Raw genomic sequence first — 71,460 nt, forward strand, 5'->3', positions numbered from 1 at the left:
CAGTAGGAGATGCCTGTGCCATGACTACGAGTGGACTGACGCATTACTATCTACCCTCACATTTGGCTTGCAAACAATACCAGGAACTGAGCCCATAGAAAATATCTCGCTCTCACCAGCCTGCCACATTGTTTGAGCTGGGAAATTGAGACCAACTGTTGTGTTCTTGGGTAAAAATAAGAGGCCTTTGAATTTTCCCTCTACTCTGAACTTTCCACTAAGGGTTGACTTCTGTCATTTTGGCACATCTTCTGAGGTCTGAATATAGCTTAGCTGTTATGCAGGGCTTTCTGTACTTAAAGAATTGTGCAGCAGTGGAACAGGTTCAGACCTGTTAATAAAGGAAGTGCAAAATGTGTCTTATTGATTCRGACACCAGCATCCTACCATGACCTAATGTGCAGGTTTGGTGGTGATGGGGGCAAGATGCCTCAGCCCAAGACAGTTCCCTTCTCCTGGARGAAGCCGAAGTGTGGCTCATATTTAGCCTTAGAGCACTACTGACTTCAGCCACACCTGGGCTGAATCTGTCCCACATATTCTTATGATTTTGCATCCTCCATAAATCCCTCACAATGAGTGACTCAGCCTTTCCACCAAACAACAAAGGCATTTAGAAGGTCACAGCTCACTCCAAAGATTGTTTCAAACTGAAAATGATAAGATCAGTTAAATTTCATGTGTACAAAGTACAATACTGCAAAGGACAGGGATTTTTTCAGAGGATTCCTACAAAAGGTAACTTCTAACAAAATGTACATGTTCTGCTGTGCTTATCATTGTCAAGCCCTCAATAAATAGATTTCCTGTGATGGTAACTACATGTTCACATATTATTTCTCCTTTTTAATTTTGGGAGAGGAATAAAATTGTTTAAAAGTATTAAAAATTTTATATTCTACCTGGCAACAAGGTAGAATAGTTCTATTTCTATTTTACTTACCATATTCTAATACCCCATAGCACTTTGATTGAAGTCAAATACATTTATTTATATGTATAGAAATAYAGAGAAATACACGAGTGAACCATTGCAATGTGGTATGTGTACTGATACACTCACAGTTATTACGTGCATTAACAAAACCTGACACTGAATCTTGTAATTTTGCAACTTACCTGAGTTACAAAGGCACCTAAGGGATCCTGATTCTACAAGCTTTTAATTCCCACTGATAACAGGAAAAAATAGGGAGTATAAGATAAGATTTTGGTTATAGTAAGCCATTAATGCATTGCTGTTTAATGTATTGTTTGCACTGGGAATGTTCAGACTGTAGAACTGCAACTTGAATGTGGAGGAAGCTGGAACACATCTTCGTGGGGCAATGTTCTTTGACTTACATAGCTCTCCCTCCCCAGTGTTTACCCTTGTTGCTCTCTGAAATCACATCTGGTTTCATCTGGTTGAGCCAAGCAAGACACCTCCTGACCTATACTGAAGGTATCACTATTTCCTTGACCATTTTAAGGTTCTCTCTCCTAAACTTCTCTGAGTGCGTTTTAGTTTTTCTTCACTATGACAGACATGTTTTGACTACTCTCCATAAGGTCACTGCTTGAACAGTTGCATAAATATTTCCAGTCAGGCTTTTCTCTTAACTTTTAATCAGCAGCTGATGAATCTGTAGTKACTGAAGAAATTCCTCCTGGTCTTCTAAGTCCCTTGCCTTTGTTGCCTTAGACGTCTGTTGAGACTTTGCTTTATTTCGGTTTATTCCAGATATTTTCTTTCCATCATGAGTTTATTTAATTAAATATTTATTTTCTTTGCATATAACTATAACAATAAATGCAGTCAGTTCCTAATCTACTTACAGAAATCATCCCCTACAGCCAGAGCAGTTTCCTGTAAGTACAGTCATTGCTGGTGCTTTTTGGCTGGTTTCATTCCCGATTTTCCTGCATCATCACACTGTTTTCCATATAAYACCATGTCAGTCACTTTACTGAAATCCATGTGGGTTTGCTTTATTGCAATTTAATTTTATAAAAACTGTGTATTTTAGAAAAGAAAAATACTAAGTTGATTTGGCACAATCTGTCTTTGGTAACTATGTCTCCAATTTTTATCTACTTTCATATCTGTTTCTTTCACAAAATGTTGAGTCCTTGTAGACAACTGAAATCATCCTAATGCACTTTTGTGCATCACTTTTTTCCTTAAATACTGCTACTTCATTTTTTATTCTTTTTATCATAWGGCATTGTTGTCTGTTTTAGTAAAACCTTTACCACTGGCTTTACTATCTCTGCTACTGGGCCTCCTTGACAGCTGAGCTCCTCCCTCTTCAGTTTCACCTTGCACAAATTGTTCTTTCCACACCCATTCTCATGAACATCTTTGGGTTTACCTCTGTGTACTGCAACATTACCATTACTCATGCTGAGCCAAATAATCAGGTAGTTTGGGGTGGGACCTAGATTACCYTTAATTGCAACCATATCCCTAATTTGTAAGGTATCCACTCCTTTCTGGTTGTTTATACAGCCAAAGTACCTTTTACTATTTGTTTATATTCCTTTTGCAGCCTCTTCCTAGGCTYGACTTTTGACATTTTCACATGTCTTTTGTCTGGCAAGAGATTTTTCCATTTTCTGTTCCTTATAGGCTCACTCTTTGCTTTAAAAAGTTCAGTGTTTCTCAGTTAATTTTGAGAGGAGCTATTTCCATAATTTTTCCATTTGGGATACATGCTGAAGAAAATTTTTGAAGCACTTAAGGCTTAAAGGAAGTCCAGTTCCCTTCCACAGTTTCTGACTGAATCATTCCAGCTCAGTATATGCTCACACTTCAAATCAGCTGAGTAGCACCAATATTTTTAAATTAATATTTCAGCTAGTTATATCCTGCAGAGCTTGACTTCCCCTTGAATAGTTTTACTATGTGTACTACTGACAAATGAAGCACTTAATAAACAAAAGTTAGATGACTGCCCCAAGAAAGATCTTAAAATTGAAAGGGGGTAATAACAGAAACAGAGGAAATACAAAGCAGGAGTATGAATAATGACACAGACGATTTTATCTGGTTGGTTTTTTTAATGTTTAATAGTCTCTAAAACGTTTCTAAAATAAAGCAAAACCACATTAAAATAAATAAGATTAGTTGTACTGTATACTTTGAAGGATGATCTTGCTGATGCAGTCTTTACTGAAAAAGAAAAAATCCCAGTCTGCTTGGTGAATGTTGTGATAATGTTAGAAAGGAAACGAATAATTTAATAGGGAAATAATGCAGTATGTTTGCACTGATTTTTTTTTTTTTACATCAAATTGTTTAACAACATCCATCTGMAACTGGGTGGGTAAATCTCTGTGTCAAGTCTACCAATTAAGCAACCTGTCACATCAATATCAGAGTATTTTCCTTTGACTTTGCTGAGAGCCACCATGAGAGGGCCGTTTGCCTGCAAGCCCTTCCAGGGGGGTCTCCTACTCACCCATCCTGCACAKCTCGCTCTTGTATTCCATTATTCCATTGTGACTTTTAAACAATATTTTCCCAATTTGTCTCTCATTCACAAACTCTAATATTCTTTCAGTGGGAAATATAATGATGGTTCTTCTTGTGGACTTCAGCTTAAAGGTATGCACTTAATTAGGCCCTGAGAAACATGCTCTGGGAAACAAATGAATTTTAATATTCTTTTGGTTTCTCTGCAGGGTCTTTCCTTTTGCTCATCCTTGCTGACAGAAGCCACAGTGGCTAACTTGGCRCTTCCCTGAGGTTAGTTGATTTATTTGAGCAGCAGAAAACTACAGAGGGAATGTTTTACTCCGTCCTATTAATTTTTATTTTACTAATGCTTGGTAAAATCAGCCCTCATTTGATATATTAAAAAATTACCATACAAGAATCCAAAAGAAAAAAAAAATCACTTCACTGTGATWAATACTGGTCTTGAAGAAAAGATCATTAAGGGTTGGGACTGATTAGCCTGTAGGATTTACTTCATGGCATCCTCCAAATTAAGGGAACTTCTTCCATGGTGGAATGTGCAGGGGGTCCCCTCCAAGTGCTCCCAATATGTAGGYAGGAAAATGTCAGTGCAGAGGCCAGAGCACACACATATCTGTGCTACCTCCCCACTGCACAGGTATGGCAAGAGCTGTCCCACTAGAAACTCTCCACGCACATTTGTACCCTCTCTGAGACATTTCCTCAGTGAGCCCTGAACCACCAAAGCAGGAGCAAGGTCTCTTGACCTCAAGTCCTCTGAAAGAGGCAAGAGCCCTGGTGCGTTATCTTCTCCCTGGGAAGGCTCTGGTTACGTGCTCGAATTCGACACAGGCACAACGTCGTGTCACTAGATGGCGATGGATACCTTCGATAATGTGCAAAATAGCCAAACGCTTTCTCAAGAGAACGGAGAAGAAAARAGCAGAAGTTGCGTTACAGTGTCACTTCTCAAACAACATATTCTCATTTTCTATCAAGACTCAAGTACCAAGGTAATATCTCAAGCTTCCTTGGTAATTCTTTCGGTTGCATACAGTATTTTGGTTACTCTGACCATCTTTAAAGGTGGCCACACATCTTCCTTTCTTGATTGCAAACCTTAATAACTTTCTTCAGTATTAGCATACTGTCTTCAGAAGCAGAGTCTTGTTAAATACAAGCCATTAATAAGTTGAGCATAAACCTCATTTAATTGCAAAGTTTTGTCTGTGTAATATGTATATCCTCCCACTTATTCAGTAACAACTTTTCCTGCAAATCTAAGCAAAAAGACATTTAAAACCTGCTCGCTTTTCCAGTATGCAGCATTTCAAACTTTCAACACATTTGCTGGCTTTTCAATTACTTTGCATTCTGAAGATTTGGTGCCTTTTCCTGCTAAAAAAAAGGTGCAGAGGAAAAACTGTTTTAAAAACTTCTAGAGTGCAATGAAGCCTTTTTCCTTCCAGCATTGGCTTGTTTATAAAGGCATGTTGGGAGAGTTCTCAAGAAATTTAGGAATTTTTTTTGGAATGACAGAACAGAAGATTGCTTCATATGGGTGGAGACATAAAAGGTTCTACTTAATSTTACCCAAGTGATAAAAATCACTGCTCTCAGCAAACAAACATAAATCTTGAATCTTCTTGACAGTAGAAAATCCTTTCCCAATGTTCTGAGACACTTCAATTTCACCACAGCATTTTAAGCAAGCTGAGCTCAGCAGTTTTCCAAAGAGCAATTAAGTAATTTCCAAGTGATTGATAAACATAAAATGAAACTGGTTGCTAACTCCATGACAAAACTGATCCTTCCTTCCTTCCTTCCCTCCTTCCTTCCTTCCTTCCTTCCTTCCTTCCTTCCTTCCTTCCTTCCTTCCTTCCTTCCTTCCTTCCTTCCTTCCTTCCTTCCTTCCTTCCTTCCNCCTTCCTTCCTTCCTTCCTTCCTTCCTTCCTTCCTTCCTTCCTTCCTTCCTTCCTTCCTTCCTTCCTTCCTTCCTTCCTTCCTTCCTTCCTTCCTCTAAATTATTTTTAAAAATGCACTGTAAGCCACATTAAAAATTCCAGTCAATACCTTAGAAAAGTACCATGTTGTGTCTAACTAAGTTCAAGTTTGCTAAGTTTAAGTTTGTTGTGTCTCCTACACATTGCTCAGAGTGACTCAAACAACCTTCCCCTAAACCCACGGAGGGGACCAGGGCAAAACAGGTGTCTGCAGTGATCCAGGCCCAGAAGGTGGTGTTCAGCAGTACAAAGGCTGGTTGGGAGTCAGTGCCTAATATCGTACCCCAGAGGTCAGAGCTGGGTCCAGTCTTGCTCAGTCCTGCTCAGTGTCTTCACTAATGACCCGAACAATGGGGCTGAGAGTACCCCCAGCAAGTTTGCTGATGACACCACCCTGGGAGGAGTGGYTAAGACATCAACGGGTCATGCTACCATCCAGATTGACCTCAGCTGGCTGGAGAACTTCATGATATACATCCAAAAGAAGTGCAAAGTCCTGCAGCTGGGGTGGAACAACCCCTGCACCAGTATATGCTGAGGACCACCCAGCTGGAAAAGCAGCTTGGCAGAAAAGGGACTGGGGGTCCTAGTGGGCACCAAGTAGGAAATAAGCCAGCAACAAGTCCTTGCTGCAAAGAAGGTGAGTGGAATCGTGGTCTGTTTTAAACAAAGTATTGCCAGCAGACATAATTATTCCCTCCTACTCMGAAGGCCACATCCAGAGTCCTGTATCCAGTTCTGGGCTCCCCAGTACAAGGGAGAACTAGACATTGCAGAGGGAGTTCAGCAAAGGGTCACAAAAATGATGGAACTGAAGCCTTTCCTGATAAGAGAAGTTCTAAAGAGCTCGGACTGTTTATCCCAGAGAAGAGAAAGTATGGAGGGTGGATCTTATCAGTGCCTATAAATGCCTGAAGGAAGTGTGCCAAGAGGACAGAGCCAGCCTATTTCTAGTGACAGGGCCAGAAGCAATGAGCACAAACTGAAACACAGGAGGCTTCATCTGAACATCAGGAAACAATTTTGTTTTTCACTATGAGGGTGAGTGTGCACTGGTACAGAATACCCAGGAAAGTTGTGGAGTCTCCATGCTTGGAGACAGCCAAAAGCCATCTGGACACAGTTGGTTTTGCTTGAGCAGGGGGCTTTAACCTGAGGACCTCCAGGTCCCTTCCAACCTCAGCCAGTCTGCAATTTTGTGAAATGAAATATTTATTACATTGGTCAACTGTGATGATAATACTTGAAAAGGATCATCAGTAAATTAATTWTAAAAAACTAAGAAGTTTGAATTACATATTGTTCATACATTTTCTACCCACATGGGATGCCATGAATATCAGCCTCATTAGGAATTCGATTGTCCAGCATCCTAGAATTTCTCTGGCTCCAGAGCGTAAAATACGTTTAAAGATGGTTGTGATCAAAATGTTAACTTTTCTTTTTTCTGTGCAGAAAAAGAACAGGCATATAAATTCATGCCAAAGAGCTACATTTTCTACTTCATGATACCAAAGATAGATGTACTTTCAACTGCAAAAACTRGTTGGAATTTTGCCTGCCCTTCAGGCAGGCTTGTAACTTGATAAGGAGACCGATGTACTGGCTGTGGTTCTCTCATCCATGACACTGTCAGTAGAAAATACCTTTTAATAATTATTTATAAAGACTTTAAGTGTATTTATGCACAGATGCATTTACAAACCTCACTGCTATTTACAATTTTTAAGGGACGGTTACTGAGGAYGTGTGCAGAAATACTGACTGCATTTTTAAGTTTCCAAAGTCCTATCTAAAAGGCTAAATAAGTTGTCTCACCAACAACAYGAGCCTGATATACTCAGAGATACCTTTTACAAATAACTGGAGTTACAATAGCAGAACTAGATGAACAGTTCTGACTTTAATTCTGAAAGGGACATACTATGACAGGAACATAGTCCTTCCACTCTGTTTTCAATGTCTTCACATACCATACATTGTAATGATAAACAGCATTTTATATTTTGTGAAAGGCTGAGCTAAGCACTGCCTAACACAAACGTGTGGGCCCGCTGAACACCTCTTTTGAGAAGTCTGGCAGTCAACAACCCTTCTGCAGGAGAAAAAAACAAAGCTGCTTAAAAAACAGTCCGGTTTTCCAGGTGTCAAGTTAAATATTTGCAACAAATGTTAACTTCCCACCATGCATCTGCTCATCTTCATGTATTATTCCCCTCAAGGGATTGTCCGCCCAGGTGACGAGTGAAATCAAGGTTTGAAAGTAAGATTCTAACAGTTTCAACAGATACAAAGACAATAAGATTCTAACAGTTTCAACAAAATACAAAGCCTGGTGGCTTTTTTTCTAGGAACCACTTGTCAGAGGGATGCACATTGAATTATTTGAGTAACATGGGAGTCTTGCTCAGACTTCCTTTCCTTTGGAGACAATGCTCCTCATTTCCTCTCATCTCATGAGTTTAGACCCTGCCCCAAGTCAGACAAGAGAAGCACCCATGCAATGTCCTGAGATCTGGAAAATACTGCTGTGGAAAGGCTGCTTTTCACCTCCCTCTCCAAGGAAAGGGAAAAGACAGCGTGGGTGCAAATCACAGCTGTTCACAAGAAACTCTGTAACAGATCTAATTTCACATGCAGAGGAATTTCTCTTGCTCTTGTGACACAGTGGAAAGGTTTCATTTTTGTGGCATTACTATCAATTAATACTATTTGTGTATAATCACTCAAGGCCTCTGCTTGGGTGTGGTCTCACATCTGGCCAGTTCAAGCTTGGAATCTGACAACCAAGGTCATGGGAGCCTGTTATTGCCTGATATTTAACAGGAGGCTTATGGTCCAAGCCTTGTTGTTTCTCAATTCCCATAAAATGAGAAGGGCATTCGCAGCACAAGAATGAATGAGAAAGCAGAATCATGGTTCTTGCTGTTCAAAGCACAGATGGTGGTGACTATTAAGCAGCTACTCCCTTCGTTCATCTCCGCTGCCCTTACTCTTTGTAAAAACAGAAGATGATTCAGTAGCTCTGAAACTTTTTTTTTCACTTTCTTCCCCTTTGTCCACATACACCTGGAAGGGAGTGTATGGGGAGAAAAATAAAACAGTGGAGTGGCTGGCAGCAAAGTAATGGTATCAGGAGGGGACTGGAAAGCTGGAGTAGGAAATCTGGGGGACAGACAAACCATAAAATGAACTGGGGGGAAAGGAAGGGAGAAGGAAGCGGAAGCAGAAGAGAGGCAGGATGCTGGCAGGGCATTGACCACTAAAGAGCTCTCAGAGCTGCCCCATTACATCAYAGAGGAGGCCCCTAAACATGATAGAATCACCAGGAACAGCTGCAGTTTCAGCAGCAGCTCCTGGGAGCCTGGGACTCTTTCTGGTCCTGGTCCTTCTGTGCACTGCCTATCTACATCTGCTGGCAGAGCCCTTTGTCACAGCCCCACTTCACAYTCTGTCCYACTTCCAGCTCCAGCCACCAGTAGSTGATCACAGTAGTTTCAGTATAGAAAGGATTAAGCTCCTCCTACTGCTATTATAAAAGTATGATTGATACAAGTGACTGAGGGTTTCTTGTGCCACTGCCATTTGGTCTGAGGATAGTTAAAGGAGAATAAGAATCTTATATTGTGTGGTCCTGCTATAAATGWTCTAACTTGGAAAAAGCATAGGTTAAGACCCACCAAATACTGAATTGCCAACAGCATCACTGMAAGTGTCAGTGTCACAAACCCTTAYTGTCAAAAACCTTTATATAACAGTTTTCCTTGCCTTTTGGAAGACTCCAAGTACTGCTGATAAARTAACTGTTCTCACAGAATATATTCAGATTCCCTTAAGGCACTTGACTTCGTACCATATTATACAGACATAAAATGAATGAGCTGGATTTACAAACTGGTTTACAGAGCAGTCTCCAAGGAGTTGTGATGGTTATTACGTGGTGTCAGTGAGCAGAGTGCCAAAGTTCTCAGTTCATGGGCCAAAAMTGTTTAGTAGTTTTATAGCTGTGAGAATTATACAAAATCTGTGGCAAAGCCTGCTGCTCATAAATAGTTTGTTTCACTTGCAGATACTAAAGACAGATTACCATAAGAGTAATTTAAATTGCTTTGTTAAAATATACCAGCCCYATAATATTTTAATACCATTAACCACTTAAGGTGATTATTATTTTGGAAAAACAATGACATACATTGCATTTATGGAGCAAAGGCCTGGATTCTGTTGAGAAGCTTGCAGTAACAAGAGGAAAACCACCCCAGCATAAACTCTCAAATAATGCTGTACATACAGAGAATGTAATCCTTGAACATACAAGGGGAGAGTACTGTATATGGCAAGGAAGTGACCCAGTCTTGTAAGGATGCTGTATATTCACACCTGGCAGTCTCAACCTGCCAGCAGTCCTTGGACCATACCTAACACTACTCAGATCATGTGGGCATTTGCTGCCCCTAAGCTTTGCACCTTCTCAGCACATCTGAGCTCCTCACACAGTCTGAGCTCCTTCTCACACAGGTCTGAGCACCTCAGTCCCATTTTCCTCCTTCCCTCCCCAAGCCTGGTAAAAACTTCTCACTGCAGTGTCACCCCAYGCAGACTCCTCCACTGCAGGCCCACTTACTGGTGTTCTTCTCCCCAGCAAATGCAGGCTCCAATATGAAGCTGTGGGGTAGATGGAACTTGGGAGGAGGAAAAAAAAGTGTGAAAGGATGRCACTAAGGATACCACCCCTCAGTGGCTCAGGGAAGAGGTATGCAGAGCACCCCACAATGCAGATGATTAAATCTGGAGACAGTATGTCACAAGACATAAAACTTCCCAAGCAACAGGAAAAAGGCCATGGGCAGAAAGCAACGCACAGAAGTTCCACCTGAATATGAGGAAGAACTTCTCTACTGGAACACGTTGCCCAGTGAACTCAATCCTGGGTTGYGTGCTCTAGGAAGACCCTGCCTGAGCAGGAAAGTTGGACCAGATCAACCACTGTAGTCCGTTCCAACCATTCTCTTCTTCTTTGACAAACCTCCAAGCCCCACTAATGCCTTAAACCTAAACGTGTCAGTTTTGCAATAGATGGCAAYGTCAGCACAATCTTTAAATAATGGAAGATTTAACAAAATGAAAACTCAAGAGATGTTCAATYCACATGTCTGTCACACACAGCAGGCCCAACACCGCTGCCTAAGCCTTGGACCAGGGGCACACTTTGTATTCTTGACAGGTTTTTAACATTTTTGGAAGGTATTCCAGGGCTTCCCATATAACTCCTGTCTGGGACATGCAGTCCCTCCCCAAGACACGGGAGGCCAGCCCAGGCCAGGCCGCTCCCTCAAGATCGACAGTGCCGGACGAGCCCCTCAGACGGCGTGGCTGAGTCACAACTCCCGTGACGGGTTGGCRAGCTGCCGCCATAGTACGCCACTCCGGGCTGGGACACTCCGTGCCGGGCCATTCCGTACCGGGGCATTCCGGGCCGGGMCACTCCGGGCCGGGCCATTCCGTGCCACACCGCACAGTGCCGTGCCCGCAGGGCCACCCGAGGAGAGGGGGGCGGCACGAGGGGCGGCGGTTCCGGCGGCCGGGCCGGGAGGCGGTGACATGGCGGCGGCGGCGGCGGATGTGCGTCCTGCGCCCCGCCCCGGCCCTGCCCCGCCGCCGGCCGCCCGGCCGCGTAGACGGGGCGGCACGGCCGCCTCTCCCCGCGCAGCCGCCGCTTTGCGGGCGGCCGCCATGGAGGACGTCGGCTCGGGCGTGAACGCGGACGCGGAGGTGCGGAAGCTTCAGGAGCTGGTGAAGAAGCTAGAGAAGCAGAATGAACAGCTCCGCAGCCGCCACGGCGCCCTGCCCGCCGCCCCCGCCAGCCCCAAGCGCCTGCCGAGCGCCGGGCCCTCTTCGCCGCCCCCCACCGCCTCCCCGTCGCCCGACGGCCGCTCCCTCGGCCCCAGGGCCGCCGCCCGACGCTCGCTCCTCGAGGAGCCTGGCGGCGAGGGGGGCGGTGGCGGCGGCGATGGCCTCCTGGACGACGCGGCGGTGCTCAGGCCGGAGGAGCTGGAGCGGCTGGCCGGCTGCGATGAGGATGAGACCGGCTGGTGAGGAGGCGGCCGGGGTGGGGATGGGGCGGGGGCGGGCTGGTGAGGAGGCGGGCAGGGCTCGGTTCCCGCTTCCCTGGGAGGAAGGGGTTGTTTCCAGGCGTGATATCGGAAGGGGTCTCGGCGCTTTGTGTGCTGAGGCAGCCTCAACCTGTGGGCTGGGTGGAGGGATTAATAAGCTCTGCGAGACGAACCAAGCCGGCCGGGGAAGGGTGTTTCGCTTGCTGCACACGACGTCGCAGCTCCCGGGAGGCCCGCGGCTGTGCGCGGCTGYTCGGCCGTGGTGGGAGCGTTACTGCGGGGCACTCGGACACCGACCGGGCTCCAGTGCTGCCGCAAAACCAGCCAGCAGTGTTTCCGCGAGTTCAGGAGGTAGGGAGGCGTGGAGAAACTTGTGGGAAATTTCTAGGGTAGCTCAGAATTAGCCCACAGGTACTGTTAGACTTCAGACATACATCATTCGTGTTTTATGCCTCGATTTCTTCCAGCTGTGAAGACAACAAACRTAACACTTTTTCATCTCATTAACGTATTGCGCTTAGGTCTTCTAATTTATTGTTAATGATGTAGGATCACGGTTTCCCTTAGGTTGTGCCTCGTTCTAAATGGACAGCTTGCCCTGCTGCTCCAGCCGAAACAGCTGCAGGTGGCTGTTGGCCCTGTCATTATTACACTTGGGTGAGCTTCCACTGAGAATCAAGAAGACTTGTTTTCTCCAAACATCATGCTCTCTCCAGCTGTCGTTTTGAAGTTTCCTATGACAGTTGTTGAGGAGCAGCCTTAGAGCTGCATGAGAAATAGTGGGGAGGAGCACAGTGTCAACAGAGTGTCAACGGAGAAGTGCAAGGAAAGCATGAAAGGGACAAAAAGTGTAACGCAGGCTAACTGACTTGCGGCAGAACTGGTTGTAGGATCATCTACGAAGGTCTTTGGAAGTAAATATGCAGACAAATGTACAAAACRAGCAAAAATGTCTTTCAGAGTTAGGAACGCCTTTAAAAACGCTGGAATGATTCCATGCATGAGCAATGTTTTAGTTGCTCAGGGAGGAGACTGTGTGCACTTCCTTGGAGGAGTAATTTGCCTGACATTCAGCCTGATCCACTGGAGGAGTATGAGAGCATAAGTTTACTCTCATCCAACACTAAATTAACACAAGGCATCATCTCCCAGAAGATGAATCTGTGCAAGGCAGCTACTCTTACTTCTCATTGTGTGCCTTGTCATCTATTGGTTTATAGCCCTTGGTGGAACTGGAATATGGCAAATTTGCACAGCAGGTTTGGAGTGGAATGGCCAAATTTGTAAATGTCACAAATTCTAGTGACAATAGGTATTACTGGCTTATATATTAATCATAAATGGTAGACAACATAATGGGTCTCTTTAGTGTGAGTTAATGTCCTGACAGAGCATATAGWGACAGTGGTGGCATTAAGTGCTGTGTGTTTTTGTTGACGCAGTTCTGTGCACTCACGGGGCAGCCGCATGGTTCACTGAGCACTGCCCTTGCTGGTGTCAGGTGTTTGGCTGCCAGTTATTGTGGCACCATCATGTTTCTATGCAAGTTCTAGTCCTCAAAAGATAACAAAACTTATACGCAGTCTTTTCCATGTCTTCATTCCTTTACTAATATTTTGACAACTATAACGCTAGAATGTGTTAGCAACTAATTTTCATTCTCAGACATGGGACACTGATTGGGATACAAATGCATAAAACAAAAAAAAGAAGAATTGTAAAAATTTACTTACTTTCATACATATAAAAATATGAATATGGTTGTTTTTTAATTGTCTTTTCCTGGTGTAGCTTAATATGCAGTTAATGCAAAACATAGTTTGACTAGATTGATGATTTTTTGTTCCAAAGTACTTAATAAAAATTAAAATCAAGCTCCTGGAATTTCTAAACACCTTTTAATTCAACTGTTGAGACACTGATTTGTCCAATCCTTTTTTTGTTTCTTATGAAAGCAAGATGACTTTGTATTTATGCTTTTGGTTATTGGARGTAATTGCTCTTATGAAATTGGAAATTTTTACAGGGCTAGTGGAGCAATCAAAAAGCAGCAAGCTTCTGAAGATAGGAGTGGTTAATGTGAATAAGTGGATTCCCCTTAAACTGTTTCATAAAGATCCTGCTCATCAGGCCATGGTTATGCAAGGTCACTCAGAAAATAATTGAATCAACTGAAAGGGTGAATGTACTTTATGAAATTTAAGCCTCATATGAATTCTTTGAGGTTCAAATGGATTTGGATCACTACTACTTAACCCAAAATCCTGTTTAAAATATGGGATTATACACTGTAAAAATCGAGGACCACTTAGCATCTGAGGAAACYTCTTGTGGAAACAAACTAAATTTAAATTATGGTTTGTTCATTAAAAAATTATTCATCTTGCCTGTTTTGCTTGTCTACATACAGAAGTGTAGCTTTGTCTTTTGATTTCAGAAGGACCTTTCCGTGGGCAATAATAGATTATAAAGGGTGCTGATTATCATTTTTCTTTTCTCTGTTTTGTGTAATACACACATTTTCATACTGCATTATGAAATTTTCTGTGGCCTTGTCATGGCAGAAGAAATAGTGTTTTAACTGTTAAAATATATTGTTTTACATCTAATGTTCACATGAGATTAGTGGCTGTGAATTTAAGACAGAACGCCTGATACTGTGATTGAAATAGATACTGAAATGTGACRTGTTTTTAAAGTCTACATTGTAGAGTTGATCAGCTCGTTTTTAGCTTTCAGTTCTTTGCGTCTAGATAAGTATACAGAAGCGAAGTGTAAAGTTGAAAAAGGGGAAAGTACTACTATCAAAAAGCAAAGGARCTTTGGCACTGCTGTTTCAATAGCAGCATTAGCTATTAAAACAGCATTACAGTATTAGTGAACTTGGGGATTGTTTATATTTTTGCTTGATTGTTTGCCTTCTCTGTGGTTAATTAAATCCAGATATACTTTAAGTTTTAAACATTTTAGCATGAGACAATCTTCAAATTATGTGATAAATTATTAAAAATATTTCAGTGATTTTAGAGTGAGTTTCTTGTCCATATGCTTCTGAATATTGTTTAATGTGCTGAAAGTTTCTTCCTGATGGGGTACTGAAGGCTGCAGATGGGCACATCTGTACTTGCACCCTGTACTGAGCTCTAGACAGTCCCATGGAGACTTTACTTTAGGCCAGCTGGTTATTTTCTCAAGTCATCAGTGACTTTTGTGATCTATTCTATGGTTGTTCCTATTTAGCTGTTCTTGAACCAGATTGGATCAAATTTAATTATYTTCTAATTTCAATCTGAATGGGTCTTTTCTTAGTAATTAATTAAAAAGACGAAAGGGCAGAGGGAAGACCAGAATGGAGAAATCTTCAGAGAAGTGGTGTGCTCCTCCTTGCTTGACTTGCTGGGTAGGGTTGGGTGTGGATGTGCAGCACGTTGAAGACATCTGGATAACAGTGTGCGGGRTGGCTTGCTATGCTGCTTTTAAAAAGAGAGCTGTCTTTAGTTTATTGCAAGATAAGTGTGCACACGTGGCAATTACTGTAGATTAGTTAATGGGCTTTGAATCTACTGTAACTTCCTTTGTGGTAACTTGTTACATGGTCACTCACCTAAGCTTTCTGAGAAGTTTTCTTTTAATGTGAGCAAAACATGCAGTGTTTTTCTTCAAAATTTACTTGCAGCATCTGCATAAAAGAGTATAGAGCTYGCTGTGTATCTATTTTGTACGTGTAATTGCTCAGTGAACTTCAGAACAGTTRTGTCCTCTTTAAATGACAGTGCTATAAAAACTAGCCTAGCACTTACCCATGTTTTCATGTCAGCATMAAGTCTCCTTGGTAGGGTGAAAATAGCTGACAGTTGACTGACCTCACTTACAAACAAAAGGCAGTTATTTTGTATTTAAAGTGAAATTRTTGCTGGGATTTTTGTAGTAACTTAATAGTTCAAAGTAATAGTTTCAGTGATTTTGAGACCTCAGATTCGTTGTGTATCCTGACTAGTTAAAATGGAAGGCACATACTTTTACTGTTATACACACTCTCATTGAGSAGCTATTTCTAATTTGCACCTGTTTATAATAGTGTAAGTTTCCGTTCTAGCCATCCATTATCGTTAGTTGGCCAAGGGCCTATTTGAGATAACATGATGGTCATCTGTATTCCATCTCATATTGCTTGATGTCCCTTGAACACTAACATTGTTTTGGAATCCTGGTTTGCCATAGTGAGCTAGTAAAGTATAGCATGATTATTTTAGGATAGAGCTCCACCTGAATGAAATCCCACTGCTGTAATTATATTGGAGGAAGAATCCTAAGGAAGAACTATATCCATTTCTAACTTCTTTTGTGATTATTATAGCTTTTAAATGTGCTTGATACCTAGATATAATGAAAACTTTGATATGAGTTTCCTTTACTATCTTAATGATATTCCTGAAATTTACTATATAAATTGTGTCTTGTTTAGGCATGATTCATATTTCAACTACTTATAGGTCTTGATAGAGCCCTCAAGCATAGTTATTAAGCAGAATTTTATTTTGGAACATATTTAGTAGGACGCAGAACTTCTCAACTTTTTGTGAGTGTCAACAATGCTACATTAGAGCACATATGCTCTAACAAATCTCTGATGAAAAGCTTCTCAAATAGTGGACAATTGTACAATTTGTGTGATAGTTCTTAGGGAGGCTACATGATGGTGCTTTTGATGGCTGCTTTCCCATTTTACAGCATTCCTTTCAGACACCAACATGCTTTTTTGGATGAGGAAATGAATAATGGCAGTAATTTCCAGAAACTAGCCAGGGCACAGCTAGCTATCTTTAATTGTTGGATACAGAAAGCTAGTYGTGTTCCAAATTGCGCTTTGAACCTCTTGCCCATTCTCAATTCTGCTTTAAAATTGCGTCATGCCGCTGAGATGTGTCACTTTAATATGAAGGTTTAATGAGATTGTCAAAGCATTTCTGTAAAATTCATATCCTGGAGTTTATATTCATAGACTGGAATTTGTTGTAATTCGTGCATCTCTCAGAACTAGCAGCATTCTGTGAAGCAGACCTGAAAAGTCATAATTACAGGCTACGCCATGTGTGTCTCAGCTTCAGCTGTAGCACAAGAACTTTGTGGGATGGGGAGAAAAGGAAAGAGAAATTCTATGGGCCACATACATGCAGGGATGTCACTTAATTTTTGTATTTATTTTTCTTTTACACAGAGGTGCTTTTCAGATCTTAACCTGTCAATTCAAAATCCATCTTGAATTTTAACTTACTTAAGCTGCTTCAGATAGGATTTCCTGAAACTTTTACATTGTTCTAAGAGAGTTTAGATTAACACTGTTGTGTTCTAAATTATCTGTTTTTAAGACTGTCCAGTATTATTGTCTTCTGATTTATGTATTTTCAGTAGCTTTTCATTGTGCAATTTCCTTCTTGTATTTTACGGGGAATTTCTTGATGATCTGTCCTTGGATTTCAGCTTTTTGTCTTCATCGTATCTTCATGGTTTTCATCCTGCTTTTGTCTGTATCATGTTTTGTGTKCTCCCATTTAATTTCCTTTATTGTACCTACCAGTTTTTGCTTAAAGCCAATGTAGCTAAAATAAACAAGCTCTACTACAAGTTCTTTCCACATGCCATCTTCTTTCTAATTCAGATTTGTGACTTCATGTTTGTCTGAATGTTTTCCCTCACTCTTATACTGAGCAATGGAAGGATTTTGATACAAAATTTTGACCTTTTTTTTTTTTTTTTCCCCAGTTAGAATCTTGGCTTCTTGTTTCATGCCTGTGGCAACTATCCTCTTTTTTTTTAATGCGGTAAGAGGTGTTTCTCAGGTGAAGTAATATGTACACAGATATTCCACTTCTACTGCAGTGGTGTGTCCTCTTCTTCAAAGCCTTTTCTGACTCAGCTGTGTCCCAGTGCAGCATGCTTCAGCTTGCCCCATTTGGCTGACATCATATATGCTTGTAGTCACAGCAGTCTGTCTGCAAAAGCTCTGCCCTTTTCTGTGCAGATCTTCCTGGAACTAATCAGTAGAGCCCGTGGCTGTTTCAGCCTCARGTTGGTGCTGCTGTGGCATAGTTAACTAGTGAGAGCCAAAGAAAGGAAATATTAATGGCTGCAGCCAAATCATGGTGTCTGGTCTTTATAGTGTTGTTTCAAAATAGATCAAAGCTCCCGACCCCTTTTTATATATAATTTTCCTTTACTTGTCATTATGTCACTGAATTGTGGAGTCTTTACTCTGTTGTGGAGAGATTTGAGTATATGTTTCTGGTGTGTTAACATTCGTAGTATGGGTGGCAACTGTAAGTTGTCAGCTTCTTCAGTCGTTTTTAACTTCCTGTTTTGAGAGAGTTGATTTATAGTGGTTAAAGATGTATTAAGTTACTCTGGTAATCTTCAGTCTTGAAGCTGCTGTGCTGCCAATCAGTGCTGTTACATTGCTGTAGWATGCATTGACAGGTTCAAATGGGATCTCTTCTTGAAGGCTCTTCAGCTAAGGGGGAGCTAAAGCTTTTGGGTCAAATGGTAGTTTGACAAAGAAGACTTAGCTGTGTGAAGTTTATTTGTACATGCATCATATCTCTTCTTTTTCCCTTCCTGCTGTTGGGAAGTGAGGAAGAGGTACAGGGGTGTCACTCTGATTTATAGCCTTGCTCTTGGTCCTTTTGGTTTTTGCAAAATCCAAATTAGGCATAGCAAGTAGAATTAAGTCAGTCKCAAAACTTGAGATTAGCTGTTTTTGTCAGATGGGATATCAAGATCACTGCTTTATAATGCAAGAAACTGCCCAAAAAAGCTGTTTGTCACTGCATTGATGTATATACGTGTGAGGTAGTGGAGTTTCATGAACAATATACGTTCTCAAGTTCTGTCTTTCCTTGAAGTCTAAATTATGAAACAAAGGCTGATGAAAGAAAGCAGATGACTGGAAAGAGGTGGGACAGTGTGCAATGTATATTTTGTTAGAAAGGGAGGTGGAAAAATAGGGTGCTATGTGAGCCTGTATTGCTTCAGTAAATAAACTACTTGTGAAACAAATGCAAAATGGAAAATTCCTGAAAAGAATGTGTTGAAGCTTAACATACCAGGTGCAATTTTGATTAGAACATTTTTTGTGTGAGTTTCTCAAAGAGGACACACACTTCAATTTCTTGCCTTTTATACTGGGTACTACTGTAAATACTTCAAATGTGCATGGAACTTCTCAAACACAGCAAGGCATGTCAGCTATCCAGAGAGCTAGGAGTGAGTCTGGCCTGGATGAAAGTCTTGGCTTTGTTGCCTTTGACACTTGTTCRTACAGTATAAATATAGCTTAGGACAGAAAAGAGTACAGGCAAATACTAAAAAGACAGTAAATTTTAAATGTTAAGAGAGATAATAAATGTTAAACCACTTTTAACGGTATGGAGATTAGTCACCTTAATTACAGAAAGTGGGATCATTGTTTACACAGAACTGTAAAAATTGAGTGATTCTCGTGCTTTTCAAGGATATTTAGAGCTATAAATAYGTGTTGGGCTTTTAGCTTTTCTTTGGGCTGAGTGCCTGTGAAGATTGTAGGCATTTCTACAAAATCAATTATGACAGATTGCATGATATTGGCCAGAGCATACACCACTTGAGCTATAGTAAGTGGCAATGACTATTTGGATTGTTACAAAAAACTTAATTTTTGTTTTAAAACCTGGCAGCTAATAAATATTTTCTCTCCTGGATTTCCAAGCATAGTTTGCTAATTCTACTGTTAAAGGGAAGAGTCTTTTGGAGCTTGCTCTTAACAAAGATCAGTGTTTTGGGTGAGTGGTGGTTATAAACATGTTTCTTAGGAAGCTTTTGTAAGAAGTGAACTTAATGGTAGTAATAACCATTTCAAAAATCTCCAGAAGTTATTATAACACAAAGAGAGTTCAAGTTGTAAATTACAGAGGAGAGATGAGATAATCTTATAGAGATGAMAGCTGTTGGAAATAACTTCTCTGTTGCTAATGTCATTGGCATAAAGAAAACGACTTTCGCTGTGTGTTTTGTACAGAACCATGTCTGATTAGACTGTCAGATGTTCCAGAGTTACTGTGTGACATAGTCATACTCACTTGCAATATGAAGCCTGTCATTACTCCTAGAAATAATACTCATTTAGCTGTTTCTACACATGCATAAGCTCTAGTTAGAGTTGTGTTGTCTTTTGCTGAACCACATTTCCAAGTTTGATTCTAGTCYAACACAAGGCTTAAAGTTCCCTGTTTTGAGTTTGTGATTGGTTATTGCTTTTCCTTTAATCTGTCTGTAGAAGGAGGAGATGTTTTCAGCTAAATTTTTAGAGTCTTTAAGCTGGACCACTACTTGCTTCAGTCATGGAATGTTGATGTTAAARTTAATTAATGGAGATGTTGACAGGCAAAGTCTTCAGCATGTTTGGCAAAACAATATGATCTCATTATTTYTCTCTGCTCTCCAATGTGCATTATTTCTTTATTTGTTTCTAATGCTTGACTATATACAACCAGCTTAGGACAGAGATAGTCCCTTTGTTCTGCGTTCAAAGAGAAAGAAAAGATCAGGTACTAGGATAGAAATAGTAAATAATAATAGTTTGTTGTTCATTGCTAGTGAAACAGCAGATGTGTTTTATGTATTGTAGTGCTGTTCCCTGGCTACTGAGATGCTTACTGCTTCCTTTGTTTAGGAAGACAAGAGTTCTCTGTTGCATAGTGCTTGATTTCTAAGATTAATCCTTACTTGTACCTTTTTGTGATATAGTGAATTTTTCCATATGCTTAATGTGTCCAAAGTCCTTGGGTAGCCATGTTATCACTCTTACCCTCTGTCCAAAAAAAGTTAATTTTAGGGTGAAATCTGTGCTTTCTTTATCTTTTGGGATTGTACTAAAGTGTAGATAGAGAATGAAAATAAAAGTAGCATACTCTGTGGTATTTTATTKCATGCTTGATCATACACTCATTTTGTTGGTTCTCAGACAATAAAATACTTTTTTTTTCTCTTTTCCAGGTTATATACATCTCCAAAGAAGAAACTGAATCCAGTGCAAAAATGTGTCAGTCCATTAGTTTGGTGCAGACAGGTATTGGATTACCCAAGTCCTGACGTTGAATGTGCTAAAAAGTCACTGATCCACAGACTGGAACAAACAATGTCAGGTCAGTTCTTGCATACTAAAACCACTGGGTTATATGTATTTATTTTGAAACAGCATCAAAATTAGCTGATGGTTGTGAAATAAGACATCTCTCAATTACTTGTGTCTGAAGCTTTCATTATGGTTTTCAAATAGTAATTAATCCTACTCGTTTTCTGGATTGGATGAATGAAATGAAAGAAGGCGTTAGGTCATGAGTCATGATTTCAGAGTTTATAATACATGCATAGTTTGGTCAGATGTTTTCAGAAAAAAACAAGGCTTTTAACTTGAAGGTTTCCTTGCCTTTTTTAAAAYAGAAGCCTGTATTAAGCTATGATAATTACTAAGTGCTTGTCAGTATGTTAGCATGGAACTTGGTTTTCTGCTGGATTATCTCTCTTACTTCATCTAAGGAAAGGGAAGCTTAAGTTTTTGAATGCTTTTGGGAGATGCTACTGATCTGTTTTCTTCCCATACCTAGTAACTTAAGATTTAGTTATAGTGAGATTTAAAATGATCTAGAGTTCGTGATTCTTCCTTAACACTAATTWGTTGGTTATATTCAGAACTGGAGAAGGTTTGACCCTGTGGAATGAAAGTCTATGTTCACCATCTTTCCATTACCAGCCTTTTGTATGTCAAACCAACAAAAACCTGAAGGTCTGATTAAAATTCTCTGTCCATCTGGTTTCTTGCTTTATTTTAATTTCTTTGTTAGAGCCTGTTTTTTAAATTGTGCTAAGACAATTTAATTTTCTTCTTATTAATAGCTATTCTCCTTCCATCTTTTTGTAGTCTGCTATTGCTACATATTAAACTGTTACCYTCAGCAATTAGCAGAATGGTTGGACTTGAGCTAAGAGTGTATGAACACACAGTTCCAGGAGTATTTCCAAGAGATACCTCCTTTCCATGATTATATGTAAACTTTCTGATGAGTTCGACTGTAACTTTTTTCCTGTCCTTGTCCTGTTTGGAGTAATTCCATCTTTATTCTGGTTTGTACTGAAATTGTTGTCAGTAAAATTTGAATCCATTTTTTATTCTTATAAAAAGTTAAAAAATAAAGTGGTGAAAGTGCCTTCAGTATGAGTCACCTTTGATCTTTCCCTACTTCTTGTGCTTTTTTATGCTGCCTGGACAAATGTTTATTAAAAATTTTCTTGAACAGTTATCATGATATATGCCTGGTATAGGCAAAGGCTGAGATTCTAAACAATGAAAAGCACTTAGACCAAAGAGGTTTATTATGAACAATGATACAGGTTTGGGAATCTGAATACTACTGAGTATTTAAGACTGGGTAGAAGCTGATTTCGCTAATTCTGTTGATGGTTTAACTTCTTTCAGAAGTCAGTAGAAGTATTCCAGAAATACCACAAATTCTGTTACCTTTAGGGTATCTTTAAAAATTCATAGCTGAAGCAGATAGCAGGAAGCTTCCCTATGAAATGGACACATTTGAAAGTTTTATCATTCATACAATGAGTTTAGGTAACTTTACTTCCTTTTTTTTTTTCCCTAGACCTGAAAATTTGCTTCTGGCAGTGATACTTGCAAGAATACCACAATTAATCTATAGTACTATATACTTATAGTAATAGGTGGAAATACTAATTGGTGGATYGGCACATGCTGGGAGCAGATTGAATGTAAAAATGAATTTTTAACAGAATAGAAAGTTGTCCTTTAGAGCAGCCAGCCTCCTTTACAGATACACTGTAGCAGGGAGCTCCACTGGAGAAAACGAGTAGTATTTCTTGCAAMTTTGCATGTGTTTTCTACTCCACAACTTCAGGAGTATCTTGTGACTTGCATTTTATATCCTACTTGTACCTCATGGACACATCCCTTAACCTGTTACTTGCTACTGGTTTAGTTCATAGATTCCAGTATGGATAAGCATGGATAAGGCTTTTCACACTTGTGTAACTTTCTTTTCTGAATCCTGGCTGGTGCTTCTTTTGCATCGATTATTTTTACGTTCTTAGTTCTTGTTGTTACATGTTTCTAATCTAATCTCTTTTTCCTCTTTTTCAGTCTCAAATGCACTCTTGTATTTCACATTTTCTTCTTCCATCATATTTGCTATTGCAAGATAATAAAGGAGGGAAGAACAGCTCTGAGTTCCATGCTACTGTGAGCAGTTACTGATGCACAGTGCCTTGTCAGCAGTTAGTTCAGATTTACAATTGCAGAGCAATTCCAGCTGAGTGTTGGAAGTGTGTTCAGACTAGAGGGAACCTTAGGTGTAATCTGCACTGAATTTTTCCTGTTTTCTACTGCAGAAGAGAGATTCATGACCATTTCAACAAAATGATAACTGAAAGGAATAAGATGCTGCACATTGTTTCTGAATGTTATAAAAGAAAATTTACATTAAGATAAAACCATTGATCATCAACCCTCCCCTCTGATGTTTTGAAAGCTAATGTGTAATCTTTTGTAAGCTAGTGCTTCATCTAATATTAGGGTCATTTTAATGTTAAAAATGAGTTAATTTGCTGATTTTGTCTGGCACTCCCATTAAAGATTMTATGTCTATTTGTAAAAATAACAATAATGTCTTCCTGAGTTACAGAAGTCCCTGTTGGAAAACCTTTAGGAATTCTGATCCAGAAAAATGGTTTGAATCCAGCTTTTTTATCTCTGGGAAAGTGTACAATGCTTAAGAAGGTTCACATTAGCTAGGATGAAGACTACTGTACGTAGCAAGTCTCACCATGTGCCAGAGCAAACTTTTTCTATGTAGCAAAAGCATGCTTAGTTTCATAAAAAAAAATCTGTGTATGATCAGATATCATTATGGATGTGTACAAAGAGCCTGTTTTGAAGGCTATACAGTAGTATAGTTGTTTTCTGATTTCTATTGTGCTTTGTATTTTAAAATACTAGTCTGTGTAATAAATGCAAAAAAAAGAACTGCCATGCAGACTTACATTTTAGGGATATTTAATGACATTTTCGGCAAGAGATGAAAACAAATTTTTTTTGTGTGTGAGAACAAAGGTTCAATTGGAATAGATACTTTGGGGTTACTTTGTGAATGCCAGAAGAAGTTGATATTAAAGACCTCATCATAATCACCCAGAATAAAGTGACTTGTAATTGCTGGTTTTGTTTACTTGTACTAAAATGCAGATTTCCCTTTTGACATTCAAAATAAAYTGAAGATACCTCATGAATACTTGCTAGAATTTAGTGAATTCACTGATTTCTGAAATTAACACGTATTGTTTAAGACTTGCAATGCAAGCTGGAATATAGATGTTCCATCCTTCCTCCATATCTGTCTTTTCACTTTAACTAAAACACTGGTAATATTAACTGGATTAGAAAGGATCTTTACATGAGATRCAATTTTAGGAATTCACTGCAAAGTCAACTTTAATATCTGCTGCTTTTGCCTCTGTGCTACATTCTGCCATTGGTTAGATTGGACGATACGTTTTTTTGAGGGGCGCTCCTAAAAACTAATCAAATTATGCAATCAGTTAAAATATTCTAGATATTTTTTTAAACCTAAATGTACTTTAGTAGGCCAGATAATAGCACAGCCCCACCATTGTTTGCAGTGGGCAACTTGAGGGTGTAGTGACCAAGAGCAAAGGGGATGGGAGGAGAAGCTGAAGCTTTGCTGCTGAAAACAGCATTTCAGGCAACTGTAGTCTCTTGGCTTCTGATATCAAGGCAACAATGATTTTTAGTAAAGAAATTTGAGTTCAGTTCCTTTTTTTTCCTTCTACTACTATCAGTAGCTTAATTCTTRCTGCACTCACTGAAGCCTTTTTTCACTAAGAGAAATGTCATGCAGTATTTTTGAGTAGCTTACTTCTGCAGCTGGGTGAGCTGCAACTAAATCTAATCTAGATTTACATACCATCAAGTTGGGATTTTTAGCTTTTTCAGCTTAACGTTTTGCAGTTTAATTTGTTCTTTTATACTCTTCTGTATAAACAGACTTTCAGCAGGGAAGGATCTGATTGTCAGTAAAAGTGTGTAAATAGCCTTTGGATCCCATTACCCSTGTCGAAATTCCATTTTCTGTTATATTAAAAATGTACGTTTTTGAACAAATAGTCCATTAAGTAACTAAACAAATAAAACACCAGACAAATAATGAAATTGCAGTGTCATACTGTTCACCACTGGTAATATTCGCCAGTGTTTAAAATTAATCTGAAAATACTTCAGTGTTGAAATATTTACAGTAAATGGTAGAGGAGAGTATCCAATTTAGATCTTATATTGCATATGAAGTTGAAGCATATGGACAAAAAATCCCAAGTCTTTAGAACAGAAGGTTAACAGGAGGAAATAATCCCTACAGTCARTTTGCTTTAGTCTGGTAGGTTCATGGTACCCAGAAATATAAACAGAAGTGTTTGCCTTACTTAATGTTTTTTTTTTTATTTTAGCATATGCTTAGGGAAATTTTGTAGGTGATCTTGGTTAGTTTAGTGGTGCCAGTCTTGGGGTTATTGTGGAAGTATTGTGTGATCTAGACAGGTCTGAGAGTTCTGGAATATTTGACTTTGTGGTGTGTTCTGGTTTGCATGTAATTGTGCATAGAATGTATCTTAGTGTAACTGATCTACTACTGTCCTGCTTCCCAGCATCGACGCTGCACATCTCGAAGACATCAGTTGTAGTGATCTTAGGTCTGACTAATACAAGAATACTTGTCACTATCTCATCTTGCCCTCTTCTCCCACTCTTTTCACATTATGGTTRTATCTTAGGAGTGAAGAAAGCAGTTGAAAAACTTCTGTGACTGAAGTTTTCTWTTTGAACTGCATAGTAATTAAATCACACCAAAGATATAATATAGTATTTGTTTTTCATTGACTCATTCAGCACAATTCATCACTTTTCCCTTCTTTCCTATAGCTCTCAAGAGACAGAGTTTGTACAGCAGCCCTTTCAGTGCAGTCAGTTACGCAAGCTCCTATAGTCCAAATACTGGTAGCCCCTACAGTAGTGGTTTCAACTCTCCCTCCTCAACACCAGTGAAATCTGCTTTAGTGAAACAGCTCATACCTCCTGGTACCTCAGGTAAGTGTGTGTTTGGTCTTTCCCTTTTTTTCTCCTTTCCTTTTCACAACTCTGCTCAAATCGACAATATTTGCATCAAACTAGAGTAAGAAATACTCCGTAACTTTTCAGTCTTTTGTAGGATGTGTGCATCATGCAGTATTTAAGTTTTTTGGAAAGGCTTTTTACGTACTTTCTGACATGAGATGCATGTAAAATGTTTTATTTGAGTGTCCATGTCCCAAAAATCGCTGTATTAGCAGTTAAACCAAAGCACATAGAGTTTGTTCTGTGGAGTTGCAAGGTAATGGCTTCTGGAATTGACAGGGATGTAAGTACCATAGTAGGTGTTCAGAGGTTAGGGGCTGGTGGTTGTGAAGTCAGTGTAATTATCCTGTTGTTTACTAACTGAAACATTTGGTATGCAATGTATCCATCAATACCTCTGAGATATGAACAGTAAAATATAAGGAAGAAGCATGCATTTAAATTAAGCTTTCCATAAGACTTGGCAGCCATCAATGTAAACATTAATATCTGGCAATGTTTTCTAGTTTTATTCTGCACTGTAGACTTTTTGCATGAGAAAAATTGATGTTGGGACYATACCTCTACTCTGAAGTCAGACTGTTGGCTTACTGTGTATACTCTAAGTTATCTTACAGGGAAGGTGTAGAAACATGGCATTGATAATCCAGCAATCACTAGTTCACTGTGGACTTTTATAGAAGTCTGCAGTGCACCAGGGCCATTACCCAAATTTTGTTTTAATCTCTGTAGCTCTGCTCTGGGTTGTGTGCCACAATGATGTATCTGCCTGGGGAATAGGGATGTAACAGGCAATGGGGTGTCAGCTAGAAGGCGGCAAACAAGAAGAGCATTCCTTGTTACAGTTTCCACATTGCAGTTTAGCAAACGTGTGTACATGAAGCGGGTAGTATTTTCAGATAAAGTGTATGTCARGCATTCCAAAGTAAATTAATATTCACTGGATCAGCAAGTCCTTATCATTAAAAAAGATATGCATTGCAAGTCAAACTTACATCTTGCAAGRTAGTATAAAGAGGTGAGAATGAAAGCACAAATGGAACCAGGTATGCAGTTGCTTTTTTTTGTAGAGCTTTGCAAACTTCATAGCAGTTGAAACATGGTTTGATACACCAAATTATATGCCACTGATCTGTTTRGACACTGTTGCAATTATTTTATAAGGTCTGTTTCTAGAAAGTAATGGCTAAGCTCTGCTTTTGTAAGTTATAGTTTGAGCCTAGGTTTGCAATCAAATATTTCACATGGTCGGTCAAATCAATGTCTCAGTAGCAGTTTCTTCACAGTGGTGTCTTTTACCAGGTAAGAAAACACAGCTCACCTTTTTTTTTTTTTTTTTTTTTTTTTTTTTTTTTTTTTTTTTTTTTTAAATAACAATTCCTGTTACTTTATTTTCTTTCATAGGTCATCTTAAAATTTCAGGAGATAGAAATCCTCCTCTAAGTCCACAGTCCTCTCTGGACAGTGAATTAAGTGCATCGGAGATGGATGAAGACTCTATTGGGTCTAATTACAAATTAAATGATGTTACAGATGTGCAAATTTTAGCACGAATGCAGGAAGAAAGTAAGTGGGTTTTTTCCTTGAAATCAAAGTAGAGCTGCTGGAGTTGGGTTTTTTTTTTGGTTGAATAACTGCAGTTGCACTTGCTTAGCAAGATGGGAAAAAGGGTAAGAAAGCTGGTTAAGGACTTCAGCCTCCAGGCTAAGGAAAGGAAGTTGCTGTGCAACTTCAGGAATTATTGACAAAAAAATGCTGGAGAGTATGAATTTGTTAAGATACAGTATTGGCTAAAATGATGACTATTGGAATGGACTACTGCCTACCACCATTCTTCTCAGGAGACAGGTGTGTTCCCAAAATAATTCAGTYGTGTTGACATCAGTGCTTAAACCACTTTAGAAAAATTTTAAATAATCTCCAAAATGTAAAGTCAATATGGCAAAGAATAGTTAAGAGAAGCACCTATATACATGTCTCTCTTTTATTGTAGCTTTAGTTAAGACTTGTCTTTTTGTCCCTCTGAATCTGCAGAAAGTGGTAATAATTTCAGTTGTCTWACTAGGTGGTCTCCAAACTATATTACTGTGTATCCTTATTAGTGAAAAAAACCAAAATCAAATGCCCTTTTAAATAAACTAAATACTTTTAAATAAACTAAGTACTTTTAAATAAACTATATACATGTATTACTCTAATATATTATGTACACAAAAATGCACAAATATACACAAAATTATAWTTTTTAAAAGTATGAGATAAAGATGAGATAAATATTGTTTTAAAAATATTAGCTGTTCTGAATTTTCTTCCAGTGAATTGGCTTTCATGTCCCCAGGGTTGTGGGCACCACACTTTGGAGACTACTGATCTGAAAACTCCAGTTTCTCTATGAGTGGCTTATCATGTTGGTTTTTTGGTTAGAGTTACTAATACATTGCAAGAGACATTTCGTTGTGGCTGCTCTAATTATTATGGGATGTTACATCATACAAATTGAYGGTGTAGCCTGTGTTGCTAGTATCSAGCCTGGAAGAAGAGATGAACAAGTACACAACATACTCATATGATGATTGCTGTATTAGGAAAAGGAATGGGCTCACCGAYGTGTTTCAAGTCATTATTAGCTGGTAGCTGACTTTTTGGTATTAATGTGAATTTATTTAATGCCTCRAATAACAGGAGTTAAGGTGAGCCAAATTTGAGTTTCGGAACTGTACAGCTATGTGTGTGCACTGGCTCTGGTTTGAACCATTTGTGGGCTGGAAGTGAGTACACAACATTCTTCTTGTTGCCAGGCCTGCGGCAAGAGTACGCTGCCACAGCTTCTCGACGTAGCTCTGGCTCCTCTTGCAATTCTACCCGGCGAGGCACGTTCAGCGACCAGGAGCTTGATGCACAGAGCTTAGAAGATGAAGAAGATGGCACACACCACACAGTGCACCCTGCTGTCAGCAGGTTCTCACCTTCACCTCGCAGTTCTCCCTGGCCTTCACCGAAACAATCTCCAAGAAACTCACCTCGCTCCCGATCACCTGCTCGAAGCATAGAGTACAGCAGAGTGTCACCACAGCCTATGATTAGCCGTTTACAACAACCTCGTCTTTCGCTTCAAGGCCATCCTACAGATTTGCAAACTAGTCATGTCAAAAGTGAAGGTAAAAAACTGTCCGAAATTCATTACACAAGTAGTTGTGTAGTTTCTGTAAGGGAGTTTTGTCAGTGTGCAGTTTTATAACTATGTGCCTGTGTAACATCATGGTTTAATCTCTGAATTGCTGAAGAAAATGCAGAGCAAGCAAAGCTTAATTTCTGCTGGGGCACCCTTATATTCAGATGAGTTCATAGGCTTATATTTATTGCTGATGTTATCCAGTCAATGAGTATAATTGAGTTTCATAGTGATGAGGGTCTATATTTGGCAGGCAAATGTACTAAAATAAAGCAGAGAAACTATCATTTACTAGTAGGGTAAGGTCTTGCAAATGGCAGAATAAATGCAGAGGAAAGTAACAGTGGTCAGATAAGAATAACATGGCGATTTATTCATGCTTGTAGCCTGGGAGGCAGCTGAATACTTTCTTCTGGTTACACAGACTCTAAAACTTTTTGTTCATAGTCTTAAAAACATTAGTGCTTAACTCATGTATTTGCTGGATATTTTAGATATCTCAAAGCTGTGAAAGCTGCTGTGTAATAAAGTTTTCAGTAAATTCAATCCAATTATACTGTATTGGCATAGAACAAAATAATATAATATAATATTATATAATTTTCCTTCTTGAATGTACTTTTTCCTGGTAACAAGCTGACAGAAACTCCTTTTACTGGGATGAAATTTCGTGAGCATATTCCCATTTCAACAAATATATTTTTTATCTGGGAARTGAGATCTTAAGCTTAGAAGAATACACATTTAGATATTTAAGAATTCCTTTGACTAGTRATAGTGGTTTGGGGAAATTTTAGGTATTCAGGAAAATATACAACACAAAAGCTAATCGATTATATTTTGACTTAATTGACAATTCCTTTCCCATTCATTTCTGGGGTTAAATGAAAGTCTGAATGCATGCTAGATGTGCTGCAATGAAAATATCCCAGGAAAGGTACCAAAAGCTAGTATCCCACATACCAGAAGGATCAAAATAGAGTGTGCAATCGTGTGTTTTTGAAACACTTCCAAGGAATTATTTTGCAGTGGTTGTTGTTTGAGTATTCAGAGTTGATACAGCAGCAGCCAAAATAAGYTGTTCAGGTTTTTTCTTTTGTTTGTTTGTTTTGGTTGGTTTTTTAAAACTTTATTTGTCTAGAATGGTTGGAGGGAAATTTGGTTGGCAGGGTTCAACGATGTACCAGCTGCAGTGCAAAACAATACAAACTGCTGATGCAGAAAGTACAGTTGTTGGAATACTCAGCCAATGAGGACTTAGTTTGGTTTTCACCTTTAGTGCTTGTGCATGGTTAACACACTTCTTCCCTGCATCCATCTGCATAATCAGGTTGGCCACTCATCCTGTCAAGGCATCTGCAGTCTTCTATTCAAAGTATGTCATCAACCCAGCTCTGCATGGGTTGGAGATACACAGAATGTCATTAGATTTGAGAAATATTTAATGGCATCTTTCTGTATTCTGTGAACAGTGGTACAAATATTAGAAGGCACGTGAAGAACCGGTGTTAGCTGAGTAGATAAGTCAAGYCATATGTGAAAGATGAAGCATAACTGGACACTTCAATAATTTTGAATGTTGTGTGTGAAGAGATTCTTTCCAAGTGGGAGGCTGTTACTTGTTGTGCAATGGTCTGATATGGGACAAGGCAGTCTCAAAAATTTACTCAAACAACTATGTGTTTTTAYTCTTCAGGCAAGCATTTTGCTGTAACTTTCTAGGTAAATAATTTGAAAACTGTGCAAAACTACCAGTTAGGTTTGTCTGCTCAGTTTTCATAATAGTACAACAAAACCCAGAGAACCACAATCCAGATATGTTTCAAATTTCAAAACACAATATACTTGACCTTTTTCACCATAGGTGAAAAATTTACATTCTTGCTTTTTTAGATACATAAATATTTTGTGATAGATTTGAGAAGCTTTAATGTAACAAAATCCAATTTTAAATTGCAGTATAGTTTTATGTGGCTAACATTTTTGTGTCACTTGCATTTGGGGTTCTGCTATGGGTTTGCAACCTGACCTTTATCCAACATCAGACTACACATTGTGGTATCTTTGTATTGTTTCATACAGAGAAACTAAGGCGTAGTCTTCCAAACTTGTCCAGGACTTCTAACATCCAAGCTGAGTCTGTGAAAAACAGCAGAAGTGACTCAAACTTCCAAGTGCCAAATGGAGGAATACCTCGCATTCAACCTCAAGCCTCAGCCAGTAAGTACCTTTAGTGCTACTTCAATATGAATTTCAGAATTAAGTGATGGTATTTGGTCTTCCAGCCTCATGGCAAAGCAAAACATTGCATGCCATACTGGAGATGCTAATCTTGTTTTTTAATCAGACCTTTGTGAATCTGTTTTTATGATACACAAAATTTTCAAAAAGCATCCAATTTCTTATTAAGGTGTCATTCATAGCTTCCTATAAGCATATGTAGAAGTAACAAGAAGAATAGAAATACAGTATTTGGGCATGTCAGAATCTGATTTCTTTCTAGGCTCTGAAAAAACACCTAGATTATGTTTATTGCTCTTTTTTTAACTAGTGAAACCTGATCAGAAAGTGTTCATTCTTTAAGTTAACCCCTTGTTTGCATTTCTTGCATTCTTTTTGGTATTTTTTTGGCATATGGGAGTGATATATTCAATTGCTGATTAAGTGTCAGTTACTTCCTAAAAAAGGGTTTGAATTAACCTGTGTCTTATAAAACACATTAGCCCATTGCTGGACTACTGCTTGCTAGTTTGTCCAAAAGTTAACTGCTGATACRTGAATGCTGTTATTCTCACAAATCTCTTGAAAATGGTGACCTTAAGGAAGCTAAAGCAAATGAAAATTAAATATTCAGTGTTTCCTTATATGTCAATATTGCCGGTTCCTGTTGTTCAAATGTTTTCTGATAATTTTTTTTAAAACAGGTTTCTAAATTTAATAACCTTGTGTGACATTTTCAAGGGAAGAATACATTATGAATATTATTATGTGTAGAGCTTTGAACTATRAAAACCCCATGATAAAAGTTCATCAGCAATCGAAATATTTGACAGGAAATGTAAAATAATGGTTGTGAATTTAACTAGGGAGTTTTTACCTGTAGGACGGTGAAGGCATAGTGGCATACCTATTYGGTTGTATTAAAACTTTCAAAACAGTATATTAAAACTACCAAGTACAGTTAAATACAGAATAAAGAATCCCAACCATGCCAAAGACAAGATTTCTAGCTCTGTACTGACTTAGAGCAGAAAWAAGAGTTGTGTAGACAGGTGTGTGACACCATAGTGAGAGAAGTTAGTGAGACTTTACCATTGTTCATATAAGTTACTGCAGCATTCTTTCACCTTCGCTCCCTTCTTCCACCTTTTGCAAACAGAGGGTGGCATTTCCAGCTGAAAGGATATTTGTGTGGTTCTAATGCACAACTGTTACCTRTTAGGCAGGCTAATCAAAGTGTAAAGCACTCAGAGCAGTTGGACAGCAGGTCTACTGCTGTGCTTTTTCAGTGACAAGAAGAATTATCAAAATAATCTGAAAGAAAATGAAGGAAAAATATTTTTAGTAGAAATCTCTGCAGATTTTATTTGCCTTAGAATTGAGTAAACTGGAAAGGGAAGAGCATAGAGAGCAGCTTAGTTAACTAGAAGCTATTTCCAGAATTAAAAGTATATTTATGGTTAAACTTTCTGGAAAGATCAGACARCAGAAGTCTCAGTATTCAGTATTTAGTCAACTACTTCATTGCAGCAGCCAAAGTGGGGTGATGGTGTTTATATTTCTTTTTTTCAACTTGTGGATGCATTAAGAATTACTAGGTAAATTTGCTTTTCTTTCATAGACTATTTCCCCAAATGTGAACCACTCTAGACCAACTTACATTTAAATGTAAGTTAAGTATCATTAATAAAGCCCAGATTTCTAGCTTTTACAGTTTCCCTGCTCTTACAGATGTTTGTCAGAGTCTTGCTATTGACAATCGTAAAACGGTTTGTGTGTGAAGTCAATGAGTAAGTATCTTTGCTTAGTCTGGATTAAAAAATTTTCTGCAAAACTGTACATTGTATAAAAATTTCCAGAATTGTGTCCTTTTTATTGTATACTTTTTGTTTTATTGGTTTTATATTTTGTCACTTTGCACAAAGCACTGTTAAATTGCAGCAAATTTTTGTTTTCCCTTGGCAATGATTTCTGGGTCTTGGGATTTGAAGCTTCCTCATACACCTGCTAGTTTTGCATGAGCTTACCTTTGCAAGGATGCTGGCTTGCCACCCGAGGTCACTACTTTGCTCCTTGTCAAAGATTTGCGGTTCATAATTTACTTGCACATTTGCTGTGGCTGCAATACTGAACTTGCTATGGTTGCTGGCATTCAAAAATGAGCTAGGAATCCAGTAAGTTTCTGAAAAGACAATTCCTCTTACAATTTTATAGCCAAATTGTATATGCTTGCTTACAGAAGAGAGGAAAGACACATCTGATGTGTTTACAGCTACAACTGTAAAACACGAAAACATTGGCATTTTAACTTCTAGCTGCAGTGTGGTGAACAATCCAAATTATTTTTKAAAAGAGACTGAGTGAATTAAATAGCAGTTGTATCAGTTAGGATCTTCATGTACATCTAATTCTCCATGCCATTCTGCAGAAAGTACTTTTTTAATATGAAAGCTGGTAAATATTTCACCTTAAAACACTGAAAGATAAGGTAATATCTGTGTTTTCCAAAGACTAGGTATTGTCTAAAGTGTTAGTGATGGGAAATATGTATTTGGGTTCTATACCACATAGATTCTACAAAGCTGTAGGGTGGCTTCCATGTAGACTTCCCTGCTTTTGGATTGTGTGTGGTGCTTTTGTACTTAGTACAAAAGTACATGAGCACGTGGATGYTTTTAGGCAGAGCTAAATATAAAACTTTCTTGAAGGGCTGTAGATTGTTCAGACTATCAATAAAGTTACAAGTCTGCTTGCCAACTGCTTGGCATATTCAGAGTAAAAGGAGGAAGAGCAAGTTTTGAAGAAACTAAGTACTCCAGTTGATCAGAAGTAAATGTAACTACATGTATTCAGTATGCRGCAGTTGTGACAGGTAATGTCACACCACACAGAGCACTTCAAGAGCAGCAAGTAGTGTGGATAAAYACGCACTGGGCGCTTACCTCAAACTGCATGTTTGCTCAGCATTGCTCAAATTGCACTGCCTAAGCTCTTTGCAGTGGTTCAGTGTACAGAAATGTTTTGCTATTGAGTGTCTGTTTTCCTGGAGTCTCCATTGAGAAGGAAAGAATTTGATACATGGATATTTAAAATCCTTTCCATATCATCCCACATCTCTGACTTGCAGGAAGTGTGAATAATGATGGGGAAGAAAGTGCCATGTGCAGTAGCATGTTGAAATCTGAGTGAATTAGGACAAAATGAAGTATGAAGGAAGAAGCTGTTCTTCATTTTGTGCGGTATAAGAAAAACACTGATTCAGKAAGAAATAATGAAGTGGAATACTTGAGGACTGAAGCAGTCTGGCCAGTGGTCTGCCTCAATAAATTTCTAGGAATTGTGCTCATAATTTAAAAGCTTACTGTGCTTAATTGACTGTTCATATGTATGCTTTTTAAAAAGTTTCTAGGAAGACCATGTGCCAGCAGAGTAAGAATTCGATATTGTCACATGCTATTTTGCATTAGATTCTAGTTTCTTCTATCAAAGAAGATTTTTATTATTAGTAGGCACATGTAGCATATTACTCTGTTTATTAGCACTTTAATTCTTTTTTGCTGTTTGTTGAACATGACAGTTTTAGGTAGTTATTACTACTAAACTGAATAAACTGCCTAGTTGTAATTTCAGCATGAAGTTAAAACACACTTTGAATTTTTATAGTTCATGAAATACTTTTGTATTTTCACTGACTGAAGGCTAGAAAAGGAGAYAGCAATCATTATATGCTATGAAACAAAAAGATTAACGAATAATATTAGGATTTGAATTGTTTCTCCCTTACCTACTTTATAGCGATATTCACTAATTGGTGATGGGATTATTGAACTTCCTTACTCAGGTCAGGATCTTTATGCACACCTGCTCCCCCATCCTTCTTCCTTCTCACTATGGAAATAAGCCTTGCTAGTGCAGTCAGTTTTATGGTGGTATAAAACTTCATACACTGAGGTAAGCAGAGATGTTTATTCATACATTATCATTTTACAAATCTCTGTGTAGTCAAAGCTTTATTTCATCCTCCCCCCTTTCAGTATGCTGCRGTGAAAATAGGCTGAGTCAATGCGTTCCTTCTGGCAATAAGTAATTCTCTCCATGCCAAGATTCTGCAGCTCTTTCAACATTGGTTTCTCTCTTGGTAACTGGTTGATAGTGAGGTAATTTCAAGGCAGTACCAACTCTTGAATGTTACTAGACAGAAGGCCAAGGGAACAAAGAAGCAATAAAAACTAATTTCCATCATGCTGTGTACATGCTGGCAGCTGATAAATCTTAAAGTCTTCATTTTAAGGCTAAGTTCTCTTGCATACCCTTTTGAAGAGGGGGAAAAAAGACATCTCTCAAAAAGGCTTAAGTCTTTGTAACTGAAAAATACAATTTGTTTATATGATGATTATATTAGACAAAGGTTTATGCTTTTGTATASTGTTAGAATATTTTTCTGAAAAAATGAAAATTCCTTTTAAAATAAAAAATTTAGTCTTTGCTAGGTCAAATATGACAGTTTAATTTTCATCTTTCTATCTAATCTTGCTCTCATATTGCTGTAGCATGTTTGCTAGGTGGCTTGTTCTCCCTTTGGTGTTTTAATTTTCGTTTTGCATTTCTGGGCTTTTTGCCCTGCAAGAAGCTTTACTATTACCAAATCTGCGCATTTTGCACTGCAAAATTTCTGACACACTCCTCTGTAATTCTTTGCCATTAAGAGCAAGCACCATTCACAAAACCCCATCACTTCCAGAGTCATAACAGCTTTTTGAGTGTTTTCCTCACACTTGACGCTTCACCAGTGGATGCAATTCTGAAATTCCCAGTAAATTTAGTTTTCTTATCTTCCTAGACAAATATAACACTTCTTGTCTTTCAACAGCTCTGCAAAGGCAGAAAAATTTGCCTCGTGCTGCCTTCAAAACCAAACAGTTTCTTCAAACTCCATCTACAAAAGGAGGTAATTAACTTACAACCTCTTATCAAGCTCCAGCAAATCTCAGATAATGGTTTGCTTGCATTAAATTTCTCATGTTCTAGATTAATAAACTTGCTCTTGCAGTTTCTGTAGAGATTAATCCAGTGGTTCTTGCTGTATGAAAGTTAACTTTTTGGTCTAAATACTAGAAATAAACTCTGTTATATTGGAGATGGAATTTTGAGATAAAAATCCAAGGAATGGTGATTTTCTAACATTAATCAGGAAATTTGGATTAGAAAAGTAAACTAAATACATTAAGGCTTTATTTGTATAGGAATTTTTTTAATTGCAAAATATATTTTTTAAAACAAACATTGTAGGAATATTCCCTTGTATTGTAAAAATACAAACCTTTGTGCTGGAAAAAATGCTAACAAATGTATCCTTGTAAAGATGAGCGTAGACGATCAACTTGCATGTGCTTGTGCTTTCTCCTTTCCTCATAAAACCAGGAGATGAATCCCAACATAGATTAATTAGGTTTTTTTTGACTCAATGAATTGAGAACTATTGTGTGTAATATTCCAGTTTGCTAATGGCTGAATTTGGCTCTTTTTTTAAAAAAAAAAAGAAAATGAATTATTGTGTCTCTCATCCAATTAGACAAGCTTTGTGAGGTACAGTGCCTCAGTTTCACAGTTAAGGTAAACAATTATTTTGGTTTTAAGCCTAGTTTGTCAGTTGTCTGTTACAACCAAGAAGATCTCATTTTAAAGATTATATTTTGCTTTAGACTAATTCATAAGCTTATATCCTTTTAGCATTGTAAGAGTCATTTGTGCACACATGAGGGYGGCTGACAGAATGTGCGTTTCTCTCAGGGGTTTAACATTGCCAACCCCTCAGAGTCATCTTCATGCCATGCAGAAAGTTTAAGTGAAGTATGATGACTGTGAAACAGATTCATGTCTTCAGAGGAAGACTCTTAACAGTTTTCATACTTCATACCAGTAAAGTTCTCACAATGTTCTGCTTTCACGTAAGAMCACCATTACTATTCCTCTGCAGAGCTTTCTTAGCTTTCTTTCCAATTGGCCCATACCTTCCTCTGGATGTCTGGAACACTTACTAGGACAATGGCCCACTCTGAGCCTGTAGGAATGTAAAGGAAATAAGCTTTTCTTTGAKTTTATATTATTTGTAAAAATTCATTAAACCTTAGAGAATGAAGAACAGAGCACATTGCACTGCCCATTACATATTCCAGTTTATGGCTGCTGTCATTCCTTACTGCAAATGAGGACCCTTTCAGTTACTTACTTTGTCTTTTTCAGTTATTTGCTATTTTATAGTCCTTGATGTGTTGATTTTCTTTCTTCTGAGATCCTCATGAGTGTAGACATATTTTGAAGTAATGAAGCAAAACGTTTCTTTCAGAAGAATTAACAGCTGAGCAACAATTGATTTTACTTTTCTAAAATACTGTAAATTACATAGCTTGACACTTTTCACCCACATGTTGGCTTGTTTTTTTACCACTTTGTGGTAAGGTATCCCCAGCACCTTCTCTTCCCCAGGCTGAAGACCCCCACCTCTCTCAACCTTTCTTCATAGGAGAGGTGCTTATCCATCCTCTGTACCTGTTCCAACAGGTCCACATCTTCCCTGTACTGAGATGGCAGATCAGTTTATTGATTCCTGTAGTTTTACCTCATCTGTTCTTTCATGTTGGTCTAATTCATCTCATCATGATGGTTGTGATTTAACAACTGCATTAGAATTTAATCTGTTTTCAAGTTGGTGTGCAGCAGCTGGCCTTGGAGTGCAAGCCAAATAAGTTTGCAGCTTCACAGCATCCTACTTTGCCACATGGAGATCTCGTGCTCCCTGCCCACAATCCAGGACAGAATCCAGAGAGGGTAGGACATCTGAATGTCATGACTGCACCATGCCTTTTTCTTTCTTTTTTTTTTTTGGTTGCCAGATGTTTTAGTTGTAGTTGTTCCTAGTTTTATTTCTAAGGAGATTGAGTTGTGTAAAGTTATTAAGCACTACCCTTACACATTTACATGTCTTTGTTAACCATGGATCAGCTCAATAGTGTACATGGGTACCCAATGATCAAATAGTCTGTGAGGCCGTCCCTCACTCTTTGTGATCCTGTCTTACAAACTGACTACAGTGAACATCCAAAACTGCTCTGAGACCAAATTTTTTATGTGTAAAACAGAATTATTAGGCAGTTTGCCAGACTGCATCATGTGGACTGCTCTGGAAGACAATTCACTCCTTTATGTCCAAGCATGAATGTGGCTCTCAGCAATGTCTGCAATGCTGTGCTGACAGGAAATGTTTTATGAATTGACAGCTCAAGTTTGCAGCATGGTTAAATATGGTCTGCTCAAGTTTGCAGCATGGTAAAAGAGAATGGAGAAGACTGTTTTACTAGATTCTGCTGGGAATGTGACAAGCTTTCTTCAGTTGCAACTTTTCGTTGCTTATATTCCGTTCCTAAAAACCTTTTCCCTTTTGTGCCTGTAAGTGGCCCAAAGCTGCATCCAGTTTTTATACACTGGCATTGCTCTGTTGGTACCTGCTAACTTGGTGCTGTGCTGCTAACTTTGTGTTCCAAGGATTGTAATGAGAGGTTCAGTGATAAAAGCTTCCTACATTTACACTGTAGAGTCACTTGGAAATTCTGTCCATTTGATTGCACCAATATTACAGGCAAGGTGACATTTTAAAACTTGTCATAYATCTGAGTCCTAGGAGCACTTTGATGCTCTTCCTGTCCACTCATTCTGTTGTTAATGCTTTCCTTAATCCGTATTCTGGCTTGACACCAGCTTTTATTTTAAGGTTTTTCACTTATTCTCCCTGCCACTTAATAACTGTCATGTGTTTTTGACCTGTCACTTTTTCTTGTCAGCTTTTCCCATGAGCAGTTTTATGCCGTGTTTGATATTGTTATCAGGGGAAAGGCCTCCTTGRGTAATCCAGAAAGGAATCAAATCCAATTCACATCTGTAATGGGGTACTTAATTATCTTCCTAGACATCCTCTATAAGAAACAGCCTCAAAATACAATCTCAAAAGTACCAGTTCCTCTGTACCCCATTTTAGGGTGCAATGTTCCTGTCATTACTCCTCTTCTTTCTCACTCATCGTGTTCTTAGTGGATCTACCTTGAAAATGATAATAAAAGCTGTGTTAAGGACCAGCTTCTTTATATACAACATTTGTCAAAAATGATGCACCTTAGGTCTCAGTATAAAATGTTTATTCAGTAGAGGAAAAAACAGTTCATGCAAATTCACTAAATGTAAACATGTTCTTGTTATGTGATTTATTTGATCATCCTGTGTTGACTCTTACTGACCCACCCTAGTCAGTTTGAAAAGCTGGTGAAATGAAGATTATAGGCTAAGTATTCTGTTCACTAATAAATTATGCGTAATAGAAAATATTTCTCATACTTGTGAAGAATTATGCATAAGGTTTGGCATTATTAAAGGACTGCTGAATATTCTGCCTTATTAACTTATCTCAGAAAGAACTTCATAACAAGACCTTCCCCATACTAACTCAGGTACATAAACATGTATTATTTATACTGATAATTTGAGTAATGTTTGTAAGAAGAGGAAGGCTATAAATTGTTAGAGTTGTCTGGTTTAAGTTTCATAGCAGCACCTTAACCTCAGCCACTGGGGGTTGGCTAATGTCATCCTTAATCCAAACTACAGCATTATATCAGTTACTACAAAGAAAATTTACTATCCCAGCTGAAACCAGGACAGATGACCCCATCTTTTTTTGTTTTTTTCCATCTGCCAGAAAATGTAGGAGATGACCATATCTTTAGATGAATTCTATTTCAGTGGTTAAAAAGAACAGCATAAAAGAAACACCAAGATGCTCTGCACTCAAAATTTCATCATTGATGGCTAACATACACTTTGAATGTAAAGACTGTGTCCCACTAGAATACTGCATTGTGCAACATGTTCTTTCATGGATGGGAATTAAGTTCAYATGTTTCTGAAGCAGTTAWATATATAAATACCTTCTCCTCTATCTCTTTTGACTTGACTGATATAACAGTTATAGCCTTATTARGATTACTTACAATATTTGTAGTAAGCAAAGAGGGCATTAGAGTTACAATATCAAAAACACATGACAAAGAGGACATCTGAATTCCTGTTTCTCATTGCTGCTTGATTGGCTGTATTCCATTATACATTTCATACTGTTTGTATAATCACATAATTTCCAGTTTTTATTTTCAGTTATGCTGTAACATAAGCTGAAACCAATTTCTGTATTTTGCAGTACCTTCTTCGAGTAAATTCCGCTCACCTGCGGCACCGTCTCCCTTAGCGCTCCGACAACCAGTGAAAGCGTTCAGTAACCATGGACCCGGCTCAGTTGCCTCTCCAGAAGCCGCACAGCTGACGCACAGTAGTTCCTCACCAGGGCCTCTTGCAGCACAGAGCTCAGGCTTACCAAGCCCTGCCAGCAGTATTAACAGTACTACTCTTACCAGACCAGCAGGGATGAGGAGTGGTTTGCCCAGACCCAGTGCCCCTTCCACGGGGGGCATCCCAGTGCCTCGTAGCAAACTTGCACAGCCTGTTCGCAGGTGAGTCTGTGACAGGTAATCTTAGGTTGAAGTTTTCAAAATGAATTTTGTACAGTGTGTATTTGCGCTGCTTCTTCTAATTGGTATTTTGATCTCAAGGTCTTCAGAACAGAAATGGAGACCTCCATGTGAAGTATTTCCAAATTAGTTTTGGATCCAAATTGAGAGGAAAAGGTTCTTGAATGAGAGAATGAAGATGAAAGAGTCAGAAGATACTGAACTAAGTAAATAAAGTCATAGTCTGGGCTGAGAAGGCAGCAAGAATTTATCTGCATGTGGTAAAAAGTTACCAAAATATAGCTGGCAAGAGAAAATTCACTTATGTCACTGAGTGACACATTCTGAAGTCAGAACTACTTGCCTCCATAACTCAGACAATGGTACCATGGTTAGAGTAGTTTGTCTCCTTGGGCAGCTGGAAACTTCCAAAAGGAAGATGCATAAAGACAGAGGAGACATCCATAGCATTTCTAAACTTATTATGAACATCACTGCCGTTAACCCACAGGGCAAAACAGAATTTTTAGCTTAAACATAACTGTGCTAGCACTCAGCTGTAGAAGCTGCTTGGTGTCAGTGTATTTTCAGAAACCGCTGCAAGAGAGACTTGAGTATTAACTGTGAATGTCAGTTTTCACTGAAGGTGTCAAGTAGAAGCTGACATTAAGAAGCAGTCATCCATGAAAAATATTAAGAATCTCCGTAAACASAAGGGAAAAACAATTAGTCTCTAGTACTGTAAAAAAAGATAAAATGGTGGTAAATAGCACAGTGGAAAAGTTCTGTTCTGCARTGAGTGCTGGGCAGGGGAATGACGAGTGACTGTCACAGCACTGACTGTTTACAGTTTTGAGACTGCACTGGTCAGCAATAATAAAAAGCAGTTGTTTTGCCAGGAAGCTGGTAATAGTAGTGAAGTGTGGTTGTCCAAATCACAGCTTGTCTTACAGAAGAGTGTTTCACTTACTAAACTTTTTTTTAATTGCCCTTTTTTTTTTTTAAGTTTGTATATAAAGAACAAAGGGAAACAGCCCCAGCTTGCACCAAAGGAGGTTTAGATTGAATATTAGGAGAAATTTTTTCACCAGTAGAGTTGGCAGACATCAGAACAGGCTGGCCAGGGAAATGGTAGAGTTGCCATCCCTGGAGATACTTAAAAGATGTGTAGATGTGGTATTCAAGACAGTCTAGTGGTAGACTTCGCAGTAATGGTTGGACTTGATGATTTTAAAGGTCTTTTTCAGCCTAAACAATTCCATGGTTCTATAATGCAGATTCTGTACACAATGCAGTAACYGAGTTTCTACAAATGTCAGATTTTGATGTAAGCAAAATGTAATATTCTAAACAAGGATTTGCCTGTTTATATGCATCACAAAAAATGGCCTATTTTAGGTGGAAGCAGATTAAGTTTGCATTTTCACAGAGTATAATAGCAATAAGTTTTCTGTTTATTTATTTAGACTTTTTATTTATTTAGACATGGTAGTTGCCAAGATACAGCACATGCAACCTGAAACTGAAAATACTTTTGGGTTTATCTTAAGTATAAACTGTGTTACAGAGAAGTAAATAAATGAAGTGTATATTTCAATTATTTATTAAATGTTTAAATTCTTATGATGAAGACTTCAGCAGTTATATATGAAACTGAAAAATTTCTCATTTCATTTTAGATCATTACCCACTCCCAAGACATACGGCAACGTGAAAGATGAGAGTTGGAAAGATGGCTGCTACTGATCTGCAAAGCTTAATGCAAAGTTTCAGTGCTCATGGATACTTCCTGACCAGGCTAAAAGACAGCTTGATTAAACAAACTGTTCAGATGTGACTCTTGGGATTTGTAAAAATTCCAAACCTCTCTGTCTCTAATTAGCACAAACTGGCAGAGATTATTATAAAGCAGCACTTTAATGACATCTAACATCAGATGTTTGGTGGTCATACAATCACTTCTACATAAAATTGCTATCAGTTCTGGGGGCTTTTTATTGCTTGCTAAAAATGTTATCAATATGAGCATTTATGAGAGTGGCAAAAATGTCTAGGCAAAAATGAATGAATGCCAAAGAAACACCCATCTTGAAAAATAGCAAGGATAACTATCAACATACATTATCCAAAACTTCATTTTCAGTCTGTTTTAACTTAGCAGAAAGATTGGTGAATATGTACTATTGAAACAAGGCTACATGAATCAGAGCTCATGTTCTGATTGTAGACTGCTACAGTGCTAGGGAAATGTTGCTTTTAACAATTGTATGACATCGTGACTGGGGACAGTGGTACGTAGATCCTTCAGGAAGAATCAGCAGTTACTCTGGAGGATTAGGCAGGAGAGTGGGTTGTGGCCATGACTTCTATCACATTAAAAGGTTTGAATGTAGCAGACACACACAAATGCAATAGTATAGATTGCATCTTTCCTATGTTGATTTATTGGCTTTATGTGCTCTTGTGTTAGATTGCCAAAAGGGCTTAGTACCRGTTGTACAATCTTTCTAATCTTAAAGTTCCTGGCTCAGGAAAGATGGCTTTCACTATTGTAGCCACATTTTTAACACATGGCTTGCTATTTGGGGAAAACTTTTTTAATAGCAGGTTTCTTTRCATAAGAAAGAGCAAGTGATAATTTTAATTTGTTCTAATATCATACCACTATACTTGCAGCCTGCAGCAACTGAAAATGCTGATAGTTAAGGAGAAGGAAACACAACTATGCACTTGTAACATACAAATTTTAAGGAAATTAGTTGACTCTTGATGCCAAATGATATTCATTTAGGTGATGTTCCATGGTATGAGGGAGTTTTCTGTATCCTATTTTTTTACTTTCATCCATTTCTTAAATTGGTTTATTTTAAATTGTAAATATTTTTACAGAAGATATTGCCCATGTAAGTGTGTTTAAATATGTACTTTGCCTTACATATGTGTATCTTACATTACTGGTAACAGAGTATGAAACCTGCTATGTCTGTTTACAAGCTATTAAACTCCTCTGGTGGCTCTGACTTACTCTAACACATTTTGCTCAGAACGACTGATATATTTAGCATTTGAACCATTGTTCTGTTTTGGAAGACATCATGCAAAAATCTGTGGCTAAAGTTGTATTGGGTGGGACTAGTTAAGTGGAAGGGATTTTGTTTGAAGATTTTTCAGTATTTTGGATGTACAGTTGATGAAGTAAGAGAATGTGAATGGTATATCCTTTGTGCAATGACTGACAAACACTACAAGTCAGACTGGACGGTAGGTAGCCTTCAACCCCATTAGTATCTGAGTTTGGGACTGCTTGTGGATTTTGCCTCCTGCCTCTAAAAGGATAACTAATGCTGAAAATATAGCACTTGAATTTTAGGCTAACGTTAACATATTCCTGGATGAAAAGCCATGCAATACTACTTGACTTGGAAGAAACCAAATAGGAAGGAGTGGAGACTAATTGCAGCTCAAAGTACTCAAGCAAGCTCTGGGTTGATGGGTAACTTCACACCACAGACCAAGATCTGTGCTAAGACTTCAAAGTCGGAACATCAAATATACTGTAATTGTCAGATTTCTGCAGAAACCACCTTTCAGCAGTACAGAGCAGCACATACCACTAATCTAGCCTTGAGTCACCTGCAGGTACAGGGAGTGGATGTCRGTATGTGACATCACCATTCAGCAGAAGACAGGACTAGATCAAATGAGCATATTCTCATTAAAGCCCAAATTTTAATATTTCAGCGTTTTACACATCAATGCTGCAGTCTTCATTGAAGAAAGGGGAATTTTAATTGGTGGATTTTATCAAACTTTGCTTGACTTATAAACTTTGAAAGTCAGTTTAAATGATGATATTGGGCGTTTTACCATGGCTGCATCAAACTTGTGTATGTTTCCTTAAGTAATTCATCACTTGGGTAAATTCAGCTTAAGTTTTATAGGGATTTTTTTTCTCTGCTATTCCCTCCGAAATACAGCAAATGACTTCCTGAGAAGATTGCTAGAAAGCCTTTGTGCATTACCAGTTCATTGATATCAGGAAATCATGGGGCTCTGTGTTTAGAGATTTACTGCAGAATTGTGGAAATATGGATTTGATAAAATAGTGCCTATGATTTACTTAACTTATGTTTGATATAGTAGTAAGGGTTTTATGAATGTGGATTACTTTTTGTGCCAACAGCTTGGAATTGATGTATGTGTGTAGGCAGAAGGATTAATTCTGCTCCCAAAGTTATTTAATTTTTTTTTGTGTTTGAATGTTTTTGTAAGTGTTAAAAGTGTAAAAAAATATATATAAAATATTCTTACCACAAAACATCTTCTGAATCCTTATTTTGACAACAAAGTGTTTTTAAAAGCTTTTAGAAATCTAAAGGATATTTATGGCTTTTTTGTTTGGTTGGTTCGGTTGTTTTTCAGGAACTGTATTCACTTTTCCAGGGGTTACCAGTGTTGGCTTTTGCCCACTGTAATTCATGAACTGAGTACAACACTGTATTTGGATAAAATCTGTGATTATAGACAGAGGTGGATTTGTGCCTCTGCTCTGGATGGACATTGCATMGTTCAGACTTACATGAAAAACTGTATTTTAATTTTTATCCAGGGTTATTTGTACATGCAGTTTGAAGTATACAAGTCTGCCTTTCCATTTTTGCAGGATTTGTGCTTGCTTCAGACCACCATGTGAAACAAATTTTTAATTTTGAAAATTCTGAAATTTATGCAGAAAATTGAGCAATGTAAAAGTGACCTGTTAATGCCTCTTGGAGTTGATCAGTAGACATTTTATGTACCTTCTACATTAATGCCTCTATCTTTGGCTCACATACAAGGAAGAAGTTTGTTTTGAACTTGGTAACTTTCTGTAATCTGCATTTTGCTACAAAGCAATGGATGCAATGTGAATGCCATCTTTGTTTTACCTTGCTATTAATAAGGGCAGGTTTAATTCTATTTGGTAGCCACTTAATATTAAATGTAACAAAATTTAAGCTGTGAACTTTGTAATTAATTGTTTATCCTAACATTCTTTATGCCAACATAATTATTTTGTAATTAAGCCAGTAGGTTGAAATGTTTCCCCCTAGTTAGCTGATTTGTTTATGTAGAGCTGGCTTCATACCTGCTRTTTCTAAAAGGTATTCACTATCCCCCTTTTTGTCACTTTTTAGTCATGCAGTCAAGTACCAATTGCCTCACTCCTTCAGGACAGCAGTGTCAAAATCTGGGAACTAATAGCGTTTCATCTTTCTCTTTTAGTAGGTTTCTGTAACAAATTCTTCTATAAAGCTATTGTTTATAATTGGCATCATATTGCAAGACTGAAGATTGGAAATAGTATTTTTCTCAGTTCTCTYATTTTGAGGGAAGGTGTGACAGCTCCTTTGGGTCCTTTTACATTTGATGTGTGTTCCCCTCTAGAAGCTTCATTGCAGTGGTGAAGAAAAGTAAGTGATGAACATGTAAGGAAGCAGAAGGCTGAAAATGCTTATGCTGCTGGTCTTGAGGTGGTTGCAGAGTGCACAGTWTAATCATTTAAAACTTTTTCTTTCTCAAAAGTATTTGCATTAAAATACTAAAACGTACTTGCATTAAAAGGTGTGGGGAATGACCATATCAGCAGTATGTCTCTAGTTCTCTTTTGATTAGAACAGAACAAACTTTAACTTTTCAAGTAAAACAGGCAAGATGTGAGGTAGCTTTGATTTAAGAAACAAACCAAAAGGCCCACCTGCTCCTGACTTGCACTTACGCTGCTGTGCAGTTCGAGTGACACCTACAGGCTGTAGGTCTGTACTCGTCCTGCTTCAGGAAGGTAAGGCTGGGATTTGGGTGCTCTCAGGAGCATCCATGTTTTACACACAACTGCCCGGTGAAGAAGATGCTTTTGGCTTTGAGAGTTAACTGAAAGGAGCAAATTCCACTCTCCACAAGACTTTACAACTATATTCAGCTGTGATACCGCATAGAGTTGGGCTGTGTATCGTTGTCCTCTTTGCACTAAATGATAAATTCTGTTGGGACCATGTTAAACACTTAGAAGGACACAAAATGTAACTGAAGTGATTAAGCTGAAGTGATTTGTAGCTCTTCAGCATTTATTTAAAGAATTGAAAGGGATAGGTAGCCAAAATGACTYCTTACCAGCAAAGTGCTTTTGGAACTTGGTGTATCATCCACCTGTTACAAACTGAACTTCTAAAAAAAAAAATTATATTTGAAAACTGGAAAGCCTGAGATTTCTACGCAGTGTGGCACTCTAAAGAGGCAAGAGTGGACTGTGTCTTCCACCAGACTAAAAAAAAGAAGATATTTATATTGTAATCTGAGGTTCTATCATCAGCATAAGTAGAGGAAATGGTTGGGAAAGACCTCTGAAATCATCAAATCCAGCCAAGTGCCACATCCAGTCTTTCCTTCAACATCTCCAGGGACAGTGACTCTGCCACCTCCCTGGGCAGTCCATTCCAATGTCTAATCGCTCTTTCTGTGAAGAAAATTCTATGTCCAACCACCTCAACCCCCCCGGCACAGCTTGAGGCTATGTCCTCTTGTCACTAGTTGACTGGGAGAAGAAGCCGATCCCCACCTCACTACAGCTTGCTTTCAGACAGTTGGAGACAGCGGTAGGTCTCTCCTAAGCTTCCAGAYTAAACACTCCCAGCTCCCTTAGCTTCTCCTCATTAGACTTGAGCTCCAGTACCTTCATCAGCTTCGTTGCCCTGAAATCAACAAAATCATGTAAATCCATTTTCTTTTGAAATTATTTTTAATAATTTAAACGTTAAATGCAGTAAATAATATTTTAATAACAACAGTAAAGCTTAAAAGAGAGTGGCATGTGATGCCTTCTCCCCCAGCATCTTCTCCCCCTCCTTGCTTTTAAAYTAACTTTGAAAGCTTACTTCCATTGGCACTACAGTATGGGAGATTCAAGACAACACACCTGTTGGGGTGAATTGGATATGCCTTCCTGAGAGGGTAACTTTGTGGCCCATCCCCAGTGCCACTCAACTGCYAGTTATCATGCGCAGTGCACAACACACAGACTATACATTCTTTTCCATTCTCTTTGCCATGATTTTCTTGAGATTTGGAAAACTGCAACCTTTCACAATCCTGCTATGAGAGGCTGATTAAAAACCTCACTAGTACAAATGGCTTGGTCTGATGTCAGACAAACTATTGCTCCCCCCCCATCCATGTTCTCCAGAAGCCTGACACCTTCCAGCTACTTCCACCTCCCTCCAGAAACAAGGCTACAGTTTTGGTTTTTTATGGAAATTCTCTACATAGTAACAGGAAGGTGAATAAAGACAGTTCTGTTCTGTGCTGTTCCCTGTCTCTGCCCTGCCCAAGAGAAAAATGTGCTTATTAAATGTGGGAGTAGGTTATGAGTGACCTGACTTGGGACTCTCTGGGTCCTTGGCTGCTTAAAGCCATAAAGGTGATCAGGAAATTGCTGGGTTGTGATGTGTTGGCRGTGGATGAGTGGTCAGGGCAGGGGTCCAGCATGCTGGGCTTTCCCCAGTCTCCTGCTCTCCCCAGGCACCCCGCCTTGGCCACTGACAGATCAGCTACTGGGCAGGACTCAGTGCCCCTGCTCTGACACCAGCATCACTGCACTGTAACTCCCAGCAGTCTCCTCTATTATTTTAAGGTGGTCTTCCTAAGTTGTTTCCCTTTAGACAGTATCAGCAAACAAAACTGCACAATCCATAACAGAAACAGTTATCTGACTGATCCTTACCTGCCTTTCAYTCAGCAGGGTTAATACTGCTGTGTGAATTTCACAGCTGCTGCTGGTCTCTCTGCGGTGCGCATGAGTGCCAAAATGCTGCCAGGACAAAGTGATGATGCACCAAGCTCTGGATTACAGTGAGTTTGGCTCCTAATCAGGGCAGAGGGTAAGGCCAAGTGTGCTGCTGGCTGACTAAACCCAGTATATGCCAAATTAAAGGCAGTGTAAGTGTTCTCATTCAAAGCTGTTTGTCTTAATGAGGGGCAGCAGGACAGAGTATCTTGTGCCACCATAAATATATCTTTGTCACTCTCCTTCTTTAGAAATAAAAATTTTATTGAAGCACTCACTACCATTTTGAATCCTCTTTTAAAGAAAAAGGAAGGGAAGAGAGATAAGGTAAACCCCCTGCTTTTCTGCCTCAGCTCCTGTCTTAGCCTCATATTTCTCAGCTCTACASTCATCCATTTACCATTACATTTACTCACCCAATTCCTGAGCCGAGAGTAGGGTTATATTGTTTCTGTTCATCCCCACTGGGCTAATGCAGATTCGTAACCGCTGTTAATGCCACTTCAAGCGACCTGTCTTCAAAGGAGTTATGAAAACCTTGTCCCGATCCTCATGCCTTTAAAGCCATGGCTGTATGTCAGAGACAGCAAGATGGTATCACCACCATGGCACAGCCTCAGGACTGCAGCCCAGAGCATCCCTCTCCATCCATAGCCAGCCTTCCTGGCAGGAACCGGCAGTTCTGGAGCCACAGGATCCCCCTGCACACACAGCACTGGCACCATGGTCACGGCTGCCACCCAAACTCCTCGCTGAGGGTGCTGCTGCACAGCCACAGCAGCCATTGATARCACCAGGCACAGCTGCTGCAGGGCCAGCACTGTTGATTCCATGCACACAGAACTCCTGAATGCCTGTGGGCCCCAAAAAATAATTCATTATGGTGCAAGAGTGGGCTACAGAAGACCTGCAGTTGGTTCCTGCTCCGCCATCCACTTTTGAGGATGTTCATTTGTTTTCTTGAGGCTCAGTTCATCATCACTGAAATGACTGCCAGGCTTCCTGACATGCTGGGAGCAAGGGGCAGGTGCACTGCTATGCAGAGAAAGGGGTGCCCAGTCAGTTCATATCTACTCTGATACAGTCAGGTAAGTTTAGAGCAGAAATTTGGCTGACCTCGCTTTATGAGCCCAAATGTCAGAGAGCAGATAATATCTATTGTAAATGTCAGAGTCAAGGGATTTTTATTTTCCCTTTAGAAGAATATCAACAAGGATTTAGTGAGTGTATTGATGYTGCCATTCACACAGGCTCAGCAAGAATGGTGCTGCCCAGGTACACAAAYATACTGGAGAAATATTAAAAGGGACTTGGTTAAAATCATGGATCTGGTGTTAYGATCCAATTTAATCACAGAAGAGCARAGGAAACTSTGTCTGTGAAAAAAAGTGGACCGAATGAAAAAAGGTTCAAAATATTCCCAAAAASGAGATTAAAAACAAACGAGATTAAATGTTAATACCAAAAAATTTATATACTTTATTTGATAGTAAAAGAGGCAAAGAGAAAGAAAGAGAGAAGAAAGAAAGAAATAGAAAAGAGTGTGCATGGGTGGGGGCAGGGGGACAGGGAGAAGGTGACAGGGGTTAGATGGAAACCTATCACCCTTCCTGGGGTCCCACCGACCCAGGTCTCGTTGCTCCCCTCCATCCGGTGGTCTGGGTGCTGAGGGTCCCTGGCTCTGCCACCACACTGCCACACCGAAGAGTACAGAATCAAGTGCATTAATACACGTTTGGGGCCAGCTGGGAACGCCCACGTGTCACCCCTGCAGGGGGCTCGGTTTGACACTGTCCTTTGCAACACTGTGGATTTGTTGCATCATCTCTGCTGTAGGGTCTGGGGATCCCTTTGGGGGGTCTTTGATGGGCCATGACAGCCCCTCGACTGCCCACATCACTTGGATCAGCTTGTCCMGGGATGCAGGGCCCCACAGCCGAGCTCCTTGGCACAGCAGAGCASGGGCGTTTCTCTGCCTCTGACCACAGCACACCCAAAGCCTCTCYTGTCCCCTCGTCACCCTTTGGTGTGAGGRTCTGTGCTGGCCTGGCAGCTGAGAGCCCTGGGGGGACGGTCCCCACCCAAAGGTGCTGAGCGTGATCCCTTTGYCAATGTGTCCTTCTCTCCAGCTCTGAGTTGTTCTGTATCTTATCTTTGATCAGCGGGCAGTGAGCAGTGTAGCCAGAGTCCCATTCAGGGTTTTGGTGGCTTGCTCTGCAGCTTTTGCATAGTTTTGCTATAATATGCAGAAAGTTAGTCATGAAAATGTTTAAGTCATAAACTGTAGCATTTCAGTCTCTGACATCTGGTAAAGCACCCAAGCCCAGCTCAGCCTTCTTCAGCAATAAAGCAGCTTTTGGCAACACAAAGCTCTGATAGTCTGGCAATTTCAGGCTACCTGTTCCAGAGCAGGACACAGGGATTTAATTGACACATGGTGGATTTCTCACCTTTACAATTTATCCCCACATGAAAACGGASGCAAGTCCCTCCACCCAGCTAYCAGTGCCAGCTCTCCTGCCCAATGGTCAGTGCACTGTCAGCAGAAGAAATGGAAAATTCAATTTACAAAACCCCCTCACAACCTACTGCTTGAGAGTTGCTACTGTGTAGTAAGCTCTACGGATTTTGAACCCTATTTCCCCACCTTCACAAAGGTACCACATCAGTTTAARACTCCTTTCCCCAGCCCAAGTGCCTCAGTGGTAGAACTGAAGTACAAGAACAGGGGTTTCTTGTTAAGGAGCTCCAGCCAACCACCCTCTTCAGGGCCTGGACTCAGCCCATCTCCCCACCCCTCACCCTCACCCAGGCCATTTTTCTGTGCTGTCTTCCACCTATACCCTGAAGTCTCTCAGCTGTTTTCCTTAGCAGATTCTATCTGTGTGCTCTCACTTTCTGCAGCCTTCTCATTATGAATATAATTAAATAACATTAATTGCCAAAACAGATCACTGAAATCTGCCTACCAGAAACCTTGTTTCAAAATTTTAAACAACTGGTAGGTTACATTTATAGCCCGTTTATGCACTCTTTTTATCTTATATTTTACTGTCTTTTTTGCCTTTTTTTTACTCTAATAAATACTGCAGGGTTTTCTTTTTGCTCTTTGCTCCCTACTCAGGACTCTCCAGACACTAGAGGGTGATCTTGATTTCACTGTGTTTTTTCATCCGAAGTTTAGTCTAGTTCAGCTTCAATTCACCACATTGTCCTGAGCTTGCACTGAATTATCCACAAGGTCCTGAATGTAACTAAAAGCTGAATTTACACCAGGAAAGTCCTAGCCTGAGGGAAGATGAAACCACACACAGCTGGCCATAAAAGCCTCCTCTTGTGGAGCCTGAGACACCCCCATTAGGCTTTTTACTCAGTGTCACATAGATTTAAATCTCCTTAAATTGTTTAGTATGTAAGAAATATTTTCCTATTGGTCTGGGCTTTTCCAGCTAAATGCTTTTCCAGCAGCACACAGCATCATCTCAAGACTGTGGGAGGCAAAAAGGCTTGTACTGAGCTACTCAGACATGTCATGGATTACGTAAGACATACACCCCTCTCTTCTTGCTATGGCAGTTAGCACAACACTGAAGTAGAACCTACCCCACAGCAGCTCCTCTGAGCAATCCAAGTGCAGCAATGAGCCACCAATTCCCATTGGCATGACTGTGAAATTACTGAAGAGGTTGGGAGTCTGTGTTGCACCAGGACTGCTTCTGCTTTGGGGCAACAGCAGTGACTGCAAACTGATGATGTTGCTGCTCTGCAACAGGGACAATGGGTCAGTCTCCTTTYCTGCAGAGCCTGGCTTCTCAGGGCTTACAGATTTGGGCATCTGATCCAAGAAATCTCTTGGGAAGAGCTCAGCTGTGACCTGCATTTTTGAACAAGCAGCAGTGGAATTTGCACTGCTGTATTAGTGCTTACTATGCTGGTTGGCCAACTGCTCTTACTGTTCGTTATGCCCTCAAAATTAAATTTTTGGTTACTTAAGGTCTTTCTAAAATCTCCTGAGTTCTTGGATAATATCTTTCATTATCTAATAAAGGCTAAGATCACTGCCAAAAATGTCTTGAATGTCAAAAGGCCTAGGATGCTAATGGTCAGTGCTGGCATACTGCAGAGACACGGAGCAGCCACGAGCTGCAAGACAGGCTCTCCACTTGAAGGGAAAATGTGCTTGGACACCCTTCCTGTGCCACTGAATCAAAGGGTTTAAAGAAGTCCTTAMAATGAATCGCTGCTTGCTGGAAGAACCCAGCAAGTCATCCTCCCTGCAGTCTGTCTGCAAGCAGAATTCACGTGTCTGTTGACACTGAAGGTGATTGCTCACTGCTTAGGGCAGATCCTGTGGAGAGTCTCAGCAATACCACTCAAACACTTCAAGAATCTAAAAGTGAAAACTGATTCTGTGGATGTTTGGCAGCAGTAGAGAAACTGAATTTTTTTTGTGATGGGGGATCACACTGTGCATGCTGGCTCCTCAGGAGTATGGTACCACCTGGAGCTCAGTGCAGTTGTCACCAGTGTGCAGCTTTGCCACTGTTTCCAGCATGATCCTAAGCAAGTGAATTRCTCCCACATATAACGTCTCCATCTGTACATGAGCGTGATAATGTAATGACCTTGTATCTTTGCACTTGATAATAAACTTTTTGGAGAAGGGGGAAGGTCTCTTCCCTAAGCTAGTTTTGCATTAGCACCTTGCATTTGGGACCCGGATTTGTTTAGACTTCTTGGTGTTCGTTTGAAGCAACTTGCTTTGTGAGAGTGAGGTTCAATATTTTCATGGAAAGTGGTGACTCCGTCATCTCCTGTCCATCCCCAGCTCCTATCCTGCACAGGGCTCCCTTGCCTGGAGGGGTTTGGGCAGGRTTTGTTTGCGTGGAGCTTCCCTCGTGGCCTGCACACGAGGTGAAAACGCTGAGCACTGACACCTTACGGGCAGTTTGGGCCGTTACCCCTTTGGTCCCAGCTGGCATTGATTTCAGCTGCAAGAATCTCCTACTGAACCTTCTTCAGCATACCATGTATATATGGTAAAATATGTTTCAAACATTTTACCTAAACATTATATGCTTTAAACAGTGTGTAATAAATAAATATTATATATTTCCTTATATAATTTTAATATTTTGATATATTTAAATATCTTTAAATTAATTTACTATTGTCTCTAATATTTTGCTTTCTCATAATGGACTGAGCAGAGAAAAGGAGCTCTTAAGGTGGCCATGGCCCTTCTGTGTATGTTTATTCCAATCTTTAGTTTTTCTTTAATTCTTTCACCCTGGGGCTGTTTCACAATTCTTTCACAAGGGGCTGGCGGCTTTTTATTCCTTCTTCTRACTATCCAAACTGGAACAGCTTTGTCCAAGGCCCGTTCCCTGGCATGCAGGATGCAAGATGCTGCAGGCTTAATAAAATTTGGAAGCAGTTCAGGACTCTGGGCTGTGAACCGCACCTGTCTCTCCAGTTTGGGCAGATCCTTGCGGCCCACAGTGCGCTGCCAGCAGCTCCAGCCACAAGCGCAGTTACGCCTCAGAGACGTGAAGTTTTATTGGTACCGGCAGGTGTCACTGCGGAGAATAAAGGGCATTTGCACAAGGGACCAGACAAGCCGGTAACCAGGAGGTCAGGAAGAACTTGGCGGGGTGACCTGTTGTCATAGTGCCACCCCAAAGCGCACTCAGCAGCTGCAGATGCCGCAGAGATGTTTGCCTGACCTTTCCCGGGAGACCGCTGCTGCCAGCCTGGGCTATCCAGCCTTCAGCACCGCCAGTATCTAATCCGAATCTCACTCAGAGCAGCTTAAACCCATTGCGTTTCTGGGAACTTGAGGTTCCAAGAAGAGGATAACATGAGGTTATCATGAAGAGATTTCTCTCAGGTGGTAACAAATATTAGTCTCGGGCAGGAAGAAATACTCCCCTGGCTTCATACCCAGCATTTCTGCTTAGGCATCACAGACAGGAAATTAAAGATCTTGTTGATGAAGACATTCAAGTGCTCATCTCTCTGGCAAATCAACAAATATACAAAGCCCAGAGTACATCTGCTTCAGCTGCAGTGACATACAGGTTCTACTGATAGCATRGGTTATTCAAGAATGTTCTGTTTCATCATGGTTTTAAAAGTGCACATAATACTGTGTCAAGGCTATTTTCATAGGATTAATATACAACATCAGCTGAGACAAGTATTAAGAGATCCCTATTATTTTTGAGATTTATGTCTCCCCATTTCCCTGAGATTTTTTTCTAGACAGCTCGAGAGTTAATTTAGGTAATGGTGCACCTATTTTGAAGGGCTTGCTCATTTGCTGATCAGCATTACTGATACTCATTTTTAATATTTGGTAAGAAATTGGCAGCAGGACAAGAAGCATTTTTATTCTATGGTTATGCAGTTTCTAACACGAAACAGCTTTAGTCCACATCCAGGTACCTTTGATGCCTTGATACAAATGGCTGGTAATCGRGTGCAAAGATATTTTTTGTCTGTAACCTGAAATATAGAATATTGATGCTATTAACTTTTAKTGTTCCCATGGGGCTCACCATTATCATCCCTTTTAATATGGATAAAGCTTTGGCAGGTGAGTGATGTATTTTCTTTTGGGTGTCTTTCTTCAATTAAATGAATGCGCCATGAAGCAACTGCCGTTGCAGGTTTTACTGAATTAATTTCTGCATTTTTTGACAATTAARTTAATCTGTGGATCAATATCCTGGTGTCATTTACTCTGATCTGACTTTTTTTGCAAAACCCAAWTGACAGACTTTATAGGCACAAAACCACATTTGTGTGATCTACCTCCACATTTCCTCTTTTGATTTATGTCCCTGASCCCAGGTTCCTGCATAGAAAATTAAGAGCGGGCTGAGATCCTCAGTGGGCGATGGATGCCAAGTAAACCCAGCTGGACCTGGACCTGCAACTGCACATCCATCCTAAAGCCTCACCATTTACCAGGTTGTGCCCTGACAATCCAGCCTTGATGGCACCAATGTCCTTCACAGCCATCAGGGTCCCCCACACCTGAAGATGCTGAGCAGGCTGTTTGTGATGCTCTCAGGGAGGTCAGTCAGGGCTGTGACATCCAAGACATGCCTTTTTCTAAAGTTCTGTGAGCACCTGCCTGTGAGAACCTGTGCAAAGTGATACCTGCACCTGCAGTGCAAAATACCACTGACTTTTGAATTTGAATCCAATGCTTTCAGAGTCATCCTCACCTCACCTCCTTGTCCCTGTCTGAAGGGGCAGGATGCTAATTTTGGCTTTTCTGGGCCAATGCATGCATTAGTCATCAGGTCATTTATTACAACATTTCATCTTAATCCTGGTAATACTCTGACTCCAGAAAAAGAGCAAATGACTACAAAAGGGAACAGTGAATGGGCAGAATCCTTTCTTATTTGAGTCTGAGTAAAGGTACCTCACAGAAAGGCATTTATTTGCTTAAAGAAAGACTTGCTGCTAGTAGTTGTTTTACAGTTGCAGGGATACAAACTGCCTCAACAACTCACTGTCAGCAGTCAATTTACAAAATTATTCTTCAATGACTCTCTGATTTCATCTCTTTTCATGGACTAGAAGACCTTTTCTAATGGGATGGTTGGCAAAAGGCCTCTTCATTTGGAAGGCAGATCACGCAGCCTTAAACACTTAGTTCTAATTATGAATTATTGGAACATCGCGACCTGAGGCATCATGCACTTACTTGTTGATTAATGGTCTTCAGACATCTTAAAAATAAACATGGGGGAACACCAAGTGCAACAGGAGGATTTTAACTTAATAATTTCTGCCCTTGACTGCTAACCCAGAGCTTCAATGAAAGGATCTGTTCCCAGCTGCTCAGAGACTGAACACATAGTGGGGACAGCCGGGAGGAGGCAGCACAGCCGGGTAATGAGGCTTCTGCTGTTTCCCTTCCACACCAATTTAATAAAATCTCAGAGGCTCTAAGTCGCTGGGAGAGAGCACTGGTCACAAGGCAGGCATAAATACAGAGTAGGACTGGACTGAAACTGGCATCATTAGAAAGAGCAATCCATGMGTAAAGGGGGGACAGCCCTCCCATGAACAGAGAAATCACAAAGACAGCAGAGAAGAGGAGAGGAAGATGCAGCAAGCAGAGAAGGGTGCCTGGATGYCTCTGTCACCTGAACCAAGGAGAAGGCAAGGATGATTTGATGGGATCTCACCTGTAAGAGGAGACAACAGGAATGCAGCAATGACTGCTGATGAACAGAAGAAGAAGKGACATTCATCTCATTTTCCGTGCCCTGAAATTCAGTCCCTGGGTCTGGTTGTGGATGTTGGCCATGGAGTAAAAGATGCTGATTACTGTGGAGATTTAACAAGCAGGACTGAGCAGCAGCACCATGCTAAGGACAGGACAGAGGGGAGTTTAAGATAAACAAGTTCAGGATGAGACATAAAAGTGCTGCAACGGGCCAGGTGTCACGTCGAAGGGTAGGAGAAAAGCCTGGGAGGCAGGAAAGGCAGGTCTGTCCTAGTGCTTCTGCACCACAGAACTAAAAGGAAACCCACGGCTCTTGTGTGTTTGCCACCTCCACGGAACAACTGCATTCTGCCGTTGTGTGAAACATGAGCMGTTTGGGGCAGGAGGAGCAGCGATTCATTGGCACATCCTCAACAAAGCCGTTTTGGCCCTTGTCTGGCTGGGGAGGTTTCTTAGGAAAAACTTAATTGCACAGATCTATATGCTTCAACTTATTTCAAAAATACATTTTCTCACTAAACCCACATTTTGGTTTAGTGACCCAAACTCCCAAACAATATAAAATTTTAAAAAAGGAAAAGTCACTTCTAAGATCTTACAGTTGCTGGCTCCATGAAGGTGGGCGGGGGGTGACAAAAGGTGCAAAATACCCTCCATGCTGCTACTCTTGAGAGACAGAGTGGGAGACAGGTAAAGGACCTACTTCACCAAAGGACCAGGCGACACAAAGATACCATTGAAGAAAAGCAAAAGCACTAATATCTCTGCAAAATTAGGCTCCAATTCCTAATTCTCCTAAGCCACAGAAATAAGTGCTTTGGATCTACATTATAAATAAGATCAGGCGTATGCATTTAATGGATTTTACCACAAAATACCCTAAACTGCCTATAGGGAACAACACAACACATGTTAAAGGAATATTTTAATTCATGGCAACAGCAAAGACTTTTTTTTTTACCCATGGTAAATTATTATAGCCCTATTAAGTCTTAAATTTAATTTTATTTCTATCCATAGTCTAGCTGCACAGCAAGTAAGGTAGAAATGAAGGGATTGTATATCCTCTGAAAATCAGAAACTACTCTGCTGGGTCTCCTCTGAGCTTCCCTTTCAGAGCAGTATTTCATCCCAGCCTCTTTAGTAGCACCACCACCTAAAGGTGCTGACCAAAAACATCCCATCCTCCAGGACTGTCCTTCAGAGGCCTCTCTTCTCCTGCAAACACCCAGCACAGCTCCATAAATCATCTGGCACAGACATGCAGAGAGGCAGAGCATGACTTATGGGAGGGTGACGCCAGCCCACAGCAGCTGAGCTCCGTCACTTCCCGCAGACCCAGGCATTGCATGCAAGAACCAAGGCAGGAGGAGCTGGGAGCTGAAATGGATATTAAGCTGAAATGGGAAGAGCAGGAAAAGAGGGGATGACCACCCTTTGCTTTCTCATCCCACCCCACTGGCTGCTTTTATACAATGCTCAAAACKACAGCATGTACACACCTGAAGTGCAACATGTTTGGGATTTAGGCTTCCAAGTCCAAGACTCTGGTTTATCCTTAACTCACTTGGGATTTGCCAACCAACCCTTCTTGCCTGTGGCCCTAGAGCACACAGAGTAACAGGCGTAACAATGGCACACACCAAACCTCCTCTTGCTGCCTCAAATTCAGCTCAGTGAACAACACCCACAGCATCTTCCTTTGGGGGTCACCAAGGGGAACTCACTGCACAGACATAATGACTGTAATTTTGCAGAAGTCCTCAGCTATGCCCAGGTGCTTTTAATCTCTGTTAGGAGAAGCAAGTGATTGAAACAACATCACACAGTGTGCTGAAGCAGTCACTTACTGAACAAACAGCAAGGTTGCTTTGCTCATTCCTTACAGTATCAAAATTCCTTACAAGTTTATCCTCTTTTTTTTTTTTTATCTTTGATTCTACTTGAATAAAGAGAAGGCACAAAAATCCTGTTATAAAGGAGCAAACAAAATTTTTTGGTTTTGAGTGACTTCTGCCTTTCCCGACTGGCTTATAGCACAAGTGCTCTTTTGTGGAAATCAACCCCCTTCTAAGAATAATATTCGGCACTATTTTTAATAAAAGTTACAAACTACAAGTTCATATTTCAGTGGTCCTCGCCCTCCCTCTTCTTGCTCTTGCTAACTCTTACGCTTTCACCCATTTTTCAACAGAAGGACTAAAAAGGAATAACTGAGAACGATGGATGATCAAGTTTACTAGCTAAGTCTTTTTATATTCAAATACTCAATTTGTGACTTCCAGTAATAACAGGGTAGGCAGTTTCTTTTCTCCTGCCCTCCACAAGAGAAAACAGAAAGGAATTATCCATGGATTTAGGTACACTGAGGTGCTCAGTACCTGTGAGCTGGCTGCCTCACAGCCAGATGCTGCAAAACCACTCAGCATCACTCCAGACTCCAGAGTGTGCTTTAATGATATAAGGAAAGCCTGCAGCAAGTTAGAGACAAAAATCATGCTCAGCAGCAGGTACAACGTTTTTTCATTCTAAATGCTGCRTGTGAAAATATGCCAGGTGCCCACCTGGAGTGGTGATACTTTCTGGGTGGACAATTAGCAAAACACAACGTCTGGGTTCAGGCTTGGCTTTCCCTCAAGAGAGAAGACAGCCAAGAGTTTAAACCAAGAGTTGAAACTCAATTTTAGCTGATAAATTATAAAAAAAAATCTCAAGAGGTCTTCATTTGTTGCAATACATTCATGGCATTTTCCCATTATAGTTCAGTGCCCCTTGGAACTGAAGTTTATGCTGACTGGGTGGGCTMCGAAAGAGCCTGCATGTCCTTCACTGTATCCAGGGATAGTGAACTCCTCCCATAACTGCCTGCACCATAGGTGTCACACATTATGATAKAAGAATATCTTCCCATGAGCAGCCCTGTTCCAGTGGGGAGTTTGGGGAGTGACACTTGGAGATAAAGCAGGAGGCCTGGCCGCACCATTCCCCCTCAATAAGCAGCTGCCCTGTGCTTTGCAGGCGCTTCCTGGGCCTGCCCACACTGATCCCTGGTCAGCCACACCACAGGGAAACGCCTGGGCATTTCTTACAAACCAGAAAGAGTATGGTAAGCAAATGACCTGCCTGGCTCATGACAGATGGAGCAAGGTAGAACCATGGTAAGACGTTATGAAGCATAATAAACACACTGCAAGCATTTTTCTGCACATGCAAACCTGAAAATTAAATCCAAAGAATGCTGTTGGCTCAAAAGGACAACCACATCTCCCCTCCTTTAGGGCCCAAAAATATGAATGAACTAAAGCAATCCGGATCCCATTTGGTCATTTAACACTGATGACTCATTTTCCCTGAGCTCTCCTTAGGCTAATGACAAAGAAACAAACRCAGGCAGAACAGTATTGAACTTGGCATCATTTTGACAGAGCTGTGTACCCAGGATTTTGTCACTAGGTACTACTTACACTTCCTGTGCCCCAAGAAACAATTAATGGTTCAATAAACAAACGGTCTGTTTTTCTTTCAAGCCATCAATAATTTCTACTTGARTCTCAGGACAGCCTAAAATTTTACCCAAAATTGCTGTTTAATGGAGCTTAAGGCAAGCAGTCAGTCAGGGCAGCTCCCGTAGGCTCTCCTTAAATTCGGTGCATCCCCCTCGAGCTGCGACCCGAAATGCTCCATGCAGAAGTAGAGCCACACATGAAATGCAGAAGTAGAGCCATGCATGAAATGCAGAAGCCAGGGGGGCCCTGGGGATGCTCTGTCTTAAGTCAGCTACCATCACCCAGGAGGTGGTAATGTGAAGCGGTGGCTGTGACCCTTCTAAATCCTCTGGGTGAATGAGGAAGAGTTACATTCCCAAGAAAAGGCCAAGAGCAATGCCAAGAGTGAGAGTCACCGACACATCCTGCCCTTGGAATCTGCCCTCCTCTCTCTGGAGCTCCTGCCCTTGTGAGTCTAGTCGGGCATTCTATAAAGCACTTTACTTTTGATGGAACAGGGTGACACGGAATTATTAAAAGTAAATGCTGTAAGCACGATTTTATTATAGAAAGCAGTACAATCGCCCTTGGATGTGATTTTGGAGAGATGGACTACATTTCTTATCCTTGTTTGAATACTTGTGTGCCTGTGAGCTTGCCTTTGTCTTCACCTGTAGTGACTACCCTTTAAAAGGTATTGCCTCTCCTTAAAAGCTTCTGGGTCCACCACAGCAGAAAGTGGTGCCTCCTCGATCTCATAAAAGATTGCCATCCTTCCTCACACATTCCCAAAACGTTCACATCAATAGCAATTTGTCTGGAGGGGGAACGAGTTTGGCAATCCCTCAGCAGAGGGGTCTAGTGCTGCCCTCCCACACCGGGTAACATTGTGACGCCAATTGACTTTTTAATGCCAACGYCAAAGCAAATTCCCGATACCTCAGGTCCTCCGCTGGAAACGTCGGGCCGTGCCGGCTCCAGAAGCGGSTGCCGGGGGTCGCAGCGGAAAGCGGGGTGCGGCCCGAGCCCGCCGCCGCCTGCGTTTCCCCCCGCCGGGGCCGGGCGGCGCTGGCGGYCGGCGCTGACCGCCGTCGAGGCGAAAGCGAGACACCGCCCACGCCGGGGGTGGCCCCGCGTGGGTCGGGGGACGCGCGGGCGGGGCCCGCAGCAGACAGGCGGCCAGGGATCGCGGCCGGAGCGCACCGGTAGCGCCCGGAGAACCAGCGGAGCCGGGGAGGGATGCGGRCTCCGCCGGCCGCCGGGGCGAGCACTGCCCACGTCCCGCACTGACGGCCGCYCCATCTTTCGCGCTCTTCTCCGGGCTTGGCGGGGAGCCGGCGGCTCCCGGGGCCGCGCAGCCCATGGCCAGCTCCGCGCAGCCCCCGGCGGCGGCGGGGGAYGGCGGCCCCGACGGCGGGTCGCTGGCCGGGGGCGGCGAGACCTTCGGGGACCGCTCCCTCAGCCAGGGCCTGAGCGTGCTGGTGGGGCTGGGGCTCTGCGTGACCATGCTGGGGCTGGGCTGCGCCGTGGAGTTGGGGCAGCTGGGGCAGCAGCTCCGGCGGCCCGTAGGGCTGCTGCTGGCGCTGCTGGGACAATTTGTGGCCATGCCACTGCTGGCCTTTCTCCTCGCCCTCATCTTCGCCCTGGACGAGGTAGCGGCCGTGGCTGTATTGCTGTGCGGCTGCTGCCCCGGCGGCAACCTCTCCAACCTCATGTCGGTGCTCGTCGACGGGGATATGAATCTGAGGTAGGCGCCCCGTTTCCCCCCGTCCCCAGCCGGCCGGGGGGGCTGCGGCGGCCCGGGGACACGGGAGGGTTTGCTGGGCACCTGCCGCCGGTGGAGCCGGGACGGGCGGGCTCGGCGCGCTGGGAAYCGCTAGCACTGCTCTCCTGCCTCTCCCGTGGCAGGAACCCCGCCACACGCCTCCTGCCTCCTTCCCTAAAAATCTTCCCTGCCCGCGCCTTGGCCGGGGCAGGGAAGCGGGTGGGAGAGTAGAGAGAGGGGAGCGAGCGGGCCCTTGCCGTGAGGGGCGCCCGGCCGGCTGCAGAACCCCCTTCCAACGGGGTTTGGGGCTTCCCGAAGCTGCCTCCCGGGCGGGCGGGTGGTGATGGGGCATTTCTTTGGTTTCYCCGGCGCAGCATTATTATGACGGCTTCCTCCACGCTGCTGGCCCTCTTCCTGATGCCCCTCTGCCTCTGGATCTACAGCCGCTACTGGATCAACACGGCCGTGGTGCGGCTGCTGCCCCTGGGGGCGGTAAGCCTGACGCTGGGCAGCACCCTGCTGCCCATCGGCCTGGGGGTGCTGATCCGCTACCGGCACCCCCGCGCCGCCGACCTCCTGGTCAAGGTAGGCACGGCGTCCAGAGGGGAGGTGGGCGGACGTGCTGCGCGAGATGCCCGGGGGTGGCATAGGGCACGGGCGGCCGACGGCGGTAAGCTTTCGGGTTGCTTCAAACCGATGTTAGTTCGACACAGGCACATTGAGCTATTTGGTTGGAATGCAAGGGCTTACAGTCTTGAAATAAAACGGTGGGACAGAGACAGAAAGAGAGGGAAAGGGCGGGTAACGCGCCCCCCCCCCCCCCATCCGCCACCAAGGGAAGGAGAGCAGCGTAGTGCTGCATCGTGGCATGGATCCTGGACCTTGTAGCAGAGGCATTCTGTGACATCCTGCTTTCTCCCCACTCTTGATGCACCCAGGTCAGGCAAAACCACCCTGCAGGCACGGCCACACTTCCTAAAAACGTGCAACTAAATTAGCTCAATTGTGAAAGGAAGAGAGGCGTAAATCCTGGCTGTTTCCCAGTAAGTCATCCCAAAGCAAAATGATGGGGGTGATTTCAGCCCCTTCCTTTCCTGGGATATGATCAAACACCACCAAAATCCCAGGCCAGGGGCAAACTGTGGAAGGGCAGTTCAACCATGTTTTGCAGTTTATAGCAAGCCTCTACCTGCTATGCTTATCCTTTTAAACAAATAACCCTTGTGTTGTTTATCAATGTCTGTATCTGTTGCCAGATTTCCCTGTGGTCCCTCTTGGTGACTCTGGTGATCCTGTTCATCCTGACTGGGACCATGCTGGGCCCAGATCTGTTGGCACAGATTCCTGCGTCTGTCTATGCCATTGCAGTGCTGATGCCGCTGGCAGGGTATGCCTTGGGATACGGCTTAGCCACGGTCTTTAAAATGCCCCCACACTGCAGGAGAACAGTGTCTTTGGAAACAGGGTGCCAAAATGTCCAGCTCTGCACTGCCATCCTGAAACTCACCTTCTCCCCGGAGCTCATAGGGAGCATGTACATGTTTCCCTTGCTTTATGCGCTTTTTCAGTCAGCAGAAGCGGGACTGTTTGTGCTGGTATACAAGATGTACGGAAGAGACAGCTACAAGCAAGATACACTTGGTGAAGAGGAAGACACAGATATTTCCTACAAGAAACTGAAGGAAGAGGAGGTAGCCGATACTTCCTATGGCACAGTGACCACAGAGGAGCACAACTCCATTCAGATGGAGCCGACTCAGACAGCGCTTTAGGCAAGACAAAGAGGTAACTCCCSGAGACACACATGTGTGTTGTGCTTGCAACCAGGCTCGGGCTGTGCTCGCTGCTGTGCAAGCGAAGCTGTCCATCCTCCATCGTTTCTTCAGCTGCTCCCATTGTACAAGGTTATCTGTGTTTTATTACCATGACAGTTCTACTACTTCAAAAGTAAATTTGGGAAAAAAAAAGCATCACTGCGACGCGGACCAGTAACTGTAAAACTTTGTGCAAAGAGGCTGCTGCCTGGCTGAGTGCAGCAGGAATGGGTAGAAGGAAGGAAACAGTGTTCTGCAGAGTTAAAGCCAACTCAGTGTCGGTATGGATGACAGGAAAATCCATGTCTCACGTGTATCTCTGTGCCTCTCACCTGCTGTAAAAGCATTGTGCTCATTGTTCTCACCACAAATACATGGCGAAGCCGAACCAAACCCGTGTTCTCCGCTGTTCAGTCTCTCRGGGGCAGTTAAGAGCCGCGCGGCCTGGTTCACCTGGGGAGCTGTGCGGGGGAGGGGATGGCCCTGCATCAGGTGGGGATGGTGAGGGGCCGCAARGCTGGCGCCCATCGGAGTGAGGAAAGCCCGGCCCCACCCCGGGAGTATTTAAGGCCGCGCCYCAGGGGTGCCCCGGGTTYGGTGCGATGGCAGACGAGGCGATGGCGAGCTATCTCTACACTGCSTATCACCCCTACTCCTACCGCTACCCACCGCCCAAGGGCAAAGGCGGGGTGACAGGCGGCTGGCGGTCGCGGGGCAGCGGATACTTCTCGGGTTACGGGGAAGCGGCCGCCGAGTACTTCGACAACTACCAGCGGGCGCAGCTGAAGGCCATCCTCTCCCAGGTCAACCCCAGCCTGACGCCGCGGCTCCGCAAGGCCAACACCAAGGAGGTGGGCGTCCAGGTGAACCCGCGGCAGGACGCCTCGGTGCAGTGCTCGCTTGGACCCCGCACGCTGCTGCGCCGTCGCCCCGGCCCCACCGCGGCGCGGCCCCGTGAGGCGGAGCGGGAGCAGGAGCTGGGCAGCCCCGCCACCACCAGCACCCGCGCCGTGCGCTTCCCCCGCACCATCGCCGTCTACTCGCCCATGGCGTCCCGCAGACTCACCGCCTTCCTGGAGGAGCCGAGCACCGAGCTGGAGCGGCGGCCGCAGCAGCACGACAAGGCGGCGGCCGTCGAGGAGGAGCCGGCAGCGCTGCGGGAGCAGCGGGAGGCGGAGGCGGCTGCCGTGAGGGCGAGCTGGGAGAAGCCCCCCGAGGGTGGCGCCGAGCCGCTGGGGCAGCGCCCGGYCGAACCGCGCGGGCAGCGCCCGGCCGCCCCCCCGGAGCCCGCCGCGGAGGCAAGCCAGGAGGAGGCGGCAGAGGCAGCCGAAGCAGAGCCACCAGCCCAGCCGGCAGAGCCCCTAGCCCAGCCGGCAGAGACGCGCGCCTCACCCCAGAAGCGGGAGTCGTCGGCGGGCAAGACCCGCCTGCGCTTCCAGGTGAGTGTCGGCCGCGGGGAGCAGAGCGGCGCCGAGCTGGCCCGGGAGGTGCTCGCGCCGTCGAATAACGTTGTCCCCAGCAGTTCCTGGAGCAAAAGTACGGGTACTACCACTGCAAGGCCTGCAACATCCGCTGGGAGAGCGCTTACGTCTGGTGTGTCCAGGGCACCAACAAGGTAGGGCCGGCTCGGATCGCCCCGGCGCGGGCCCTTCGCCGCCGCCCCCCCGCTGACCCCGACCTTCCCCCCCAGGTCTATTTCCGTCAGTTCTGCCGGACCTGCCAGAAGTCCTACAACCCGTACCGTGTGGAGGACATCACCTGCCAGGTAAGGGACCCTCGCTCTGCCCTGAGCCGCCCCCCGGGCCCGGCTGCCCCTGCCGACCGCCGCCTTCTCCCTCAGAGCTGCAAGCAGACGCGGTGCACCTGCCCCGTGAAGATGCGCCACGTGGATCCTAAGAGGCCCCACCGCCAGGACCTCTGTGGGAGATGCAAGGGCAAACGTCTCTCTTGTGATAGCACGTTCAGTTTCAAATACATTATCTGATTGGGATGGGATTTTTTTTTTTTTTTTTTGTTTGGTTTTGTTTAGGGCTTTTCTGGAAAACTGCAAGTAGAGCAGATTTTTTTGTTGTTGTTAAAGGTGCTTGGTGCGATGTAGCTAGGAAAGCATGAAAATAAAAGTATTGCAAAGCACAAACGATCAGGTGGGTTTATGCCCAGCTCAGAGGGTGCATATGATAAATTCTGTAACTTGCATAAGGGATGAGCTTAGAGATGCATTGTAAATCAGTGATGGTCTTGGAAGTACCTGACTCAGGACCTTGTAGATTCTCAGGTGGAAAGGGTTTCTGTTACTGCTTCTGTTCTTGAACTGATCAAATGCTTGAAGTTAACATTGACACCTGCAGTAGGTAGCAGACTACCATTCATGAACAAAGCACCTAATAGTATTCACTTACTGTGCACACCTCTATTTGATGGAGGAAGTATCCTGCACCTGTTTTTCAACTAGAAAATGATTGAGAAATTTAGTGAGTACTAAATCACTTCCACTGGTACAGCTGGTCTGCATTTAGCTAAGCTYGTGTTCTTGTCTGTAGACTAAAGCCAAAGAAAGCTTTTCCGGGACATTCTCACAAAATATTCAGGAGTCACTGATCTTCCAGTCTACTGATAAATGTGTTTCTTGTTTTACTTAGATGAAGTTATAGAAAAAAGGGACACTTCAGAGGAGCAAGGTACAATACTGCATCTGCCTGGCTTCCTCTTCAGCCTGCAGGTGAAGTGCWAAGAGCTGTGTACTTAGAAGGTTATACTTGAAGGGTTTGATATACTTACAGTTTAAATGCCTGCTATTAGGGCAGTATCAAACTCCCACACACTTCTGGGGTTGGGTTTGCAACTAGATTGTACTTCCAGTGTTTGGTAGTAATAGCAGAAACAGCATAGGTCACTTCCAGATGATGCTCTCTGTGGGCTACTGGTGGTGTCCTCTGTAGGAACACCATGCCTCAGCAAGTGTAACAAGCTGACTCTGTGACTAACTGCAGCATTGCCATCTGAGTCACAAGTTAGTAAAACCCACACCACTGCCCCCATCTACCATTTAGCTATGGAGCTGGGTAAGTGTAGAGGAAGACATACTTTTCTGAGAATGCTATTGACACTATTAATTTTTAAACTGAGCATAATGCACAAAGCCTTTTGTAGAAGTCTTGAGGTAGTTTCTCTTTGAAAAGAGTGATTTTTATATTGGCTATAACAAACTTAACTACACCTGTATCTAGCTTACTCAAGAGACCATTCCATTAAAGACTGAAGGGAGAACCCATRCTGTACAACAGCTTCAGTGCCAGGTGGTCTTGTATCTCTTAAGTGGAAGCTAGTRTATGGTAGGGTAGGCAAACAATCTCCTTTGTCTTGTTTGAGGGGCAGTGAGTGTTAATTCTATATGCTTAACTCATCTTGCTGTAAATTCCTGCCTTTTTGCCATATGCCCCTTGAACTTGCTGGAGTAAGATCAATGCCTCAGTGTCAATTTATTGCCAAGTAATTTCATTTATTCTTGCTGCATTCATTATTACAGTAGTGTGAGGCATTCTGGGAATAAGCAGACCTATCCGCACTCCAGAGCAGAGTACTGCTGTATTTCATGCTTCTACCTGAAGTATTTTTCCATGTATCACAGTAAAAGGAAATATCCCTTGCTTTACCAGCTCAATCAGACTTTCACAGCAAATTCCATCCTTGTCCTGTTCAAGTTGAAAGGTACCCCTGCAGCTGGGCAGTTTTCTGTTTTAGATGTATGTGCCTTATACATTTAGATGTATGTGCAGTTACTYGGTGATGAGCAGTGGCAAGCCCCCAGCTTGAGGAATGCACCTGGGGCCCTCTCTGCAGCCACCTGGCCACACTGCTTCAGTTTGCGGTTGCAGCTGTCTTGAATATCTTTATTTCTGAGCATGTTCCCCTCTAAGGATATTCAGTGTTTTCCTGTCTGCCTTCCCTATTCTAATGGCTGTAGTCTGTTCCGGATGAATGTGGTAAGAAACTGGCTGTGATGAGTCTGCACCTTGGTAATGAGTCTGAGAACTGCAGCTCTGTGCCATGTCAGTAAGAAGTCATGTGAGTAGTTGAGTGCTTCATATTTGTACAGGTACCCTCACAAGGCATTACTTTGAGGATTGCTTGTTGGGAATATGATGACTTATGTGACTATTATCAGTACCAGCCCAAAGTGAAATTCARTACAACTGAAGGGATGTCACCCCCACTAACTACAGTCAAAGCAGCAGTTGGTTCTTCTTGGTAAGATGTACAACTGGCCTAGCTGATGTGAACTGGGTGTTGTGCTTCAGCAGCAACTGGTCCAAGCAAGCAGCTGATGTWGGCTCCAAGTGACAGGTAGCAGCAAAGAGCAATGCCTGCTTTCATCAGCTACTGCAAGGGCTCTGTGGCTGGGAGTACAGTGCAGTGGGCAGCCACATTAAACAAGCATTTCTCCATCCTGTAGCATTCTTCARTTCCAGAGTAGTTCTGTGTATTATCCCTCTTATATAAATATGTTCAGTGTTTTCAGTGCTCAATGCCAAAGTACAAATCTGTACTTTCTAGTCCCTTTACAGTTTTACTGCAATGTCATGTCCATGACAGCATGTGCTGTGGATTGTGGGCACTGGTTCCTAGACTCAGCAGGAAGAAGGAAAGCTACTGCTGACCTGTGTGATGATACAAAGTAGAAGGGAACAGCCTTCACACTTGCCAGTTCTTCAGAGCGATCATGAACTTGCCCTGTACAGCTTTTTCATTGAGATTCTTCTGCATGTTACCTCAGTCAGTGCTGTCTTTGCTGCATCTTACAGGAGATGTCTGACGTTTTTCTTGTTTCTAGACAGCTTTACTACAGCTTCAGATTTGGCAGAGGCTTGGTACCAGGTAATGGAGGGTGACAGCACATGCAGTATTTGAGGAGTAATTTTTGAAAAGCTTCATGAAAGCAATATAAAAAGACAGCTAACATGATTCTGCCCTATAGGCCAGGTTCCACTAGCCATTATAAATGGAGGAAGATGTATAACATAAGGAATTAAATATATAAATTCAGGTTTGAGTTTCAGGAGAAATCCATTAACAGCTTCAGAAGCTGCCTAGGAAAATGCTGCTGTAATGACAGGGCATAAAAAATACAACTTCAGGGCACCTAGGCCTCTGTTGTCAGTGTTTAGTCTGTTYAGCTAAAGTATATAAACTCTAGCTTGTAAAAATACACGAAATGACAGTTACAATGTCTTTTATTTTAAAAAAAGCTGGTAAAAGATGATGTAAATAAAAGTGTAATGCGCCCCTAAATAAAACTAATACCCGGTAAATACTAGTTAAATAATTAAGAACACCATCTACAGTACCACAAAACCATCAAAATAATTCAATTTTATCAGGGACAGGGGAAAAAAATACAGTGAATATGGATGTGCCTTGACCAGTTACAGAACTTGTTAGGATAACATAACTACTGTCAGCAGTCCAACAGTGTGCACAGTGCCTTCAATTAATGCATTTCAGCATAATTACATTTCTAGGGGGCCTAATTCCCCCAAAAAGGCAGAGCTAAGAATTTCAATTCTACATTCTAAACTCTGGAATTAGAGCCCATTAAAAAAAAATCACAGTGGGTAAGAGATGTATATAAAAATACTGGGTGTTCCTTTCAAATCACAGGAATTGTGGGACTACATTCTTTTTTTTTTTTTTTTTTCTTTCCCTAGGAAATGCTATTGGTTTCAACAGAATCCAGTTTGTTTTATGCTACAGACTTTCACACTGAACTATGAGTATATTGCCTGTTTGCATGTTTTGGTAGGCAGGGTTTTTTTATTTTTTCCATATAGTCCCATTTCCTTAGGCTTCAGTTGAGTCATGAAGATGCATATATGTGCATTCAAACTCTTCAAATCCTGCAGGCTACTCAGGCTGCAAGTAATGCATGTGACTACCAAGAGGGAACCCCCCCTTCCCCTCATAACTTTATACACCTACTGTTTTAACAGTGCATTGCACAAATTTACAAGAAAAATACTGCACTATACAGTTTCTAGAATATATACAGAATAAAATAAGTTAACTTCTAATGAGAATTGCTGAKGGGCAGCATATATCTTTAATATACATTTTAAAGTCTCTGCAGGCAGCTACTTTTTGGTTAGTTGTTATCAATATTTGTAACATAAGCACTGGTCAGAGAACTGAGCAGCATTCCAATAAAGTTAACAGATATATTATTTCTTTTAGAAACACTGGGAAATCCCAGTTTAAAATATTATTAAATGTCCTAACATTTACACACTATGAGGATTAGATCTAATAAAATAAAATTTTTTCAAAAATAATCTTGCAGCTCTTTTAAGCATGCTCTGAGACCTTATTTAACAATCACCCATACCTTCAAAAAACAACTGTCACATAGCCATACATTCTAACTCACACACATCATTTCCTTATTACAGACAACAAAAGCAAATAAAACACTGAGAAGTCAATGGTTTTTGCAGTCGTATGTCGTTCTACTCATGTTTGACTGCACATTCTTCATGACGTTGCAAAGTGTCTCATTAGATGTTTGTTGATGATTTTATCTACTACTGCTGGAAAGCCAGGAAGCCTTGCAGGTCTTCAGCCAAAATAAACCAGCCTTGATTTTAGCCTCATCCCACCTGCGATATYGATTCAACCTGTAGAGGCTGTTACTGCAAACATCATTTGGAGTTCTTTTACAACAGAAAATAATGCGTATGTGTGCATTACATTAAGCCCTTTTCCTTTCATGTAGTTTTTATACATAAATTTAATAAAAAAATACTACTGCCACGCAGGCTGCGGTGTAGAAAGAGCAGTCAAGTAGGATGTTCACTTCAATTTTCAAAGTTTTACTTCTGAAGAAACAGTTTCTTGCTGTGATAAAATTGTGTTGGTTGTCAGGATTGCTGGAGGTTTGTTTTTATGTTTTTTTGTGAAAGGTGCTCAATAATAGTCTGAAGTGTTTTCATCATCAGTTCTTTTCTAAATGACAGCTGTTCAGAACCCAGTGGTCACAAGGTTTATTCCTGTTTTGATCTTCCCTAGAAGCTGACAGGATTGCACCATGCGGAGAGACTCTCGAATTTCTAGGTTAAGTTCCATGAGTTTTGAGCTGGCCTCAGACATATCTTGGTTGGAGCCTACTACTGCAAAGCTACCAGTTTGGCCAAGTGTCTGATGACGGAAATAGATGTGCAGCAATGTTTGAACTGGGTCATCTTCTGAACTGCCAAAGATGTCATGGGGCCAAATAGATCTGTAAACACACAGTTTGGATTTAAACATTAAAAAAAAGTTTAAATGTTCTTTAAACAGACATTTGAACAGAAGACAGGAAAATGCAAGAGAAAATAACATGCARTTTGTATTTAAAAATCAAAAGTTTAAATATTTTTGTCTCTAGGTATTTGAACAGAAGACATAGGAAACTTCTACAGTAATGTTTCTTCCACAGAGTCCTGGTAATCAACAGTATCATTTCTCAGAGATAAATTCTAAAGAACAAGTACTACTAGAATTGTTTTTTGTTCTTTTAATTATTAAAGAAAAAGCTGTAGTGAAGCAATAGTGTT

The 71,460-nt window shown here is 41.5% G+C and overlaps 4 protein-coding genes across 10 annotated transcripts in view; 3 read left to right on the forward strand and 1 right to left on the reverse strand.

The window, feature by feature from the left end:
• The first annotated feature begins 11,091 nt into the window (after positions 1-11,091).
• Positions 11,092-46,270, forward strand: SLAIN2 (SLAIN motif family member 2). Of its 2 annotated transcripts, XM_057366768.1 has the most exons (9): positions 11,092-11,537; positions 20,586-20,734; positions 25,606-25,770; positions 27,202-27,363; positions 28,596-28,955; positions 31,052-31,189; positions 36,060-36,137; positions 40,434-40,743; positions 42,420-46,270. In XM_057366768.1, the coding sequence occupies exons 1-9, from the start codon at positions 11,179-11,181 to the stop codon at positions 42,484-42,486; spliced, it is 1,788 nt and encodes a 595-aa protein (XP_057222751.1). In that variant the 5' UTR covers positions 11,092-11,178; the 3' UTR covers positions 42,487-46,270. The 2 variants fall into 2 exon arrangements, with proteins under 2 accessions (XP_057222751.1, XP_057222752.1); XM_057366769.1 differs by lacking the exon at positions 36,060-36,137 and having other exon boundaries at positions 11,093-11,537; positions 42,420-46,269.
• Positions 46,271-61,460: 15,190 nt separating this feature from the next.
• SLC10A4 (solute carrier family 10 member 4) lies at positions 61,461-64,281 on the forward strand. Its single transcript, XM_057366770.1, has 3 exons — positions 61,461-62,042; positions 62,435-62,645; positions 63,317-64,281. The coding sequence occupies exons 1-3, from the start codon at positions 61,657-61,659 to the stop codon at positions 63,830-63,832; spliced, it is 1,113 nt and encodes a 370-aa protein (XP_057222753.1). The 5' UTR covers positions 61,461-61,656; the 3' UTR covers positions 63,833-64,281.
• Positions 64,282-64,476: 195 nt separating this feature from the next.
• ZAR1 (zygote arrest 1) lies at positions 64,477-65,885 on the forward strand. The gene is made up of 4 exons (XM_057366741.1): positions 64,477-65,313; positions 65,397-65,489; positions 65,565-65,639; positions 65,715-65,885. Exons 1-4 carry the CDS (start codon positions 64,477-64,479, stop codon positions 65,856-65,858), a joined length of 1,149 nt encoding a protein of 382 aa, XP_057222724.1. The 3' UTR covers positions 65,859-65,885.
• Positions 65,886-69,087: 3,202 nt separating this feature from the next.
• Positions 69,088-71,460, reverse strand: part of FRYL (FRY like transcription coactivator) — a 161,755-nt gene continuing 159,382 nt past the window's right edge. For all 6 annotated transcript variants that reach the window (XM_057366777.1, XM_057366776.1, XM_057366774.1 and 3 more), the window contains one exon: positions 69,088-71,144. In XM_057366777.1, coding sequence (XP_057222760.1) covers positions 70,886-71,144 — 259 coding nt within the window. In that variant the 3' untranslated portion in view covers positions 69,088-70,885. The remainder of the gene's footprint in view (positions 71,145-71,460) is intronic.

The sequence above is a fragment of the Malurus melanocephalus genome, unplaced genomic scaffold, assembly GCF_030028575.1.
Source record: "Malurus melanocephalus ecotype Western Australia unplaced genomic scaffold, MMel_1.1 scaffold_71, whole genome shotgun sequence".
Lineage (NCBI taxonomy): Eukaryota > Metazoa > Chordata > Aves > Passeriformes > Maluridae > Malurus > Malurus melanocephalus.

Coding starts and splice junctions, on each gene's coding strand:
- SLAIN2 (XM_057366768.1), top strand. CDS start 11,179: ATGGAGGACGTCGGCTCGGGCGTGAACGCGGACGCGGAGGTGCGGAAG. Junction 27,364..28,595: donor AGCACGAATGCAGGAAGAAA/GTAAGTGGGTTT, acceptor TCTTGTTGCCAG/GCCTGCGGCAAGAGTACGCT. Junction 31,190..36,059: donor TCAACCTCAAGCCTCAGCCA/GTAAGTACCTTT, acceptor GTCTTTCAACAG/CTCTGCAAAGGCAGAAAAAT.